At 35.3% G+C, this 72089-nt stretch overlaps 3 protein-coding genes and 1 long non-coding RNA gene across 8 annotated transcripts; 2 read left to right on the top strand and 2 right to left on the bottom strand.

Annotated features, from left to right (window-relative positions):
- Nucleotides 1–25122: 25122 nt before the first annotated feature.
- On the bottom strand, nucleotides 25123–29843 carry LOC145570568 (uncharacterized). 2 transcript variants are annotated; one of them, XR_014096498.1, is made up of 3 exons: nucleotides 29654–29843; nucleotides 26509–28062; nucleotides 25123–26389 (listed from the first exon to the last, which is right to left on the bottom strand). It is a non-coding gene; the product is annotated as an uncharacterized LOC145570568 (long non-coding RNA). The 2 variants fall into 2 exon arrangements; XR_014096499.1 differs by having other exon boundaries at nucleotides 25123–25513; nucleotides 25678–28062.
- A 1668-nt stretch (nucleotides 29844–31511) lies between these two features.
- On the top strand, nucleotides 31512–40459 carry LOC145570569 (polyadenylation and cleavage factor homolog 4-like). Of its 4 annotated transcripts, none has more exons than XR_014096500.1 (8): nucleotides 31512–32349; nucleotides 33971–34072; nucleotides 35035–35295; nucleotides 36389–36508; nucleotides 36627–37052; nucleotides 37593–39374; nucleotides 39839–39954; nucleotides 40065–40459. XR_014096500.1 is itself a non-coding variant. In XM_081629692.1 (7 exons), exons 1-7 carry the CDS (start codon nucleotides 31978–31980, stop codon nucleotides 39851–39853), a joined length of 3078 nt encoding a protein of 1025 aa, XP_081485818.1. In that variant the 5' UTR covers nucleotides 31512–31977; the 3' UTR covers nucleotides 39854–40459. The 4 variants fall into 4 exon arrangements, 2 of the variants coding, with proteins under 2 accessions (XP_081485818.1, XP_081485819.1); XR_014096501.1 differs by having other exon boundaries at nucleotides 40074–40459; XM_081629692.1 differs by having other exon boundaries at nucleotides 39839–40459.
- Nucleotides 40460–42767: 2308 nt separating this feature from the next.
- Nucleotides 42768–43989, bottom strand: LOC145572498 (putative phytosulfokines 6). The gene is made up of 3 exons (XM_081631470.1): nucleotides 43838–43989; nucleotides 43419–43474; nucleotides 42768–42962 (listed from the first exon to the last, which is right to left on the bottom strand). The coding sequence occupies exons 1-3, from the start codon at nucleotides 43938–43940 to the stop codon at nucleotides 42840–42842; spliced, it is 282 nt and encodes a 93-aa protein (XP_081487596.1). The 5' UTR covers nucleotides 43941–43989; the 3' UTR covers nucleotides 42768–42839.
- A 4089-nt stretch (nucleotides 43990–48078) lies between these two features.
- LOC145571252 (uncharacterized) lies at nucleotides 48079–48702 on the top strand. The gene has a single exon (XM_081630318.1). It carries the CDS (start codon nucleotides 48079–48081, stop codon nucleotides 48700–48702), a length of 624 nt encoding a protein of 207 aa, XP_081486444.1.
- Nucleotides 48703–72089: the final 23387 nt, after the last annotated feature.

Raw genomic sequence — 72089 nt, forward strand, 5'->3', positions numbered from 1 at the left:
GTTCTACAGAGGAACGCGATCAACTGCACCGCTCAAATAAGAAACCCAAAAGAAAAATCACGCAATTCATCTTTAATAAAAATGGTACAGATGATGAAACCATGATGGATGCTATTCCAGAGAATTCTGCTGCCAATGAAGAAGGTGTACAAAATCCAATCTTGGGGTGGAAACCTGCTTCGTTTAGGGATATGCTCAAGGGGAATAATCAATTACAATCTTCATTTCCAACAGCGGAGATTAATGATGAAGAGGAGGATGATATTTCTGATGATGAAGAAATCCCTGAGGAAGTGCTAAATGATGATAGATGCCCTGTTATTCAAGTGTCTAAGGAAGAGAAGAAACGACTTAGACAGCCTTGGAAAACATCCCTCATTATCAAGATGTTTAGTGGAAGAATTGGTTACATGGGATTAATGAGGAGATTGAAGAAAAAATGGAATGTTAGAGGAGAACTATCCCTCACTGACATAGGGTGTAACTACTATATTGCTAGGTTCACTAATCAGGCAGATTACAACTATGTGCTTACCCAGGGACCTTGGTTGTTGGATGACAATTATCTAACAATTCAAAAATGGATTCCAAATTTTGTTCCGGATGAATCCCACATTAAAGTCCTTACAGTCTGGGTTAGAATTCCAAATCTTCCTGTTGAGTATTTTGATATAAGTTTCTTGAACAAAATAGGCTCAAAAATTGGAAAAGTGCTTCGAGTGGATAAAACGACAGCTCAGGCAGAAAGAGGGCAATTCACAAGGTTGAGTGTGGAAATAGATATATCTAAGCCCCTATTATCAAAGTTTTGGCTCAAAGGAAGGATTTGGAGAGTCCAATATGAGGGCATAAGAATGGTTTGTTTTAAGTGTGGAAAGCTTAGTCATACTGGTGATGAGTGCTCCCCTGCTGTAATTGAAAAACAGGACACTCAGATGGTGATTCATGACAATCCCCTGCATAACCATCTTCAGAAATCGGAGGAAGTAGAATACTTTGGGGATTGGATGTTAGTTAAGAAACCCACGAGGAAGCGGAATCCTCGACCTGAAAAACCGAATGCAGGGGAGGTCGGAAAAGCTAGCAATGGTGGTGCTAAGGTGGTTGATCAGGCAGGAATCGAGTCAAACCGTGTGGACTTGAACTTAGGAAAGAAACAATCTGGCTCAATTAGTGGCGCAAAAGAAGGAACTGGATCAAGATTTGCTGTACTTGAAAGTCAGAATTTTGGGGAAATTGAGATAAATAAGGAGAAGGATAAAGATATGGTAAATATTGAGGATGATTTGCCAGCTAGTGAAGGAAATATTTTTGACACAATAAATTTGGGAGATATATCTCAAAGATTCCAACCCAATGGTGAATTTTTATCTTCTCTTAAGGTAAATAAAATATCTTCTAGTCAAAATAAATCCAAAGCTACCAAAAAACCCACAAAAATTTACCAAGAAAAGTCAAAAAATCCCACGCTTGATATCCCAGCCCCACTAAAGGAAATTTCCCAAAACAAGCCTTGTGCACCAAGCCAAGTATATGCTACAAGCAGCCAGGGAAAAGAAAACCAAACTTCTGAGTTTGAAGCCAGCCAAAAGATCATCCATGATATTATAAGCAAACACAATTTGGTGCCTTCACAAGCTAACAACAAGCACACCATTGACATTCCCTCACAATCTGATGATGAATCCCATGTCTCACCAACCTTGTCCAATCACTCTTTACATCCCCCCGGAGAAGACCCTTTGTGTAGGACAAGGGATGGAGGATCCATACCTTGCAATTGCGACCCCCCTGACACATGTGTTAGAAGTGAACATGGACACTTTGCTACCGCCAATCTCGAATCCCCCGGAGTTGGTGGTAACTTTGCAAATTCCCAATGAACAGAAGCGTTTGCTTCGAATCATTAGTCAAGCTTACATGACTTCTCTTCCCTCCATACCAGTTTCTATGGAAGATACTTATCCCAATCTTGCCCCGGATACTTTACCAATCACTTGTTTGGTGTGGAACGTCCAAGGTGCTGGTAATGATAACTTTGTTACAGCTCTTAAGGATTTAGTTCGAACTAATCGCCCTGATGTTTTAACACTTGTCGAAACCCATATGGGTGGGGAGCAAGCGATGAAAATCTCTTCAATTCTAGGCTACAAGGGTCACTCAAGAGTAGATGCCATGGGTTTTAGTGGAGGTATTTGGGTTTACTGGAAACCAGAGAATGTTACTGTCAGTCCTATCATTAAACATAACCAAAACATCTCAATGGAAATCACTCGTGTTGGTGCTATCCCCTGGTATTTCACTGCTGTATATGCTAGTCCGGACCCCCTCAAGCGACATGATCTTTGGCGTGAACTTAAAGACTTTGCTAGTACTCATAATAAACCATGGCTCATTGCCGGGGACTTTAATGACACTAGGTTTCCTTCCGAACGTAATAGCTCATGTTATGAGACTACTAGACGTTCAGCTCTTTTCAATGAATGGATTGAAGATATGGATCTCTTGGAAGTGGAATTCTCGGGGGCTGCTCACACTTGGGCACGGGGCTTAACTCCTGAAACACGTAGAAGTGGCCGACTTGACAGAGCCCTCTGTAATGATAAATGGGCTATGCGTTTTGAGAAAGCTTCTATGAAACATCTCCCTGCATTCCAATCTGATCACTGCCCTATATTCATATCTCCGAATGGGTTTGCTCCTGTACAATCTTTGAATCGGCCTTTTCATTTTCAAGCAGCATGGATGACCCATGAGAATTTCCGTGATTTTGTTGAAGATAAGTGGGATCGTTCGACAACTCTTATGCCTGCTTTGAGTAAATTATCGGAGGATTTACAGAGCTGGAATAAAGATACCTTTGGTAATATCTTCAAACAGAAAAAGGTGTTACTTGCACGTATAGCAGGAGTTCAGAAGAAGCTCGCTATTAAGGTTGATAGAGGGCTCATTAAACTTGAGAGCAAACTTCGAAAAGAATTGGAGGAAATTCTTGAAAGGGAGGAGATATTGTGGTACCAAAAATCCCGAGTTGAATGGTTAAAAAATGGGGATCGCAACACAACGTTTTTCCAATTGAGCACGATTGTACGTAGATGGAAAAACAAACTTGTTGCAATTAAAGGGGATGATGGGAGTTGGATACAGGACAAAAATTTAATTCAAGAACATATGGTGAACTATTTTTCCACATTATTTACTGAAGAAGGGGAACCGTCCTATTTTGATGTGCCACAAGATATTTTTCCTGAACTCTCGATGAGTGACTGGAATTTATTAGTTAAACCTTATTCGAAGTTTGAAATTGATAGTGTCATCAAGGAGATAGGTGCTCTCAAAGCCCCCGGCCCCGATGGATTTCAAGCTCTATTTTATCAAAAAAATTGGGAATTAATTGCAAATACAGTATATGAAACCATTCTCCCAATCTTGAATGGAAGAGGGTTTCCAGAAAACTTAAATGATACATTCATTGCATTAATTCCCAAATTGGAGCAACCGGAGCTTGCATCTCAGTTTCGTCCTATTGGGCTTTGCAACGTGGCCTACAAGATCATTACCAAGGTCATCATCAATCGGCTAAAACCTGTCCTTCCTCACTTAATCTCCAATACACAAGCTAGCTTTGTCCCGGGGAGACAAATCACTGACAATATTGTCATTGTTCAAGAGGTGATTCATACTATGCGTCGGAAGCAAGGTGCAAAAGGGTATATGGCTATCAAAATCGACTTTGAGAAGGCATATGATAGACTTCGTTGGTCTCTCATTAAAGATACTTTAACCCAAATGAACTTGCCCTTCACCATGGTTGATATCATAATGGAGTGTGTTACTTCGAAATCTCTCCAAGTGCTTTGGAATGGAGAACCGTCAAGGAAATTCAAGCCTAGCAGAGGGATTCGTCAAGGAGATCCTTTGTCACCGTATCTTTTTGTGATGTGTATGGAGCGTTTCTATCAAATCATTGAAGAGTCCATTATTAATGGAAATTGGAAACCAATAAGGGCTAGTAGAGATGGTCCGGCATTTTCTAATTTGTTCTTTGCGGATGACATTATTCTCTTTGCCGAAGCCAATGAAACACAAGCTCAAATCATCCATACTTGCTTAGATAGATTTTGCAAAGCCTCGGGTCAAAAAGTTAGCTTAGCAAAGTCAAGAGTCTATTTTTCGAAGAATGTTGATTTAGACAAGCAAGCTCGAATCAGTGAAGAATTGGGGATGGCTGCCACGGATGATCTTGGACTTTATTTAGGGATGCCTACCCTAACTAGTCGAGTTACCAAGGAAACTTACAGCCATCTTTGTGAGAAAATTGATCGACGATTATCCGGATGGAAATCGAAGTATCTATCACTTGCTGGAAGGATAACCCTTGCCAAATCAACTCTCTCCACTATGGCCACTTATTCAATGCAAACAGCAAAGTTACCTCGGACTGTTTGTGAAAGCATTGATAAAAAAACACGGCGTTTTATTTGGGGTGGCAGTGAGGATACAAAAAAAGTGCACTTGATTTCTTGGGAAACCTTACAAAAACCAAGAGAGCATGGTGGCATTGGAATTTATTCAGCTAAGCAGGCCAACTCGGCTTTTCTCACGAAATTGGGATAGAGGATCTTAACTGAACCTTATGCACTTTGGTCGAGAGTGTTACGTGCGAAATATTGCAAAGGGAGATGTGATGTGGATATGTTTCAACCCAAGGTAGGCATGTCGAATGTATGGAGTGGCATTACTGAGAATGCCAAAGTGTTAGGGGCTGGATTGAAAGTTGCTATAGGGAATGGTAGAACTACTCTGTTTTGGGATCACATTTGGGCAACTGACCAGCCTCTTAGTGAATTAGCCACGCAAGAAATACCCATGGAGCTGCCAGGAGCAACAGTTGCTGAAATGTGGGAAGAAGATGTGGGGTGGAGGTGGAATATTTTTGCTCCATTTCTACAGGCTGACACTTTGAAAGTTATACAAAATCATGAAGTGCGTGTGGATCCTAGCATTGGTGATCTTGTCTATTGGAAAGAGGATTCTAAAGGAAGATTCAAAATAAAATCAGCCTTAAGAATCATGCGCCACGAAACAGACACCTTGGATGATGATTGTTGGGAGGCAATCTGGAAATCACCAACACAGCAGCGTGTGAGAACCTTCTTGTGGATTGCGTGTCATGATCATGTCCTAGGCAATCTTAATAGATACAAGCGCAACATGACAGATGATCCCAAATGTTTTATTTGTGGTGCTCAAGAAGAGAGTACACTTCACATCCTTCGAGATTGTGCTTCAGCAAGAGCAATCTGGCGCAAAGTTCTTCGAGACAAACCTTTTGATCAGTTTATGCAGGGGAATTTGAAAGATTGGATAAACTCGAATGTTCGAAAAGGTGATGAATGGGCTACTTGCTTTGGAGTGACTGTATGGTGGATATGGAGATGGCGGAATAGTTTTGTTTTTAATCGAAGTAGTGACATTCTTGTAGACATTGGAGCTTTCCTTCAAGTGAGATGTGAAGAAGCTATTCGAGTTTTTCATGGGGAGAAAGCTGATGCAGGAGTGAATTTGGCTCAAAAGGTGCAAATTTTTGTGAATTGGCAGGCCCCCCCGTATGGCTGGTATGCTCTTAATTGTGATGGGGCTGCCAAAGGTTGCCCAGGACCTGCTGGGGGAGGTGCTGCAATCAGAGACTATACAGGAAAATTCATCTCTGGAGTGTCAGCAAATTTTGGCCATTGCACAGCATTCAAAGCTGAAATTATTGCTCTGACTCGAGGCTTAGAGTTAGCTAAGAATCTGCAAATTCAATAGCTAGAAATTCAACTTGACAACCTCGCTTGTGTCCAGATTCTACAGAAAGGAGAAGTAGGAAGTGGAGAGTGTGCACACTTCATCAACAAATGCTTAAAGATGATAAAAGATGAAGAATGGAGGATTCATGTGGTTCATATCTATCGTGAAGGCAATAGAGTGGCGGATTGGTTGGCTAACCGTGGGGTAACCCAAGACATTGGTCTCATTATTTACAATTCTGTTCCGGTTGAGCTTGGTAGAGTATTAGAGGAGGATACAAGGAGCGTGGCTTTCCCACGGCTTGTCCCTCCGTAGTTAGGTTCTTTTTATTGTTGATGATGTAGTTTTTATTTGCTTTGTTTTCGTCTTTCTTTTTGGAATTCTGTTCTTCTCTTGAATCAAAAAAAGCAATAATGGAATTGAACTTTAAGTAGAAATTAGAATTGAATAATGACTTATGTATAACCTTTTTATATACTTCATGTACTCCAAGAATTATGGTTAGTTACAAATTGGAGAGTGGGGAAAAGTGGGGAATGTGGGTTCGTTGAAAAGAGGAACGTGAAGATTAGGATACAATATACTAGTAATTTTTTTTGTGTTATAACGCCTTTTTTTAATCTTTAATTATTTTTTTTTCAATATTTTTTTTTTTTGAACGTGGAGATATAGGATTGCTATTTTCTGTTTTCAATTTGGTTATAAGGATTTTTAGTGTTTATAAATTAATTATTATCCCTGCTACGGCTTCCCCTCAAAACTTAAATATCTTCCCATTTCAAATTATTATATACCTATAAATTGTTATGGGACTATTTCTTTAGTAATTAGAAAGACAAGAGGGTGTCAAAAAATAGAAAGCCAAGGGACTAAATAAAGCAGTATACCAAAATTTAGACGAAATGTGAAAATAAAAACAGGAATTACATAAAAGATAACTTGATTATACAGGAATTTAATTAGTGGTATCTTTCCGTATTTAGTGGCATGTCAAATATTGTGAAAGGGACAAAAATAGGAACTGCGTCAATTATTATGAGACGGAGGGAGATAAATTTAACTTTCCGCATTTTATATATATATATATATATATATATATATATATATATATATTACTTCATATTACATTTTTTGTAATATCATTCTGTAAAATATATATCCCGTGCATTGCACGGGTACACTCTAGTTAATCAAAAGTTTGGGGTTTTCCATAAAAAATTAGATTAGATAGGATTTTAATTGGAAGCAATTAAACATTTAAATCAAAGGGAAAAAAAATGATAACATAGGTTAAGAGGAGAGAGAAAAAAAAAAGAAGAAAACCCCCTAAATATGTGGTATGTATTATGATTTCTGATTGAAATTATAAAAGAAGAAATAAGAACATTGTAATAAAAATCTAGTCAGAGAAAACATCAACTGATTTCTTATTGACTTGATTGTAGTGAATGAATGTATTACACTTACAGCTAAAATAACAAATTCTTAACAAACTCTATTACAAATTTACAACTAAGGGTCTGTTCACATTTACTGAACTAAGTTAAATTGAACTGAACTTAATTAAACTGATTGGAGCTTAACTGAACTGATTGGAGATGTACTGAACTGAACTAAATTGAATATAGTTTAAATGAATATTTTATAAGAGAAGGAAATTAGGAGCTGAACTGAACTGATTGGAGCTGAACTGAACTAAACTGAACTGATTGGAGTTGAACTGAACTGAACTAAAATTAAGTTGAAGTGAACATGCCCTAACTTGCTAGTTGGTATTGTAAGTCTTTAACTACCTGTAACAAACTACTCATACTATTCTATTACAAAAGCATCATAAACATTCTAGAAGAATCTAGCAACCTTAGGACCTGTTTTCTTCAGCTTAATTTCAGTTCAGTTCAGTTCCTAATTTTATTTCATCTCTCATAAATAGTTTTGTTTAGTTCAACTCAGTTTAGCAAATCAAAACAGATCCTTAGTCTTCAACTTTTTCATTAGCAAATGCATTAGTGTCATCCACTGCCGGGTCATAAGCATCATGATCTAGCATAAACAAAGCTTAAATTGGGATTCATCATCGTGTGTGCAATGATCTTTAATTCTTTATTAGTAATTCACGAATTTGAACTCATGACAATCTATAAAAAAAAACCCCAAAGGCTTTAGCAATGTGCTACAACAACTATCTAATAAATACATAAAGTGAAGAGGAGTTGAAGGGTGATAAATTTCACTTTCCCAAATTATCCCCCCTTATTAGAGCATGTTCTCTTCTCCTTAAAAAATTAATTTTTAGGCCCAATAAGTTAATAAATTTAATAAAGTCTAATAAGTTTTGATAAGCTTCGTAGAAATGTGTGGCTGTTCGAAAGAAAGAGGATATAGGCTGGAATTGTCATCTAAAATACCCTAAGCTTGGTTGATGAGTATGAGCAACTGACCGAACTTAGTAGTGCAGTGAAGGTATGAAGGGACCTATGCTCCCCTTTTTTTGGAGTGCCCTTAACTTTGGTAATATCAAAAGTAACTCAAATGCGCGGCTATGCTCCATGATAATCAGGCAGGTTTAGGTGGTGCCACCGTGTGTAATGGGCCAACTAGGATAAGACACGTGGCACAACAATCACGAGGGAAAATGACGTCCTTCATGGGCTCAATTCCCGAGACGTCGTAAAAACGGCGCATCCCAATTACCTAGGTTAAATGACCAAAGGAAGAGCACTAAGCTAACTCCGCATTTTTACTCAACTTCGACATTTATTAACTTGATCATCGGAGGCAGAACTCTGAACAACCGGAGCTTCAGTTTATTATAGGTACAAGCGCCGATAGATCCAGTTTTGGAGTTGTATCTCTTTCGCAGGACACATAAAAGGACCCCGAAATAGCATTCACGGTTAACAATCTATTTTAAATATAAATTTTAGACATTATACTTGTAACAATTACTCTATATAATGTTTGATTCGTGAATAATTAATGACCTATCCGTCCCAAATTTTAGTGTCCAGTTTGTAATTTTCACGGATTTTAATGCAAATGAATTAAGTAAGGCCCCGTTCATTTCATCTTATTTTTGGTGAACTGAAATTATTTTTACTGAAACAAAATTATATTTGTTGAACTTAAATTATTTCTACTGAACTTAAATCAATTAACTAAACTGAAATTATTTTTGCTGAACTGAAATTATTTTTTTTTACTGATTTTCTACTATAATTCTTCTTTAAGATGACTGAATTTTACTAGAGTTGAACTTATTTTTACTGAATTGAAATTATTTTTACAGAACTGAAATTATTTTTTCTTAATATTATTTTTTTAAGGTGAAGTGAACATGGCCTAATTATGCAATGATTGGAATTATATTGTTTGAAGCACACATGTGCAAAAATAAAGTACGTTTTCTGATTTTGCTTTTACAAAGAATTTCAGTTCTAGATCGCTCACTTGCAGCCAAAGCCTAAATGCTACCAAAAACACCAGGAAGACTGCCTCGTCATTTCATGCCCCAGAATAATTCGGCCAATTCAGATAAAATGGTGAAGAAAAGAACAGCCTTAACTAATAAAATGCATATTTGGTTGCTTCAAAAAAAAAACATAATAATGCAAGGTTGGCAATCCATGCCTAGAATTATTAACCAATGAGAAAGCATGAAACATTTTTTTTATTAACCAATAGGAGACAAGTACACGGATTACAAATAACCACGAAATTAAAAACTAATTAATTACAAAACTTCCATAAAATTATATTATAAAAAAATTATATTTAAAAACAATATAAAATAATTTTTTATCTTAAAAAAAATTGTCTGTTAATTTCATTTGAAACAAATTTTTTATACGGATGAATCAAAAGAAATTAAACCTAATTAGTTACAAAATTCCCTAAAAATTATATTTATGTGCCCCATTATTTAGCTGCATTTAAATTTCTAATTTCAGTAGTTACCTCTATTGAAAAACTTTTCTCAAAACAATTTATAGCGGAGAATTCAGAAAAAGATTCAAGCAATCAATGTGATTGTTATGAGCGTATAGAAAAGTTAGAAGAGATAGTTTCATCATTAATTTCAACATTTGATAAATTTGTAGAGCAGTATGGAGGTTGTATTACAATGAATCATTCTTCTATGACACCGTCGGGTGAGTTAGGAGCAATTGGGGTAAACCATACAACTCCTAATATGAAACATGTGCAAGAAGTTGGATCGCCATAAAAAAAAAAAACTCGAACAACCAATACCATGCACAAAAATGCCGGTAGTTTGTTACCGACGACCAAAGTATCATGTAAGCGATCGAACCTCATGGAAGCAGAAAATACGGTGAGATTAAATTTGATCATGGATCACATTTTTCATCACACATACATGTTTATTAGTTTATATAAATGATTTATCATTCTCACAATAATCTTTGTAGGTTGATGACTATGAAAATGCTAAGATAGCACATACATTACAAGTTCTTCAGCAAATATCAAAAAATTCTACGAGACATGGAATTAACACAATAGAGATGGTTCGTTTATCAATTTCTCCATTGTTTTCATAGTATCTACAAAATTATTGCAGCTATTGCAAAACTGTTCAAGTTGAATGTATAGTATAATGGCTTAAAATCTAGTGTAGCTTTTGAATAGCAATTACTAATACATTAATCTTCGTGCAGGATCTAAAAGTAACAGAAAAGTACAAAAACTACTTATCTTATTTGGCTTCAGAAGAAGCCGAATTTTGTACTCTACTATATTCTTGGAGGAATAGCCCATCAAAGACTGCCTACTCGAATATGGAACTTGCAATTCATTTATCCGTGGACGAAGTTTTATGCATGTTTCCAGATGGATTCATTACTGATCATGTATGTGTATCTATTTTGAAAAGCATTGTTGCAAATAATATAACTAATTAGTATTTCTACTAATAAACAAGTTGTACTTCATTTGTCACGAATTTCTATAATGTTAATACATTTATTTATACTTGTATATATATTCGCACCAAAAAAAAAATTATAATTGTATATATATGTTGATTAACAGATAATTTTTTATTTTATTTCTTCTATTTTTTATTTATTTATTTATTTTTTTGGTGCAATTGATTGACAGATAATTGACTTGTATATGCACAATCTTTATTTGGATGCACTTGATGCCAAAAATAATAATAAATTATACTTACCCGCGATGTTTCAGGTTAATTACTCTATCTATTATGAAATTTCCTTCATTTATTTTTTCCCCTTAACTCATTAACCTTACATTCATTTATTTTAATTTAAAATCTTGCAACCTATTATCGTATAGAGTCTTGTTACTGAGGTGAATGTTATGAATCAAGTAAAGATGCGTCGAAATGAAGTGCATACTATAAGAGAAGTTTGTGAGAAATATTTTCCCAATGACACATCTGCTATTCAACAGGTACTACGAGAAAAATTTAATATTATGGTGCTTTTTTTTTAAACTTTTTTTATATATAGATTTTACTTTTTAGTTACATGTGTCTAATTACAGGTTTACATTCCAATATTTGATTACATCAATGCTCATTGGTTCTTAGTTGTTATTGACATGGTAGAAAAATTATATTTTCTATTGGACTCATCACATACTACTGATGTTCAAATTCAGCTGACTAACGAAATTGTAGGTTTTCTTCCCTCACTTTTTCATCAGTCATTTTTCTGATGTCTTCTCAATTATCGTATGAACTTACAAAACATATTTTTGCTTAAATAGTTAAAAAAAAGCTTATCTCATTTATACTGAAGATCCAAGGGTGGGTCGATTTTTTGATACCGTGATGAACTTTGACATGGAAATTCCAATAAACAATAAGCAAGAGCACAGGTACATAATATATATGCATTTAATCTTATAAATAACTATTCATATATCACATATATAATGTTTTATATGCCCTCACAAAAAAAAAATATAATGTTTAATATCTTCTTAAAAAAAATAATAAAATAAAATCATACGTAATGTTTTATTATTATGTAGGATTGAAAGTCCCGTATATATGATTAAGTATATTGAAGCATCCAATCTCTTGGAATGGAGCAAAATCAAGTTGACGGTATATTATATATTTTTACATGAGAATTATGTTGTGGATGTATTTATGTTCATTATAATTATTGTATGAATACACCTTTCTATGTAGAGGGATGAAGTTAGAGTTGAGCGCCTTAAAATCATGGTCAAAATGGTGAACTCAAAATATAATTACGCTGCACCTTTTGGAAAGAGTGGAGAACACATTATATGGCGTGCGGTGTAAGAGTAAATGGAAGCTCAAAGTTATTGATGCGGATTGCGAAATTTATTTCCTATTATTATATTTATTATAGCGTATTTAAAGAGTGTTGGACTTTTATTTTGTATTACAGTTTTTTTAGCATTGAATTTGTATTACATTGTTTATTTAAATATATACTCCGTATCGTTTTATTTCGATAAAAATTATTTATATTGTCAATTATAAAAGGATTTGTTACTACTTTTTTTTAGATCTTTTCTTTAACATATACTGTACATGTATTTATGTTACTACTAATCAGATACATTTCAATTAAAAAAAAAAAGGATAAGAATGACCCCTTTTCAAGTACATAGTATTAAGGAATTAGGATAAGAATGGAAATTATGTGTGTGATAGTGGTTAGTGGAGATTAACCAAACGAATGACCCCTTTTCAAGTTGATTGAAAGTATTTTTTTATTTTTAATAAATTTTAAGCCTTTGTAAAATTCAAATTTATTGAAGGAAGTTAATCTGTGAGGCGTGAGTATTGTATTCTCAAACCAAGGAATATATACATGATTTACATGCTATAAGTTAGGCATAGAATATGCTAAACGATTTGCTACAAAAACGGTTGAATATTGACTAATTTAAACGGCTATTAAAATGCTATTCCTAAGGTAAGTCAGTATTGACTAAAATATATACAATTAATATGATAAGTATAGGATATATGATGAATATATTATACTCGTAACATTTATTTTCTCAATATTTCAAATTGATTTTTGATTCTTTCACACTTACTGGCATGCGTTGTTAAAAAAAATAAAAAACAAACCGTTGAAATATATATATTTTTGGAAAAGGAAAAAAACCGTAGAAATATATCTATACTCCGTATCTTTGATTAAAAAAAAACCGTTGAAATATATATATCTGGATCTTTAATGAATAAAATCAAAACAACAAACCAAAAACATGGATGATGATAATGAAATATCTTTGCCAGTGGAACCAAGTGAAAAGACTCTTGACTATTTTTTTGATGAGAATACGTGGGATTCTATTAAAAAACCTCTCAAGGATTTTGATGAAACAGACATGAAATCATTGGAGTTTCATTCCCTGGAAGCAGGTGAAGAATTTTATTCAATCTATGCAAAAATCAAGGGTTTTGGCATTAGAAAAAGGAGTCCACGATATAGTACTGTTGACGGACATCCAACTTCTTGTCCATTTGTATGTGAAGCCCAAGGTTGTCGAGATGCCAAATGGGATAATTTAGAGGGGAAAAAAGAAAATTCCGAAGAAAATAACACGATTTAATTGTGAAGCAAAAATGCGAGTCAAATTTATTAGAGGTGACAATATTTGGAAAGTATATCACTTCATTGGAGAACATTCACACCCTCTAGTGCATCCAAAGCATGTGCCATATATCAAGTGCGATTGATTAAAAAAATTTGTATTGTATATATATATTTTTTTTTGAATAGAATTGTATTGTATATTATATCATCTATATTATATGTATAGATTCATAAATGAATATAGGTGTTCAATTTAAAATTGTATTATAGGCGTTCAAATTTAGTGTGGATAGTTTTAAAATTTCATCATTGTACTTAAAGATAAAAAAATAAATGAAAATAACAAATAATCATTGTATAATTTGGCATTCAAGTTATGAATTTGATATGGAATTGAGATATGTAATACTTCCTTCAATTAACTTGAATTTGATATTAACGTAATCAAAGATTTGTGAGATATGAAGAAAGTTTGTTTTTAACAAAGGCAATTTTGGATGCACTAAATTTAATTAAAATTAAGTTGTCTTACATTTAAGGAAAAATCAAAATGTACTACCCTTCAATTTTAATATATTATGCAGGTCTCATAGAAAAATAAAAGATGCTGATAGAATTGTAATTACTCAAATGTACAATTCTGGAATCAACCAAAGTTGTATATTGAGACATATGGTTAATCAAGTAGGAGGACATGAAGCACTTACTTTCTTGAAGCAGGACTTGTATAATTTTGTTGAAAGAACTAGACAACAAGATGCAGAAGCTGTGTTAGCATATTTAATAGGTAAAAAGGTGTACGATCCTAATTTTTTTATTTCTTACACTCGTAACGCATCTAATAATTTGGAAAAGTTATTTTGGTGTGATGGAGCATCTAGGGTGGATTATAAAACCTATGGACATGTTCTAGCTTTTGATACAACATATAAATGTAATGTCTACAATAAGCCATTTGTAGTGCTAGTGGGTGTTAATAATAATCGGAGAACAATGATATTTGGTTGTGCACTTATCGTTGATGAGAAGGAAGATACTTATACTTGGGTGTTGGAACAACTAATTCAAGCAGGAGATGGACTAAAACCAAAAACAATATTAACAGATGGCGATAAAGCCATGGCTAAAGCTATTAAAGTAGTCCTCCCTAACACTAAGCACAGGTTATGCTTATGGCATTTAATGCGAAATGTGAAGTCAAACGGTGGAAAAGAATTTGGCAATTGTTTTATAAGATGTCTTGATAGATACAGAGTGCCAGATGATTTTGAAAAGGCTTGGAAAGAACTCATAACCAAATTTAAACTCGAAAAGTCAAAATGGGCAACTCAATTGTACGAAGACAAAGAAAAATGGGCAGAAGCTTATATGCGCGGTTATTTTTTTGCAGGTAATTTTTTTCACTTACTTTGGCCTTAGTTGAAGATTATAAATTATCATTAATTCTAGTAGTCTAGAGATGGAACTTTTTTTTTTGGTTAAATAGAGAATGGGCTCAAGTGTTTGGGATTTGAGTTTCTTAGTTATTTTGTCTTCTGTTTGATAGACTTGCTCTTCTGTTTCATGTTATTTGGATCTTTTATGATTTTATTTTCTTACTACAAGTCGTACAATGATGCGTCAATAGTGTAATACTTAATTTTAGTTTAGTTGCTACTGTGTCACGAATATTGAAGCAGATTGCATGTCCACCACCGTGATTGCTAATTCTCCCCTACCTCAACCACTATGATTAATGCCATTTGTTATGAAATATATAGAAATTAGAGGATTAAGAGAAGAAGGTAATAAGAGAAGTATTACTACTTTTATGTATTACTCTTGGTAATATTTTTGTGCATCATACAAGTGAAATTACATGGCTATTTATAGTAGTAAGAACCACTATTACATTGTGGGCTATAACCTTAGAGGGTGGCAATTAGGGTTGGCTACTACATTAAATGCAATGAAGAATTGGAGTGTGGACATTCACACCTTGACTAAATTAATTAACTCTTAACACTCCCCCTTGAATGTCCATACAGAATAGGGTATATGTTGCCTCGTTAAAACCTTGCTAGGTAAAACCCTTTAGGATAAAAGCCATAGCTAAGGGAAAAGAGTACAACAATATATTACTATATGCTTTAGTGTACTGCCTCATTAAAAACCTTGTCAGGAAAAACCCATTGGGATAAAAACCTGGTCGAAGGGAAAAAGAGTGCAGTGCATATAATGCTCCCCCTGATTTTAACATAGTTTATGAAGACGACGCATCCCAATCTTGTGGACCAACCGCTCAACACTCTTCGAAGGTAGGGACTTTGTAAACAAGTCTGCAAGATTATCAGATGATTGGATCTGTTGGACATTTATCTTCCCTTCCTTCTGCAAATCGTGTGTAAAGAACAGTTTTGGGGATATATGTTTAGTCCTATCACCTTTAATATATCCTTCAGTTACTTGTGCAATACATGCAGTATTGTCTTCGTAAATGATGGTTGGACTTTCAGTTACTTCTTTCATCCCACATTCTTCTTGGATATTGCCGATCATTGACCTTAGCCATACACACTCACGTCCTGCTTCATAAAGGGCAATCAACTCAGCATGATTTGATGATGTCGCAGTTAAGGTTTGCTTTGTTGATTTCCAAGAAATTGCAGTTCCACCATAGGTGAACAGATATCCAGTTTGTGACTTGGCGTTTTGTGGGTCTGATAGATATCCAGCATCTGCATATCCGATGAGGGTGGCATCTTGCCTTGATTGATAAAACAAACCAAGATCTTTTGTTCCTCGTAGATATCGTAGTAAGTGTCTTACTCCTTTCCAGTGTCTCTTCGTTGGTGCGTTGCTAAACCTGGCTAACAAATTCACAGAAAAAGCTATGTCTGGTCTAGTATTGTTAGCTAGATACATTAGAGCCCCAATTGCACTTAGATATGGTACTTCAGGACCAAGGACATCCTCGTTTTCCTCTCGAGGTCTAAATGGATCATATTTCATAGTCAAAGACCGAACAATCATCGGGGTGTTTGTTGGGGTCGCTTTGTCCATGAAAAAACGTTTTAACACTCTTTCGGTGTAGTTAGACTGATGGACGAAAATACCATTATTTAAGTGCTCAATTTGCAATCCAAGGCAAAATTTAGTTTGTCCAAGGTCTTTCATCTCAAATTCTTTCATCAAGTATTTTGCAGTTCTTTCAAGTTCATTTGGGGTTCCAATGATATTCAAGTCATCAACATAAACTGCAACAATTGCAAACCCTGATTGTGATCTCTTAATGAAAACACAAGGACTGATTTGATTATTCTTGAACCCTTCTTTCATAAGGTATTCACTAAGACGATTATACCACATCCTCCCAGACTGTTTCAATCCATAAAGTGACCTTTTCAATTTTATGGAAAGTAAATGTCTAGGCTTGTGGTTTTCTGGTAATTTTAGTCCATCTGGGACTTTCATATAAATATCTGTATCGAGTGACCCATATAAATATGCGGTCACTACATCCATTAATCGCATCTTTAGTCCTTCCGAGACTGTCAAGCTTACCAGAAATCTTAACGTAGTTGCATCAACTACGGGAGAATATGTCTCCTCATAATCAATCCCTGGAATTTGAGAAAAACCTTGGGCTACAAGTCTTGCCTTGTATCTAACAATTTCATTTTTCTCATTTCGTTTTCTCACAAATACCCACTTGTATCCAACTGGCTTTACACCTTCTGGTGTAAGGGTTATTTTTCCAAACACTTCTCGTTTTTCGAGTGACTTTAACTCTGTCTGCATTGCCTCTTTCCATTTTGGCCAATCATGCCTGCAACGACATTCTTCCACTGTTCTTGGTTCACTATCATTTTCGTCAGATGCCATTTCAATTGCAATGGAATATGCAAATATTTCATTTACGATAACATCATTTCTATTCCAATAATTCCTGGTAGAAACAAAATTTATTGAAGTTTCATTGTTATCGATGTTATGGTCATCTTGTTCATCCCCTTTCGGATTATCATCTTTTTCTCTATTCTTATCTGTACTTTGTCTTTCTTGACCTTCTGTAAGGGGAATATTGTCGATCTCATCAGGTCTTTTTAATTTTCTTGGTTTAGAGTCTTTTGAACCAAGTGGTCTTCCACGCTTTCGGCGTGCTAGAGATTCATTTTCAATGATCTTATCACCAGATGGAATTTCAATTCGTGCAGGGGCATTTTCAGCTGGTATATGTGATTTTGTCACTTTCTTTGCATCTATAAATGCATCAGGCAGCTGATTTGCAATGCTTTGTAAATGAACAATTTTCTGAACTTCTTGTTCACACATATTTGTTCGTGGATCAAACATTGACAATTGTGTTGCATTCCAAATGATTTCTATTTCTTTCTTTCGTGGGTCCACTTTCTCTCCCCCTAAGGCTGGGAATACTGTCTCATTGAAATGACAGTCGGCAAATCTGGCCGTAAATAAATCACCGGTCATTGGTTCAAGATATTTAATTATGGAGGGTGATTCAAACCCAACATAAATTCCCAGCCTTCTTTGTGGACCCATCTTTGTTCGTTGGGGTGGAGCAATAGGAACATACACCGCACAACCAAAAATTTTTAGATGTGAGATATTAGGTTCTCGACCAAAAACTAATTGTAGTGGTGAGAACTTATGATAAGCAGTTGGTCTCAACCTAATTAGAGTTGCCGCATGTATTATGGCATGACCCCAAGCAGATGAAGGCAATTTTGATCTCATCAATAATGGCCTTGCAATCAATTGTAGTCTCTTAATTAATGACTCAGCAAGTCCATTTTGTGTATGAACATGAGCTACAGGATGTTCTACAACAATTCCAATCGACATACAATAATCATTAAATGTTTGGGATGTAAATTCCCCTGCATTGTCAAGCCTTATTCTTTTTATTGTATGGTCTGGAAATTGTGCTCTTAGTTTAATAATTTGAGCAAGGAGTTTTGCAAAAGCAACATTTCTACTGGATAAGAGACTTACATGTGACCATCGAGTTGAGGCATCAATTAATACCATAAAATATCGGAATGGTCCACATGCAGGATTAATTGGTCCACAAATGTCTCCTTGAATCCTCTCTAAAAATGTTGGAGATTCAGTAGCAATTTTGTTCATAGATGGCCTTATTATTAATTTGCCAAGTGAACATGCAGAGCATGTTAATTCATCTGATCGAGGGATTTTAACATTCCTAATTGAATGTCCTACTGAATTTGCTATAATCTTGTGCATCATTCCTGTACCAGGATGACCCAAACGATCATGCCATAAATTTAGCAGATTCTTATTATCTAACTTCTGGTTAGATATCGAATTTATTTCAACTGGTCGTATATCTATATGATATAACCCTGAAGAATATGCTGGCAATTTCTCATACACATGTTTCTTGCCATGTTTTTCTGCCGTGAGGCATAAATATTCTTTTTGATCCACTATCATTGTTTCTAAATGAAAACCATTTTGACGCACATCTTTAAAACTTATAAGATTTCTTCGAGATTTACTCGAATATAAAGCGTCAATAATGATTAATTTTGTTCCATTTGGGAGTATTATGCAAGCTTTTCCAGAACCTTCTATTAGCTTGGCTGACCCAGAAATGGTATTAACATTTGCTTGAAATAATTTTAACTTTAAAAAATATTTTCTATCCTTCAGAATAGTGTGTGTTGTTCCACTGTCCAAAAGGCATTGAAATTTGGAACCAACTTCGGGCAGATCCATATCTTCATAAAATAATAAGTATAAGATTAGTTTAAGATAATTAAACTGGACGTACTTTATTAATAATGAATAATTAAGAGTACATAACTTGAACATGAAAAAAAAAAAAAAACATACAAGAAAAGTACATAATGAAAACATAATACATATCATAGTAATTGATGAATTGTCTAAACATGATTATTCTCTCCAAAGATATATTCACCACCAGCTTCACCATTGTCTATGTGGAAATCAGACACATCAAGGCTAATTCCAGGGACATTTTCTTCATTAACATAATTTGCTTCGGCATGTTTTTCTTTCCCTTTAATGGAAGCCTGGTATAGTTCTACCAGATGTTTGGCCGTACGACAAGTACGTCCCCAATGTCCAGTCATGCCACATCTATAGCATGTGTCTTTTCCTTTTGTGGTGGCTTGATTTTTGTTTCCTTGTTGATGCCCCCTTTGAGTGTTGTTTCTAGGGGAAAATTGGCCTCTACCACGGCCATAACCACGTCCACGGCCACGTCCGCGGAAATTTCCACGACCTCTGCCACGATTATTATATTTTCCACGTCCACCTCTATGAGCAACATTTGTCTCGGGTGGATTTGAGCTTTCTACAACATTTGTTTCATTGAATGCTTGAGACCCAGTTGGTCTTAGGTTGTGATTCTTCAACAGAAGATCATTATTCTTTTCAGCAACCAATAATGTAGAAATAAGCTCAGAATATTTTGCAAAGCCTCTTTCACGGTATTGCTGTTGCAATACAATGTTGTTAGCATGGAATGTAGAGAGTGTTTTCTCTATCATTTGCACTTCAGTGACTGGTTGATCACAATATCTCAATATTGATACGATTTTATATAGTGATGAATTATAATCACTGACAGATTTAAAGTCCTGAAATCTCAGGTTTGTCCACTCAAATTGTGCTGAAGGAAGGAGTACCCTTTTATGGTGGTCATATCTTCCTTTCAAGCTATCCCATAGTTCTCTGGGATTTTCCACCATTAAATACTCAGTTTTCAAACTGTTTTGTAAATGATGCCTTAAGAGAACTATAGCTTTTGCTTTCTCTTGATCAGTTGGAACTTTAACTTGAGCAGGGGCATCTTTTTCGTTTCCTGGGATGGTAATTTCTTTGATTGTATGTTCCAATCCCTGAGCCTTCAAATTCATTTGGGCATCAACTGTCCATTCAAGATAATTATGTCCAGACAAGTCTAATACGTCAAATTGTCTTTTCATCAAGTCTCCCATTTTAACTACAATCAAATAGGTAATTATTATTAAGCCAATTAAGCAAGTGATAATTAAAGTAATCAAATTGTAATCATAATAATAATCCATTTAAAACATATTTGCTTCTCCCCCTTGGGTTATTATTATGATTTACATAAAGTTAAGCTAAAATTAAACATGATAATTACGTTAGTTAAACAATGACAACAACAATAATAACAATAACAATGATAATAATAACAATAACAATAAATACTACTACAGTACTACTATCACTACATCACCGACAACAACAACAACAACAATAATAATAATATTAATGACATACATTAATGATAAGACAAAAGAAACATTTACTATAACAAAATGCACTTATAATCTACCTAGAAGACAAAAAAGCTTGAAGTACTATGGAGATTACATGCATGAATTCCCTTTGTCGAAAAACCGAGCGCTACTTATGTAAAATGATGAAAATCATCATTGCCATTAATAAAACTACTAGGGCCATAATTAAAACTAAATATAGTTTTAATTTCCTTAAATCTTCTTCGAAAGTAAAGGGGTGTGGTGGTTGTCGGTTGTCGACGGGGAACATGGTGTATGACCGGTGTAAATGGAGGAAGAAGAAGAGGAGATAATTTGGGTAAAGTTTAAGGAGGGGATAAGGTTTGTATGGTGAAATAAGGGGGTGTAATCCGCCTTTTATAGGGGGGTAAATTATCCGTTTCAGCTTTACACTACTGTAAAAGTATCATACAATGTTCTAGTAGACTGGTAAAATAATCGTAATCAAACTATTAATATTTACAAACGTAAATAAGTATCACACTGGGATGCAAGCCGTAGTGGTCCGAGAACCCTAATCTATTCATGAGGTCAAGGGTTCGAAAACTGAAAGAAACATAAAAGTGTGTAATCTAAAAAATTAAATAAATATAAAGGCTGCATCATTTTTTTCATTTTAGTAATTATGCACAAGTAAGTAAGTATAAACATGATTTGTGTGACCATGAAATTTACTCTATTAACATGCATACAACAAATATTTCCACATGCAAAAGTAATTATATATTACTTTCTATAACCATGCATGAGAGTTACCAAACTAAGTATCATAAATAAGGTATGTATTGATATCCTCATTTTTAATCAACATGGCTAATAATGTGGAGTAATTTTGTGGAGAAATATATTGTGAGTTTCTGGTATAGAGGATCCCATATGGGCAACTATAGAGCATACTCCTCAAAATATATTTTGTGAAGGAAATTGAATCTTTGTAAAAATTGGATAATCGGTATAAGTATACCTGATTGAAGATGGTGCTGATAACGTGTTATGAAATATATAGAAATTAGAGGATTAAGAGAAGAAGGTAATAAGAGAAGTATTACTACTTTTATGTATTACTCTTGGTAATATTTTTGTGCATCATACAAGTGAAATTACATGGCTATTTATAGTAGTAAGAACCACTATTACATTGTGGGCTATAACCTTAGAGGGTGGCAATTAGGGTTGGCTACTACATTAAATGCAATGAAGAATTGGAGTGTGGACATTCACACCTTGACTAAATTAATTAACTCTTAACACCATTGACATTTATTATTGTGATGCCTAGTTAAATCATGCCCAAGTTTCTGTTTTAGATCTTTTTTTTCTTCTTTTTTTTGAGAAAAATTTAGTAAAATTAGATATTGGAAGTGCTTTTTTCCTCATTCAGATTTTGGGGTCTATTTTCTACATAAGATTTTATTGGACTTGATTGTGTTTATGCATAACCCTTCTTTTGCTGCCTATTTTTATATAATTAGCTCATTGGATATCTAGTCAATCCTTTAAAGATTAACATAGATTTTTTCAGGCATGAGGAGCACGCAGAGTTGTGAGTCGATGAATAAAACATTGAAAAAAGTATTAGATCAAAAAATAATGCTTTACAGATTCGTTCAACTCTTTGACGCTTCAATCAAAGATATGCGATTTGATAATGGAAGTGATGATTACACAACGCTACATTCGGAACCTGTCTTGAAGGGTACACTCTGCAATGTCAAAAAACATGCTTCATCAATATATACCAAAAAGTCTTTTCAAATCTTATGCAAAGAGATGGAGGCCGAAGCAATGTTTGTTGTCGTAGAGGTTGCAGAGGAATCTCCCGAGTCCACAGGTAATCAACAACCCATTTTTTATTGGTTAGATGAAGTTGATTCAAATTATAAGCAATACCTTGTGATTCATCATGATAAATTTAATACTATGTACTACATTATTGTTGCCTAAATTTGATACTATGCAATGGTTGTTCTCATAGAGGTTGTAGAAGAATCACCCAAGCCCACAAGTGATCAACAACCCATTTTTTACTGGTTAGATGAAGTCGATGCAGAAGACAGGCAATACCTTGTGATTCGCCATGATAAATTTGATACTATGTATTGTTGTTGCCTAAAATTGGAGTCAATAGGATATCCATGTCGACACATGTTTGCAGTAATGAAGTATGCAAAAATGAAGCAAATACCAGCTGGTTGTATATATAAGAGGTGGACAAAACATGCTAAGGATAATGTCATTGAAGGAGAAAAAACAACAACAACAACAACAACAACAACAACAGAAAATGATGAGTCACAAGAAATGAGTAGGTTTTTATCTTTGAATGGTTTTTCCTCCAAAGTAAATCGATTTGCTTCAAGAAATCAAGAGATGTACGATAAAATGAAGGATCATTATGCAAAGATATTGATTGAATTCCAAAAAGGCGAAGAAGCAACACAGAAAAAGGGTAACCATAATAAGAATACTCCTATTGGCATTGGTGACCCGGAAGTAGTAGTTAATGTAAAGGGGAAAATGAAGAAATCAAAACGTACTTGCGGAATATGTCACAAGCCGGGTCACAACAAACGCACTTGCGTAGAAGCCCCAAATATATCTTCATCACCCCAGTCAAATTTTGATAGTAGTGATGACTATTCTGATGACTCTCTAAGTGCAAGTAATGACATTGAATCATATAATACCTCTTCACAACATACTTGCAACACTATGTCTATGTCAACAAGTGATGATTCACAACACACTAGAACTAATTTATCAGCTATTTCAGAGTACATGCCCAAGATATATGTTGAGGGACAAGTACAACAAGTAATTTTTTTACGTATAATTATATATCTCTCTCCTTTTTACTAAATTTATACATGGAATTTGATATAGTTATTTGACTATAATTTTTATATATTTAAATTTATATATGTCCATTACTTTTCTATTGCAGGATGTACAAGAATATGATTTGGTTGATTTAGAGAACAACCCTCTAAAGTATGATTGGCATCCAACAAAGAATACTTGGTAGAATTTGTTTTTTGTTCTAGTTCTTATTTTCGTTACAAACTTGCTACATTGCTTGTAATTTATCTATTTATTAATTAGTTCTAGAGTTTGTGGCAGAAACTCAAGGATAATTTTGTTCTAGTTCTTATTTTCGTTACAAACTTGCTACATTACTTGTAATTTATCTATTTATTAGTTAGTTCTAGAGTTTGTGGAAGAAACTCAAGGATAATTTTGTTCTAGTTATTATTTTCGTTACAAACTTGCTACATTGCTTGTTATTTATCTACTTATTAATCCCAAAACTTAATTATCTAAAAGTTGTCATATGATCAAAACAACTTTAAAAGTAAATAATCTAATTTAAATAATCTAATTTAAACTTGCTACAAATGTGCGTGGTAGTGGTGAAACCTTACTTTATATGACTAAGGTACCTAACACCCTTTTTTCCTCTTTTTTTTTGGTTTTAACTTTTCCCCCAATTCCCAATTGTAATTGATTTGTTTTAATTTTTCCCCAAATTCCCAATTATAACTTGGTGCTAGAGATTATTCGGTGTCAGTGTGTCACTGATGGGTTATGCGGTTATACAAACAAGGGAGCAAGACATTGTCAATGCAATGTCATTTTTAACTATGACTACAGAGCAATTTCAAACGATGAAGGATGATGGTTGGGAAAATTTCGTCGAGTTTAATTATAATTTAATTTGTATTTTTTTTTTGTTGTTGTTGTAATTGACAATTTGACATGTATTGTGCACACCCTAATTAGCAAAAGCAAATTTTATTTTGAATTATGATATTTGATATCCCTATATTTGTTTGGAGAGTCGTCCGAACCCATAACGAGCAATTCCTGAAACCGCCATTGAGGTGAGGTTCAATATGAAATATATATATATATATATATATATATATACTCTAATCAAAATCTGAATTACCCAAAGTTGAATGTGTGAGTTCATCCATGGAACTCCATAACCTAACAAAATGGTGGTAGTTGATTGCAATACGCAATTCAATTACAAACCTTAATGAAAAATTAGGATATAACAACAATCACAAATACCACTAAAATGAAAGCAAGTGTAATGTATTAAGCTTGCATATCACATAGAATCTCTTGAACAATGTTAGATTTGTCTAGCTTACTATTGAATTCGCTTTTTAAAATCTTGACAAGATACTTCAAGCGTTCCACTCTCATCTCATCAGTCTGCAAAGTGACATGTTTATTAAATAAGCAAAATTAACATTTTTTAACTACAAAAATTACAACAAAGTACATACTGCTTACCGTGTATTGAATTTTCCTCCATTGTGAAATATGATCTGCTTCCATATGCTTGATCATAAACATCCCAGAATCATGTCTACAATAAATAAATGTGCAATTATAAGAGATGATCATAAAATATAACCAAGGAAGAAATATTACCACATACCCATTCATTAGTTTTTGCGTATCACAAACTTCCATATCAAACGAGGTCACTTCCTTAAATATTTTATTCAACGGTGCATCACTTTCCACACATTTTGCGGTTTTTGCTAGCTAGTACTCAAATTAATTAAAATATTAGTTTATTTAAAAAAACATAGTAATTATAATAATGAGCCAAAGTTCAATTGTCAACAATATGTAACACATAATACTTACCAAATCTAAAGCCAAGTTTTTCCGAATATTTGTGGTCGTTAATGAGTCTAGAAGATAACATCTCTTCTCTTCTATTTGAATGACAACTAAGAACCAATGACAAGTTGACCATAACGGCAGACCATCTATCTTTTCTAACATAGGAAAGTAAACCTACAACAAAATATAATAGCATTTATCCGGTAAAAATAAAGTTGTAAAACACAATAATAATGTATGTTTTTTTAGACAACACAATGAAAATAAATATACCTATTTAATATGTCTAGTGTATTTGGGAATGATTTTTTTCAAAAATGATATAATAGGTGCCATACCAGTTTCATATGGCTCATCATTATAAACATCATAACCCATAACTCGACCCTGAATAATATCAAAGTTAAAATATATTTAACAGATTGTCCAAACTATACCAACAATTATTAATAAAAATTTAATACAATAAACATTTAATACGTGAAATACTGTAGGTAAATATAAATTATGTGATTGAATTTTGATTGCTCTCAAACTCATATCAAATGCAACCAAGTCTACAAGCTGCATTACATTTTTCTGACTAAAATTAGTTACCTTGTATTCAAATGACTTATTATTTAATAAAATGAAAAGTAAGAAACTTACAAAATCATGAAGGCTTAAATCAGGATATAAGCATATAACATCATCCACTGTCCAAAATATAGACGTCCAATGAGAACTATAAATAGTTTGGCTCCTATCGTTATAATTATATAGTCTCTCACATATTTCTCCTTCTTCTACACTTAAATATTTCAAATATTCATTGTATAAAGGTGTGATAGGACGTGCACAATTGCTAGACATATTGCACTGCCAAAAGCCAAAAAAATAATTATGAATAGCCAAAAAAATAATTAAGAATGACTCCATATAATATAAATGTATAAACCACTTAATAATACCTTCATCATCAACACTATATTTACAATCCCGTAGAAAAAAACTACTATTTCATACCTTGTTTATTTTTTTTCTTGGTGTTGAGTCTTCAACAATTTTGTCCTATTAAAACAATTTCTTATATATTAAATGAATAACCAATTGATGCACTTATCATATTGTAGTCAAGGAAAAAAAGCATGCATAAGATAACAAATACATACGGTGGTGTGGTTCTTTACCTTCATTGGTCCACTAGTTGATTTCGGTGGAGGCGACGACGTCTTGTGCTTTTTCTTTCTTGAACATTCAACTTCAACAATAGGACTTTCTCTAAGTGTTATTAAACCACTAGAAAGGGTAGGCTCATTAAAAGAGATGTTCTTAAGGTTTGATGGAATTCCTTTTTTCTTTTTTCCAATTTTAATACCATGCTCATCCCTAAGATTCAAATTTTTATTATATTGTGGATTAAAATCTTCAACATTATCCTTTAAAAAAGGAGACTTTGTAGAAGACGCTAGGTTCTTTTGGCATACCTCATTAACAACTTGTTCTTTATCCTTATCACCACTATCTTTTGAGATTAATTCTTGTTGTACAACTAAAGATTTTTTTTCTATATGTTCATTACTTTTTACAAAGTTCCCAAAAAACTTATCAAATTTCGACTTCAAAACTATCATTGACTTTTCCAACATGATCAAACGAGGGTTGTGAGTACATCTTTTGTTTTTAAGACCATCAAATTTTTCATTTATAGTGATGACTAGTTTTTCAATATTTTCTAAGCGTCCATGAAAGTTTTCTACATTATCAGTATTTTGTATTGAAGGTTTGTTCATGCTCTTATCTCTCATTGTCGTAGACTAATCTACAAGACATTAACATACACACACAAAATAAAAATAAAAAAATTACTCGTAAAAGAAACATAGAAGAAATATCAAAGCCTATACTAACATCAAATTCTTTAATCTAAAGGTTCTTGGGTCAAGCATTTATTGGCAGTTGATCATGTTGGAAGTAATTGAAGTGAAATGTATAGATAAGCAAAATCTCAAAGTTACAAGACTCCAGCTTTGATACTCATTAAGACTGCTCAGAATTTCTCCCATCAAAACAGAACAAACAGAAAAAAGGTTACACCTTCCCACAAGAAATTTTAATTTGTACAATCTACATTCTACAAAGTTCAAGACAGATTATCCATTCATTTCAGCAAATATAACTGTAACACCCAAGGGCGGAACCAGGATATAAACAAGGCGGGGACCAAAGAAGAACAAATACTAATAATACCGAAATCATATTATAATTACAACCAATATTCTCAAAAAGTTTCCACACTTAAACTTCTAAGAAATTATAGCAAAATTAAAGGAATATACTTAACAATAAACTTTTGAAAAATTCCGCATATAAACATACCTTTATAAACTTCATTTGAGCTGTGCTCGCCTCTCTTTCATCATGTAAAAGGTATCAATGATGGAATCTTCACTAAGTGTCTCTGCGATCTCCTTTTCAATATACACCACCAAGTAGTCCCTCAAAAAATTGTCTTCCATTTTACTTCGAAGGTTTGTTTTCACAATCTTCATTGCTGAAAAAGCTCTCTCAGTTGTTGCGGTGGATGCAGGGAGAGTTAATACAAGGCGAATTAACCTATCAACAAGAGGATACAATTTATATTTCTCAGTAGTCACCAATCCTCTACACAAATCACCAAGAGTGGACAAGTTCTTCAACTCAAGATAAGATGTAATAGTCCTCTTTGTTACCATTCTTCAAATCTAAATGAAAGAAAATTACAATAATTCAGTAAATAAGCAAAATCAAATTTCTTGCAATTTTTAATAAAAATTAAAACCTAGAATTTCAACTCTTAAAATTAACATAACCTCAATATATATGATTATAATTGTGCAATTAACATTAAATTCAACATCAGAAATAAGGGGAAAAAAAAAGTTCACAATCAATTTACCTGAAATAGCTTGAATAATGTTGAAATTGAACAATTGAAGAGAAGAGGAAGAGTCGCCGCAAGTAGATGAACTGATGAAGGCCTAACTGAAACTTTTGGGTTTTTTTGTTTTACATTAGAAAAGCGATTTCTGTTTTCCACCTTTTGTTTTGTTTTTTTTTAATTATTATTATGTTTAGCTTATACAAGAAGCTACTTGTAGTTGGATATCTCGTATAATGAGATTAGGAAAGGTAGTAGTCAACTTTCTTTATTTTTATTATTTTATTTTATTAATAGGACAACAAAAGGCCCCACTACATTTCATATACAAGTAGTAGTACACGGTGTCTTTTAGGAAACTTTAGTTTAATTAATTTTTTTTTAAATTGTTGAGGGAGACCACACATACATATCCTACTATAATATACTGTACTTTCTAATGTGTAGCATTATAGTTGAGGGGGACCACACATACATATCCTACTATAATATACTGTCCTTTCTAATGTGTAGCATTATAGTTGAGGGGGACCAAGGCCCCCTTTGGCCCCCATGATGTTCCGCCACTGGTAACACCAGCAATAAGCTACGTTCACTGATCCATGACCTGGCAATCACAATTTTGGCATGCTTCCTCTTAATAACATAATGGAAACAAGAGGAGGAAATCCAAAAAAAGGGTGGTGTGATAGTGTAACAATTCAATATCTTAGCTGTACTTTTCATAAATACTTAACTCTCATTACTTACATAATGCAATTACAAGGAAAAATGTGAACGGATACAAATTATTGAGATTAGGGAAACTTCAAAAAAATGATACTCTCTCCATCTAACGATAATTTTCACAAAGATAGTGTAACTTAATCAATAACAAAGCAAACGATGACGCAGGGTAATGTAATATTTCTCTTTTTGGGGATCAAATCAAAGATATATATTGAATACTATGTGGATGATTTCTAAACAAAGACTAACTGCATATGTCCAAAATCAAAACCCATAATCAATGGCGTGAGGAAAATACACTGAACTCTTCAAATCAACCAAAAAAAAATTGACGCACAATGTTAGTGATTTATCTGAACTCTTCAAAACCCAAATAAATTCACATTAAAAATTCTTGAATCAGACCATAGAAAAACAATGAAAGAGGAACCATTACTTGTTAATAAACCTCAAATTCAATTTATAACTCTTGAATCAGACCATAGAAAAACCCTTATAAATTATCACTTAAATTCTATAAGAATTAAACACCCAATTGAACAATTGATGTAGAAAAAGTGAAATTAAGACCTATACAACACCGAGATCATAAATATCTACAGTAACAATACTTTAAAACAATATTCGAATCATGAATTCAACCAAATTTGAGAGTTGAAATAGCCTAAAATACGACATAAACTTACCGAATCAATTCCAACCGATTTGAAGAGATGCCATGCAAAGTGGATGAGAATTGAATTGAAGCAACACAAAATTCAGGAGAATGTACTGAAATCAATCAACAGTAGAGAAAGGATAAAGAAAACTACTTTGTGAAATATGGAAACTGATTGATAGTGGGTTAGAATATGGTTGGATTTTAATGCTTTTTTCTTTTTTTAATGATCTCCAAAAATAAAATCAGAAAGTCAACTATATCAACGGTTCATATTAGTTAAAAAATATACACGGCTGTGATTTAATCTAATACAGTGGCCACAATTTTATTGTGGCCACTCAAAAGTCATCCTATCAGAAGTGGCAACCATTAGATTGTTTATAATTCTTGCATGTGATGAACCTTTTAAAAATATTTTTAGTTGTTTTGGAAATCCTTTCTACCACTACTTGGTTGCACCCCACGTAATATAACTGACTAATACATTTGTTGTGCAATTTTTTGTTGTAAAGAAGAATTATGTAATGGCTACTTTTTTGAATTATTGAAAACTAATCCTTTTTTTTTTCTTTTTTTCCAAAGCAAGCGGTGAATTAAGTTTTTGATTGTATTTAATGCACTGAAGGACTTCACATCTATATCTATCTATATCTATATCTATATCTATATCTATACTTAGTATTTAAAAAGAAAAACCACAAATTTTTCATATAACACATGTCATCACAAGACCAATCTCCAAATCCCCCACCTCATGTGACCTATCTCCACCGCCGGCCGACCACCACCTTCATTCGAATTTTTGACTCTAACTTACTCATCAAACGTGCTTAAATCAAGCCCAAATCAATTGCAATTTAATTCTAAATCACCCTAGCATCACATACATACATAATCAAAGCCAAACAAGCATCAATTGCAAGCAAGAAGCACAAAATTAAAAACCCCCAAATTGATTTTCTAGGGTTTTTCAAAATAAAAAGGTAGTGGTTGTCGACGGGGATAAGAGGGAAAGAGAGGGTCGGCTGGAGGTAGGTCGCCGGAGGTGGGGGGTTTGGGCGGCGGGTCCAGTGGGGGAGGGGGTTGCTACCAAGGGAGTGGGAAGGGGATGAGGAAGAGGAGAAGGTGGTTGGGGTGGTGTTTTGTTTTATATATAAACTAAATTTAATTATTTAGTAATTTGGTGGGTTAGAGCTTAATTAGAAGAAATGGGAGGAAATAAAAGATTTTAATCAAGTAAATTAGAGGGTAGTTAAGTAAATAGGTTTCCATTCGCAAAAAAAAACGAACATAATGGTTTTTTTTTAACCAAAAAACTTTTAAAAGGTTTTTTTTTTTCGCAAAATGATACTTTTAAAGATTTTTTCTGACAAATTTTCTTAATATAAATTATGTAAAACTATGTTTTCAATACTTATATTAATAATGTACAACTTTATAGTTGCATTTTTAATTTTATAATCACTTTAGCCCCTAAAAATTTACAATGTATTTTAATTCGGATTTTCGGATTGGATTCAAATAACCAAATTGTAATTCAGATTAAATCAGATTGGATTGATGAGAAATTCGAATCGGATTGGATTTGAAAATTAAAAACCGAATTTTTATTTTGGATCGGATCGGATCGAATCTGGCCAAAATACAAACCGAAAATCGAATAGACACCCCTATTTAAAACCTAGAATAACTCGTAAGATTAAGAGTCTGTTCACGCTTCCTAAACCGAGTTGAATTGAATTGAACCGAAATGAGCTAAAATGAATATTTTATAAAAGAAGAAAATTAAAAGCTGAACTAAATTAATTGGAGCTGAATTGAACTAAAATTAAGGTGAAGTGAACAAGGCCTAAGACAAAAACCGAAGTAATTTCCTTAAAAAAATGTATAAAAAATAAAATAAAAACCGAGCTTCCTCGTTCTTCAGTAACGATCTTCGTCTCTGCCCCTTTCTCTCTCCTCTTTGCCTCCCCATTTTCTCTCTCTCTTCCTCACTCTCACTTCAATCTCTCCACCTTTTTTCTCCAATTCATGTTTCTTCGTATATGATGGATCTCCAATTTCATGGTTGAAGCTCATTTTTTGGGTTAGATTTTCGATTTTAGGGTTAGGGTTAGGGTTCATTTTCCCCTGAGTGTGATAACCATTTCTGTTTTTTTTATCGTTTTTTCTTTTCGTTTTGTTAGATTGGAATTCGATCTAATTGTAATTTTTGATTTTTGTAAGGTTAAATTTTGATAATGATTCGGTATTGTACTTTGTAATAAAGAGGATTTGATTGTACGTAGTTTAGGGTTAGGGTTTTTATTTCAATTCTTGGTTTTATTGTCTTTGTATCATATATTGTAAATGGAGATGGAGAGTTCTCGTAGACCTCCGTTTGATAGATCGAATTTGATTTCGAAAAAGCCAAGATTAGCTGAAGACCCAACTCTCACCGGCCGGCAATTTCAACAACCGTTGCAAAGATCGGCGATTGGTTCGGGTTCAGGTGCGACTCGATTTAGAGCGAATTCGGGCGATAGAGAATCCGATGATTCGGGTCGTGGGTCTTCACAGCAATTACAGCAGCATCAGGAGCTGGTTAATCAGTATAAGACAGCTTTAGCTGAGTTAACCTTTAATTCGAAGCCGATTATTACGAACTTGACGATTATTGCAGGGGAGAATTTGCAGGCTGCCAAAGCCATTGCGGCCACCATTTGTTCTAACATTCTTGAGGTGAATTTGAAATTCGGCTTAATATGAATGGTTTAGTTGCTTTAGTTACTTTGTATTTGTAATAGTGTTAAATTGCAGCATTGATAGGTAGGTTAATTCTGTTGTACAGCGCGGGCAATCATGATGAGCCGTACATTTTCTTTATCCATTCCTTACCGATCTAATTTGATTGAATCATTGTAAAAGAAAAGATCAGATTAATGAATTGGAAGTGTTTCTGGATTATATAGGCGTCTTTCAACCTTAGTACAATGTAGTTACAAGTTGCTGATTTTAGATATCCGAAAGTTATTTATGCGTCTGTCATACTTATTACTGCACAAAGATGGTTTCAAGGCTTCAAAGAGTGTTCTTTATGCGCGAATCTGGATGTTAGAACAATGTTATGATTGTGAGTGTGGAACTAGCCAACAAATATATATATTCTGTTATTGTCATAGATTGAATCTATGAGGAGACACCCTCTTCTATGTTGCCCAATTAGTGATATTTATCCTGCAACTAACAGGCATAATCAAGTTTCTGTCTTTCAAGCTATGTAACAGGCTGAATGCAAAACTGAACTTTTTTATGTCTTGTTCGTACTTATAGCAAATTTGACTTTGTTGCCTACACCATGAAATGTGTTCAACATGAGTTCAAGACAGTTAATTATTTGTCTATGTTGGGCAAGAGACTGAAATTCAGTAACTCCTTCTAAGTTTTCTTGGGTGTAAACAGTATAGATGCCCTTGTTTGACAAAGATAACAAGGATTCTACTCTTACTGACGATGTCGATGATGATGCTGTTGAGGATGATACATCTGTCTGATTTAAAAACTGCAATACTTTGTATAAGTTTACAAAATTACAAGACTTGTCATTTCTATCCTGGAATCCATAATTGTAATTTTAAGATTTACTGCAGTGGGTATTTGTACTTGATTTGTGTTCAGAGTCATTTCTTTCATCTTTACAGAGCTAACAGTGCTTAATGAATGTCTGCATCATTTTTTAGAGAAATTTATTTATTGTCATGCTGCTCTCCTTGAAAACTGTGGTATCTGCATATTGAATTTCTGAATACCTTGAAGTGAATAATAGGTCATCTTGGTTGTGTAGAATGTATTAATGATTACTCTTGATGATGCATTATGAGAGTAGCATAAATGATTTGGACATCAAGGTATATGAAGTTATAGCTCGATATCAAGGATGTCTAGACAAGTTGGATATATTTGGAAGGACCAGTGCTGTAGATTTATTTTGTAAGATGCTCTTATATATACATGTGTAAGATATATGGGAATATTGTAGAGTTAGGAGGTAGTTGAACTGTAATGAGTTTTATGATGCTCTATCATTGGTAAAGAAGTTTCTTAGGAGTGGTAACACATGCGTTCTTGGATTCTTAAGACATGAACTGTCTCATTGAGTAATTGGGGGTACAGGTACTTTGGGACTTTGTGAGCATTTATTTTAATTGAAACTTGTGGACTGTTGTAAATTGGTACTCAAGTGCTTGCTCCCTTTCAAGATGACTTTTTTGTCTGCCCTTTAATTGTCATCTTTTTAAAATTTTCTGTAGGATTTTCATTTTCATGAGATTTGATTTTTTTAATGTAATGTTTGAACCTGCAGGTTCCTACAGAACAGAAGTTGCCCTCACTTTATCTACTGGACAGTATTGTGAAGAACATTGGTAGAGATTACATCAAGTATTTTGCAGTAAAGTTACCTGAGGTTAGAATATGAATAGTTTTTCTAATGGTCATTGCTTGCTTTATAAACCTTGTGCAGTAGAGGCCTCCCCCCTTGCTGCCTGACCCAAATTGTTGCAGAAATTCTGGGTGCGATTAGTTTCATGTGTTGGTTGTGTCTTTTCTTTTTGCATCTGGTAAAAGGGCATGACAACGGAAATTATGAATCTTTAGTGATTTGAGATGTAGTGAAGTGATGTGCTTTATCTTTATCTGCTAGGTTGGTCTGGACTCTGGAATATTTTACATCTTTCTGCAAGTTTAGAAAACCAAAAACCCTGTTGTGCAAGCCACCTGACTACCCCAAGCCTCATACTTGCCTTATGTATGCTAGGCAATGTGAAAAGGCACTTGATTGTGTTGGCTGTTAGTGATGCTTTGGCTTGAGCAACAAGTTAATAAGGATATTCAGGTTCACTGGGATAGTTATGGACTGAGAAATGGATGTAAGCAGGATAGTTATCTCTCAAGCAACAAGTAAATAGGAGTGATAAGGAAAAGGATGTGAGAGAATATTCATTCAGAAAATGCTTGTAATTTCCTTTCTACTTTTAAGGTTGTACTGGTGTTGTAATTGCACCATTAGTACAATTCTTCCTCTGCTCCCCCCCCCCCCCTCTCTCTTTTTTAATTTGTTTTTCCTTTTCTTAATTTCTTGTACTAAAACTCATAAATCACAACATTCAACATTCAATAACATCCACTTGTCTTGCCCTCCTTCAATCTTATAAAACACTTGTTTTTGGAGTGATAAGAATCTTGTGAGCTCTTAAAAAAGTGTTTTTAAGAATTCTCCCCTTGGGCTATCAGCAGGCCAGCTGCCTTTCTCATATTGTAGTAGTATCACCAGATAAATTGCCTTCCTCCTAAAAAAATTACTGAATGTCCCTTATATTATGTTTATTTTGTTCTTGCTATTTATATTTCTCCCCCTGGATTACCTAGGTGTTTTGCAAGGCATACAGGCATGTGGATCCTTCAATACATGCTGGTATGAGGCATCTTTTTGGGACTTGGAAAGGTGTTTTCCCTCCCCAGCCACTGCAGATTATTGAAAAAGAACTTGGATTCTCTACTGCTGTCAATGGTGCATCATCTGTAACTACTACATCCAAGTCCGATTCACAGTCTCAGCGTCAGCCACATAGTATTCATGTGAATCCAAAGTATTTGGAAGCGAGACAGCGTCTTCAACAGTCTACTAAGGTAAGATCTGTGGCTGGTTCTTGACGACCTTTACATTCTCGTATTGTGGTATGTATATTATTCTGAAATTATTTCTTGGTATGAGTTGAATGTGGTATATAGGCTTAAATAGCTGTGTGCAAATTGACTTTGATGGTTCTTTCGTCTGAGATGCTGTTTAGATCTCATTCTGTGTATTGGAGGGTTATTTTGTTCTAATAGCTGAAACTATTGCCAATAGGTACTTGCATGATCATCATTAAGCCTGAAAAACATGACTCTGGAAGTTAAACGATATAATGGATGAGCTACAAAATGCTACTTTTGGTCTCAACTGCAGATTCTGTTAATAATGTACAAATTATGCCATTATTTCATACTTTGAATAGGATAATTATCTACCTTAAGTTTAGGCTATATATCTCATGCAGGCTTATACTTGTGCATGAAATTGCATATCTTATTGATGTCTATCAATTCCAGCGTTTTAAATATCTGGAAGAATTGATTTGGAGACTTCAAAATGGTGGAGACTGGAAAGTGTAGTGATTTTATAATAACATGAATTTCCTAGCCATTTATAATTGGATTATGTTTATCTTTAATTTATCATGGACTAAACCCAATTCCAATTCCAATTTCAAAAGCAATTGCTAGTTGTATCTTTACTAGGAGTTCTTCCATATTTGGATGTTCAACTCCATGATTCAGAAACTCATTTGCTTTTGGTTTCTTTCTTCCACTTGTCATGTGGGATATTGACATCATTATTAAATTTAAGTTGCCTTCATGACAAAAGTAGGTAGCTCTGGGCATTAATCACAATTAAAAAGGTGTAGGCTTGAATCATGGTCTTTGTAACACAGTATACAGAGGGAAATCTGCATGGTATGATCTTCTTTGATGAGTATTAGTTACATATCTTACTCTGCTGTGTCATTTGTATGGTTGTCGTTCAAGCTCTTAATCTGATAAAGAGATGCTACCAGTTAAATTGCTGGCAACTTTAGAAACCTTTTTTGTTTTATTGAAAAATTATATTTATAATTTGGTTATGATTATAAATGTATAAAAATCTGGTGCTGACTTCTTATCTACTTTTCAACTTGTATAGATGAAAGGAACAGATATTGGTCTCTCAGAGGTTGGATCTTCTGAGGATGCAGAGAGACCAGAGAAAACTGCTGCTGCAGGAACTGAAAGGCCGTGGATGGATCCTGTAATAAAAATGCATGTATGGTTACTGCTTATTGTCTCATTTCTATTAGACATCCAACTGTAATTACTAATCTCAATTTTAAATGTTTACCTAATAATTTTTCCTCTCTTTTGAATTGTTTCATTCTATTTAGAATGTGCGTCCTCAAAGAGAATCGTTGAGAGAATCCGGTCTTCCAAAGCAGGGAGGTGCAGTATATGGAGATTATGATATTGCATCTGGTCTTTCAAGACCTTTGAGCACATCTGGTGGTAAACCTAGTGAGAGGACTGTCGGACAGAGATGGACTGGTGCTGGCAGAGAGGGGGAAGAATCTATTTCTGGTGAAAGGAATGGGTATGATATTAAGCATGGGATTCCAAAGTATACAGCAGGCAGACCAGCAAGTAGTGGTATACCTTCAGTGCTGAAACAGCCAAGAATAGCTCCTGAGATGTCTGGGAGCTGGAAAAACTCTGAAGAAGAGGAGTTCATGTGGGATGATTTGGGCACCAAGGTGGATCCTGGTGCTGCCAGCATCCCAAAGAAAGAAATTTGGTCTGATGATCCGGAGAAAGTGGTAAGATGCACAAAAAATTATAATCACAGTATCTGCGATATCGTTTTTTCTTGCAGAAAGAGATTTATGTTTACTATGGAAATTGACTAGAGGCCAGATTAAACATGTGGATGTTAAGATTCTGCAATGTTTCTTTGATGAGTAAACATTTTTCTTGTTAATGTAGTATTTCAGGTTATTTTATGCTTTTTGATGTGTTAAGGCTGCATGTGGGTGATGAATACTGTTGCTGGATGCAATGATCCTATGTTCCCCCCAAGCAGTGGGTCTGCTAAAAGAACTCAAGTTTTTCCAAAAAAAGAAACCTTCTGAGTTTTATCTTTTATTTTGCCTGTAAAGTCCTATATCATAGTTTGACCCTGTGATTTCGTAGATCGTTTTTGCAAATTTTTGTTGTATCTTTCCATTCCAAAAAGCATGCGCATTTTATGTTATTGATAATTTAGCTGTATTTCTCAGTTCTTGTGTTACATGTTATAACTTATTGTATAAGATTGTATGCATTGATTTGGTCGGCTAAATGTAGATCACTATCTACAGGAATTTAATAGGCACCTTCCTAAATGGAAGAGCCCGGTTGAAGTCAGATCCAACTTTGAGAGAGAACTTTCTTCTGATAGTCTTTCCTCTGAACAGAAAGATCAAGTGCCTCTTGGACATCCAAGGTCCTCCCACTGGAAGATGCTGGAACCTCACCAGGCTGATAGTTCAAGTCCTTTGTTACAGCAAATGAGCTCTCACTCCGTGAATGGTCCCAACTCTGCTGGAGTCTCTAGTTTGGGTTTCTCTTCAGTTTCTGCAGGATCTATGGGGCGTCAACCATCTCCAGGCCAATCTGTGATAAGCCAGCGTCCACCTTCTCCTTCATTATCTAAAAGGGATCCTCGTCAAAGTCTCGTTGAGAAAGACCATATGAGATCTTCCTTAGTTCGATCTGATCCTAGAGTTGCTTCTATTTCAGGGAAATTAAATGCAGGGGTCCGTGATAAAACTTTTCAGGGCTCTATGCTTAATCGTCAAAAGTTGCAAGCTGCTCTGCAGAAACCACCTTCTCCTACAACTTCTTTTCAACAAAGGCATGTCCCATCTTCTGAGCAGCAGCCCAATTCAAAGTCTGAGCTTTCTGATATTGTCCAGAAAGCTCAGCAGCTGCTTAGTTCCTCCTCAGCAAAGAAAGGTACCTCATCAGATAGTTTGAATCCTATTGCTGGTAGTATGCAAGGGCAGTCAAACGTGAGTAGTTTATTGGCTGCTGTGATGAAAAGTGGTTTACTTTCTGGTAGTCCTGTTTCTGGACAGATGGGGGTTCAACCTCCTTCAACTACTGCTCTCACCTCACAATCAGCTTTCATCAGTACAAAGGATGATACATCTTCAAGTCCTCATGATTCAACCACTATTGTCTCCCGAAGTAAAGTAGAAATGCCTCCGCTGGTGGCTCCTGTTCCTTCATCTCCTATGAGCAGTTCATTGGCACAAACATCGAATGCAGCAGCTGTCAAGTCAAACCCACTTTCAATCTTGAGCACATTGATATCAAAGGGGTTGATATCTGCACCAAAAAATGATGCAGCTGTTGCTGCAGTTTCCATGAAATCTGATTCCCAGATTCAAGCACAAAGCCCGATTATTGCTTCTATAACTGCTGTTACAGCTCCATCCGTTTCCAAAGTTTCTGCTACTCTACCTAAACCATCTAATGAAAAGGCTCCTTTGCTGCTCGATGAAAAGGCATCTGATGCAATTCAAAGCAATAAAGAAGAAAAAGATCTTATTGGATTTGAATTTAAACCTCGTGTGCTCCGGGATTTGCATCCTGCTGTAATTGACAGACTTTGTGATGACCTTCCACACAAGTGCACTGCATGTGGTCTTCGATTTAAACTGCAAGAAAGGCTTGCTAGACATTCAGAGTGGCACGCTTTTAAAAATTCGATACCAAATTCCGTGAATAAGCCATCCAGGAGATGGTATTCAAAGCCTGTGGACTGGATTGCCGGGAAGGCTGGATTTCCATTTGGTTATAATTCCACTTGTCTCATGGAGGGGTCCAGCAGGATGAGAGAAGAGACAGAGAAAATGGTTCCTGCAGATGAAAGTCAATGTGTGTGTCTTTTATGTGGTGAACTGTTTGAAGATTACTACAGTCAAGAGAGGGATGAATGGATGTTCAAGGGAGCAGTTTATTTGTCTACCCCATCTGGAAGCTCTGAGGAAGGAGGATCTTGCAGTGAGAGCGATTTGCAAAATTTGATTGTTCACGCCAACTGTATGTCAGGTGATTTAGGTCGTGACTTGGGATCTATCAGGGGTATTAAAGTGGTAATTCTCAATCTTAGCATTCTTCCCTGAAAAGGCTTGCTTATCCTTAATTTTGTATTTGGTTGATCTTGGATCATTTGTATTTTGTTGTCTTGAGTTGATCTTGCTTCTCAGCTACTCCCTCTGCCTCCTTTTTGTTTGTCTCATATTTCTCTTTGGGGCGTCCCTTTGAGATTGCTCCATTGCCTTTTTTTGGAAAGTTGGGGAAGGAGGATTGGAGGGAGTATATTGTTTGTATACTCCATTGGCATAATTGTGCTGAGCATTTTTAGTTTAGCGGCAAGCATCTATTTGTTTGTTTTCAAGAGTCTTGAGTTATTCATAAACATATCATCCCATTAGGGAGCCTTGCCTGCAAGGGGAAAAAAACTAAATTTTTTTTTAAGGCTGTACCTTTATTTTACATTTGTACTACTTCGTATTAAACTCTCTTTTGATCTAATTGGATTATACATAATCTGCAGGAAAAGGGTACGTAGTTAGCTGAGGCATTCATCCATACAGTAACCACAGTATGTCCCTCTCAGCTGAGGAAGAGGGTGGCCGTAATTTTTTCAGGAAGCTGGTGCCAAAGGTACAGGTAAAGCTTTGCACAATGCATCTTCTTTCTCCATTATTGCAGCTGAATCAATGTGATGAGCTATTGGGCTGTGAGAGCTTCTACCGGATTTTTGATTTTGGTTTTGATAGTTATTATAGTTCCATGAAAGTAAATATGGAACACATGGGGACGCATCTCGTGCATTTGGATCAAACTTGTCACCTTGGATATTTTGGCATGGTTGAAGTGATATTGCTACCTTTCTCACACTCAGTGCCCACTGTCGATTATGTTCAGTACTAGCAAAATTGTTAGAAGGCAGCCCATTTCAACCTGTCACCGGAGTTCATATCTGAAAGACTGATACATTGTCTCGGTCTTACATGAGCTAAATTTGCCTGCAAACGTTTCCAGCTTAACCCCTTTACATCCTTGGTTTTATTTTTTCGTTGTGGCTTAATTTGAAAATTTGTTTTTTTAGTAACAGGAAGAGTTTTTTTTTTTCTCTTCTCGAGGGGCGAGTGATGGAGAGAGGGGGGGGGGGGGGGGGGTTGGTTTGGCGTATACATGGAAGCATATAGTGTGTGCTTTATCAGCTGAGGAGATTCTCTATTTTTTTTTTTTTTTTTTTTTTGTAAAGCATGTACTCCGTACTCATTTTTGCAGAACTATGTAACGTTCACAAGAATCGCCTACTCCCCTCCAAAAAGGGGGGAAAAAAGAGAGAAAAAAGCTAAGAAGAAAAAAGCTGAGGTTTAGTTAAAGTCTTTTAATTGATGCATGTTTTTTTTTTATTTTTTTGAAGATAATAATTGATGCATGTTAGTATTGATGTTTGTCAGATTTATTTTATTATTTTTTTTTGAAGGAATTTTATTATATTTTTTTTTGCAACTTTGGAATATTTTATATAATTACAAATAATACTCTATAAAGTTGTAAAAAATATGAAATAGAGGTAGTACTTTAGTTTTGAACACTATTTCTTGTGTTTTATGAGCGGGCATTAAAAAGCACTTTATGAACACCCCCCTCCTTCCCCAAATCAGTCTCTTTTATTAATCTTGTTCGTATAAAAGTTTTATTTATGCACAATATTATAAATTGATTTGTATCCAATTTAGTTTTGCTAGTTTGTTTACTAGTATTATTTTCATTTTTATCTTCATTTTTATCGACTAAATTTCTCAGTTTCATTTTATGCTTGCCTTAAAACAATTGAACTCTATAATTGCATTTGTCACCATCGTAAAATGGTGTGTAGAAGATAAATGAAACTTTTATTTGGAAATGGAGCTTATAAGGTGCTACCTCTACAAAGGGGTCATTTGTCATATGGGCACCGAGAATCCAAGATAACCCATACAGCGTAATTAATTTGTCTATAGCTGCCATTGGAACTTCTAGCTTGCCAAGAATTGACAAACCTATGTACGGGATTAAATTATTTTTATTTTTAATTTTTTAGAATTTGTTATAATCGGGGTCTCAGTATCGTACACCCAACTAATCTAAGGTTAGTTTTTGCGCTTCATTTGATGATAAAATAAAAAACAATCATAATACTTATGGGTTTACAGTACATTCGGGTGTATATAACTACCTCTCTAATTTTTTGGTCAAGGGAAAAAGGCATGAAGTAAAAATCGCCACTAAATAGTGTCTATTACATCTTCAAAGCCTCAAAGGCAGGGCACAATTAAGGAAAAAACTCCAAATTGAATGCAAGACAATTAGCTGAAGTTGAGAATGCTAGACAAAGTCTGTCAATAGAGCTATTAGATGAACCAAGGGAAAAAAACCATGATTTTAATTTCAAAAATTAATAAATTTTCACAACTAAAAAGAGTTATGCCTATCTCCCACAATGATCCACTACAAGGCAGGATCACAATAATACGAGACTTTCTTTCTTCTACGACATCATGTGGTCTATTACAATGTCCTCCCAACATAGAACTTGTTCTTTTAGAGCTATTGCATTATATGATCTTTGTGCCAATGGTGAATCGATCACTTTTTAGTGTTTGACATAATTTTCGACTGGTCTTCTAGAGATATAGACCGGGATAGGGCTTTGCAACTATATCCATCTTTTATTAGATTGCGTGGCCTTACCTTCCCATTACAACTTTGTGACTTAGTATCCTCAAAGAACAACATTGCTTTGAAATTCATATTAGAAGATGACCTTCAATTCTTCAAACATAAATTTCAGGGTTCATTATGCGTTCGCTATCTCTTTTCTTAAGGAGAGACAGAGGTTATTGTTGAGGATACTAATTCACATACATGCATGTCTTGTTCTTGTTATGCCAATAGACATTGTTAACTACATTATCCTACACTCCATTATCCAAAACTCGGCCTTTTCTTTAATTGTGTTAGACTCTTTAGGTGTTTGTCTTGCTTTTGACCTTTTTATCCCAGTCCTTCCAATCGTATCCATGTTTAGTGGACTGCGGAAGACAAATGTTAAATATGTTTTCAAGAAGCATGTTTGAAGGCAAGTGATTTCAGTTTCAATAGACGACCAAGATCAAATGAAATGATCAAAGACTTGTCATGCGTGTTCATTGTAATGTAAGAGCTAGTAAGATTTGTTTTAGTTTCAAACAACCAAGATCAAATGAAAATTATATTTGTATGAACAATTGTCAAAAAAAAAAAAGAAATTCAAGATTCCAAATTGCAATATTATTGATAATATATGAATATTATGATTTATGAAATGTCATATGATATGATTGATGCCTTTCCACTATTTGGTATTTGATACTTCCTGCCATACATATTGCATGAACTATGTATAATATACTGGCAATACTGCCTTCTAACACTTTCTAGTTTGCATGAAGTCACATTCATTTAGTTACTATTTCATGTCTACTATAATATTATCATTAGTAAATAGTAGCACATTTTTAAGGGCTGTCAATTTTTTGGGTGTAAATGTAATCCAAATGAGCCTCAGCAAGCAGTTTCCTTTCAGCATTGCAATCTTCTCCTTTATTCCTGCATACTTCGATCTCATCTAACCCCATCAGCTGCACCACAATTTAAAATTAGCGACTGTCAAAGTGTCTTTATTGCTAATCGTGTAGAATAATTTAAAATTAGGGTATGTTCTGATTTACTAAACTAAGCTGAGCCGAGTTGAACTGAACTAATTGAAGTTGAACTAAACTGAACTGAACTGAATAGAGCTAAATGAATTGTCTATTAGAGAGGGAAATTAGGAACTGACTGAACTGAACTGAAATTAAGCTGAAGTGAACAGGCCCTTAGCGACTGTCAAAGTATCAATATTGCTAATCGCGTAGAATATATTTTGCGATTACTTTTCACGACTGTCAATTTTTTTGACAGCCGTGAAAATTATTATTATTGACAATTGCGAAAGTAATTGATACTTGTAATAAACAAGGGTTTTGAAATACATTGTCATCATATCAACTAAAGAACTTAATTAAAAAGAAAGAGGGAGTGAGGATAGGGCTCACATTGGATACATCCTCAATTTTGGCAGCATTATTCTTGATCTCCAATTCTTGTTTACCTGTAATGATCATTACATGTAAATGTCAGAACTAAAACTTAGATTTAGAAATATGTATAAAAATACAAAATTAACGCGTCACAAGTAATAACATGTTAATGATGTCACTACGTTACACTTCCACACGTACTTGCATACTAGTGTAATTTAAACTGGTAGAGTGACTATTAATCTACTACCTCCGTTACATATTATTTGTAACGATTTGACATTTTTCCTCTTTAGTTTATGTCAAATCGTTGCAAATAATATATAACGAAGGTAGTATTAAATTTAGGACGGAAAGAAAACATCTTAATTGACAAAATAGATCAATAAAGGAGAAAACTTAAATTGGGGAATTAAAAAAGGAAATTAAAATACCTTGTTCAAGTTTAGGTAGTAGGACACGAGCAGATGTTATGTAGGATAGAGCAAGAAAAACAACCAAAACAAAGACAACAAAACGCAGGGAAAAGTTCTTCATTTTTAGAGAGTAGAAATTTGAAAGAGAAAAGTTGTTTGTGTTCTGATTGAATTTGAATTTGAGTTTGAGAAATTTGTGTTGTTGAGGGAGTTGTATAAATAGTGCTCTTATGAATTGACAGATGGTTGGTTCGGTTGTCACACTTGGGTCATCCAAACGATGAAAGTTGCAACGTCTAATTTGATTATTTCTGTTACATATTGGTAGTGGTACTACATTTAATAGTTTCGGCAATACTTGTACTACCTCCGGTTCACAATAGATACAATGTGTTGACTTTGTGCAATATTTATCTATTAATTTGACTACTCTGTATACTTTTTTTTACGTATATATATAAAAATTAACTAATGTGTGGTCCGGGCATTGTATCGGGTTGCTACTTTAATTAAACCTTGTGATTATATATATTCGATACTTTTAGTGCATTTTTTCTTTTTAAATTAGTCCTTGTGATTTGCATATTATATACAGTTATTTTCATATTTATAACATGATTGATTACTAGCTTAGATAGTTAAATAACCATATTTCTTATAAGAGGTTGGGTATTTAAATCTCCTAATATTTAGATACTCATTTTTTTTAAAAAAAAAAAAAAAAAAATTGGAACGTGGAAAGCACTTTATTTCTTCGTCATTACAATAAATAAAAACTTTTGACCCATAATAATTACTCCATTGCACTAGAAAAAAAATGCCCACAAAAATTTCATTAATTTGTAAGAAATATATTCATGGGTCAGTAACCGCATTATTTCAAAGTTTATATTATTTTACAAATATAAATTACAAAAAACTTTATACTCCATAGTTTAATACATAAATTAAATATCCTAAAAATCAATAAAACAATTTGTAAATTGTAACAGAGTGTACTGAATAGGATTACTCCTCTAGAAGTTATGGTGGCTATTGCGGACCATGCAAACCTTGTTTTAATTTGAACAGAAAAGTGAGACACATGACATAATTCATATTATTTGTATTTTTTGAGGTATCAATTCGGATGATTAAATTGAGTTTTATGAGGTCGAGTCAAGTTAGGTCTATTTTTAAATCATGTTAAATTATTATGTTTATATAAATCGAACATCAATTAAGTTTTTTTTTCGAATAATTTCAAATTGAGTTACTGTAATTAGATTAGTTTTTAACATCTCTAGTTTTAATAATTTAATGGTATTGTTATAGAAAATAGGATTTCTGGAAGGTGGTGGGACAGAAAGTTGATAAAAGTACTTAAAAGAAGGGGCAGCAGAGTTGGAGTCAAATACGGGTCCAAGCAGTCAACCATACAGCAATTTTATAGATCAACTCTGCTGACATTGATACGTCTAACCACATTCTACACGTGCTTCTTCTTCTGTCCTCTCTTCTACGAGATTACGGGCCTGTTTTTATACGATTATTTTTAGTTCAATTCAGCTCTAATAAGTTCAGTTCACTTCAGTTTATTCAGCTCTAATAAGTTCAGTTCAGTTCAGTTCAATTCAACTCTAATAAGTTCAGTTCAGTTCAGTTCAGTTCAGCTCCTAATTTTCTTCCCTTATAAAATATTCATTTCAATTCAGTTCAGTTCATTTCAGCTCTAATAAGTTCAGTTTAGTTCAATTCAGCTCAGTTCAATCAATGAGAACAGGCCCTACGAGTACTTGTATTTCCATCTTATTTTCTTGGTTTATACTCCGTATGTTGATTAAGCACCCATATCAATGAATAACTTACCAAGTTACCATATTATATTGTCATATACTTCAATGTACCAATATAAAAATATATTCCCTCCGGTTTTTTTTTTAAAATGCATCACTTTGACAATTGCACTATTCACATACCATGCTTGACTTAATTTTTTCACCTCAAAAAAATAAATAAATGTTATTATATAATATATCATTAGATTTGTCATAATGTCTAGTTTCATAATATAATTTTTGTTACAATTTTTACTAATTCACAATTAAAGATATTAATGGTCAAAGTAGCGTCTCGGCAAATATGCCGGTCAAAGTGATGCATATATATAAAAAAAACAGAGGGAGTAAATAAATAAAAAGGAAATTGTCAGCAATAATACGTCATTTTACCAGTCTTTTCAAAATATTTTAATTATTTCGAAATAAAACAACCTTTATTTAACACACATTTCTATAAACTGAATAAAAAAACGTTAATTTGTTTCATAGGTTATATTGAACAAATGTCGCGTTGTGATTGACTAGTTTCTTTTTTTTTTTAAATTTTAAATTTAAAATAATTTTTTTTTAAAACTTACTCTCTCCGTTTTTTTAAATGCATATTTTCAAAAAAAAAAAAAACTTTATTATAATTTGTACTTAATCACCGATGCCACCCAAGCACCCATACCCCCTTCCTCACCGTAATCTTTCCCGAAAGGCTGTAACCCCTCCCCTCATTCGAAGAACCCCCTATAACTTCTCTTTGACCGCCAACAACACCCAGCCAAGCCACCTTTCCTCCCACCCCCGATCCCTAGCCGCTAGGATTTCGGGGGTGGGAGGAGAGGTGGCTAGGTGTTGCCGGCGGTCAAAAAGAAGTTATAAGGGATTTTTTGAATGAGGGGAGGCGTTACGGTGGTTAGGGGGAGGGGGGTTTGGGCGACATTAGCGCCAAAGGAGGGGGAGGAGGGTATCTGCGCCGGCCAGCGCTTGGGGCAAGGGATCATGATGGGGGTGGGTGGCAAAGGGATGGCGGCGTAGGGGAAGAGTGGTTCTCGTTTCTTATTTTTTGAAAGTTTTTTTGGACCAATCACGTATTGACACATGTCTTGATAACCTGTAGTAATAGATTGTTGACCACTTGTTGATCAATTGGGACTGCTAGAGGTAAAGTGATAGCAAAGGTGAGATTATCAGATAATAATTCAAAGTTGGGATTATTAAAAGTAAATCACCTAAAGAGGAGATTATTAAAGTGAATTTTTTTATTAAAGGTATTAGGCCCTATTCCTTTCACATTAAAAATATAATATTAAGTAAAAATAATTTCAGTTCAGTAAAAATAAGTTCAGTTCAGTAAAAATAAGTTCAGTTCAGTAAAAATAAGTTCAGTTTAGTGAAATTAAGTTCAGTTCAGTAAAATTCAGTAACTATAAAGAAGAATTATAATAGAAAATCAGTCAAAATAATTTCAGTTCAGTAAAATTAATTTCAGTTAGCAAAATAATTTCAGTTTAGTAAAATTAATTTCAATTCAATAAAAATATTTTAAGTTTAACAAAAATAATTTTAGTTCAGTAAAAATAATTTCATTTTAGCAAAAATAAGGTAAAGTGAACGGGGTCTTAGTAGTTGAAATTATAAAATAACAAACGTAAAAGTCAAAGTGTTAATTAAAATAGAATGGAGGAAGGTTATATCAAGATTATTCCAACAAAAATTTACCTCGGTAGTTTTTAATGCATACATGACATCTAAATTCTATCCAACTTGATAGATTTAGGATTTAGAAAGGTATTCTTATGGCGGAAAGGGAAACTGCACGCCTCACCATCATCATTTTAGTGGGAGGTTTATGCCTTTGTGGCCTCTTTAAAAAGTGAAAGTTTAATATAGTAAACAAACTTCCCACTCAAAAAATGCATTATAATTTTCTTAGTTAGTTTAGTCTAGCTATTAAAATCACCTCCTAAACATAGCATGCTTAAATTACACAATGAAGTATTTTATGAGACTTAAGATTCCCACTTTTGGCTAAAAGAAGTAATTCAAAATCTAGTAGACGTGATTTAGTAGTTATCTTACCATTAAGTTAAATTATTACCTTAAACTTATCATAATTAACTTTTTAAATTTGGTTGTATTGGAGATCTTAGGATATTATATTGTGATATTATTGTGAATATCTTGGTGATATATTAGGAAACATATCTTTTGAGAATATATGATAGAATATTGTGGGGTTGTTATCCTAGCTTATATATACATGTATTGTGCCATGAAGTTGAATGAGAAATTACAGTGAATAATTTTGATGAATTGTGAACGATTGTTTAACATGGTATCAAGAGCCTAGTTAAGATCCAAATTATTTTTTTTAATCGATTTTCATAATTGATTAACGAGTGCTGTGATTCTGTGAGACGATTTTTTTTTCCCCTTCTTGAGTGTTGAGCAATGACTGGAGGCGAAGGCTCCGGTGGTAACGGAGGAAAAACCAAAATTGACATGACATATCATCTAGGTTCAAGAGATGGACCCGGAAATATCATTACTCCGATTCAACTTCGGGGTGAGAACTATGATGAGTGGGCGAGGGCTATACGTACCTCGTTGAAGGCCAAGCGGAAGTATGGCTTTATTGATGGTTCGATAAAGAAGCCGACTGATGAAGACAAGCTTGAAGATTGGGCAGCGGTTCATTCAATGTTGGTTGCCTGGATTTCGAATACTTTAGATGCCTCGGTGAGGGCTACAATAGGTGAGTATGATGATGCTCAATTATTGTGGAATAATCTGAAAAATCGTTTTTGTGTGGTGAGTGGTACCCGAATATGCCAGTTGAAGTTGTCCTTGGGAGAATGTAAGCAAGGCAAGAATGATTCGGTTGCCGTATATTTTGGCAGAATTACAAAAATCTGGGATGAATTACACACTTACCTTATGGTTCCCTCATGTTCTTGTGGAGCGTGTAAGTGTAATATTGTAGCGCAAGTGGAAAGATTACGGCAAGAAGACTTCGTCCATCACTTCTTGATTGGGTTGAACGATGCCTATGGTTCTCTTAGGGGCCAATTGTAAGCTCAGGACCCTATCCCATCTGTTGATAAGGCTTATTAACAGCTTATTCAGGCAGAACGATTGTGGGGAGGGGAGATAGCTACGACCATGGCTCGTGAGACTGCTATGGCGTTCAAGGTGCAACATGACTCATCCTCCAAATCGTCTCGAGATACCTCAGACAAGCTTTGCACGCATTGTAACCGAGTTGGGCATGATGAATCAGATTGTTACCAACTAATCGGGTATCCTCCATGGTGGGGGGAACGAGGTCGTGGAGGTAGAGGTCGGGGCCGTGGAGAGCCTGGCGCAAGAAAGGGGACAGCAGGGGGCCGTACAGGGGGACGAGGGAGTACAGCAGGCTCTGCCCCTGTCCGTGCAAATAAGACAGGTGGGCAGACTGCTTCCCAGCCTTCAGCAGGGGCTTTGACAGTAGATGGAGCAGCTCTTTCAGGGTTACTTCGGCTCAAATTCAGCAGATCATTGAGCATTTGGCAAGTATGAAACCGAAACTTCAGGGTAAGGATAAAATAGATTGGATCGTTGACACCGGCGCATCCAATCATGTGACTTGTGATTTGTCCTTATTGACGAGTGTTTCTAATATTCAACATTGTCCGGTGGGTCTACCAGACGGGAAGAGTGCCAATGCTTCTAAAATTGGAACTGTGACATTGCAAGGGTGATTGAAAATTGAGAACGTTCTTTTCGTACCTCAATTGAATTGCAATTTAATTTCTGCGACACAATTATGTGATGAATCTAATTGCACTTTGCAATTTACTAACAAAATTTGTGTTATACAGGACCTAACGACGAGGAAGGTGATTGGAGCGGGTGAACGAGTGGATGGACTATATTATTTCCGAGGTGTTCCGGGAGTGAAGGCTTTGAAGATAGACAGTGATCGTTCGACGGAGTTGTGGCATCAACGATTGGGGCACCCATCGGGAAAAATTCTACAATCACTTCCATTTGTGAGTAGTTCTAGTAAAAGTCTTAAAAATAAATCATGTGATGTATGCCCTCGGGCAAAGCAACATAGGAGTAGTTTCCCAATAGCATTAATAGAGCTAGTCGTATGTTTGAACTTGTTCATGTTGATTTATGGGGACCTTACAAGGTTACTTCGACTTGTGGTTCTCATTATTTCTTGACTATAGTAGATGATTTTTCAAGAGGAGTATGGACGTACTTATTGCATAATAAAACTGAGGTTGAATTGATGTTTCTAAATTTTGTTGCTTTGGTTAAATGTCAATTTGAGCATGAGATTAAACTTGTCCGTAGTGATAATGGTACGGAATTTAATTCCTTGCGTGACTATTTTTTTGCTAATGGGATTATATTTGAGACTTTTTGTGTGGGGACTCCACAACAAAATGGTCGTGTTGAGCGTAAGCATCAACATATTCTTAATGTGGCTCGTGCTTTACGATTTCAAGCAAATTTACCTCTTCGGTTTTGGGGGGAGTGTGTACAAGCGGCTTGTCACTTGATAAATCGTACACCATCTAGATTGCTTGATTATAAGACTCCGTGTGATTTTGTTTGATAAGAAACCTTCATATGAATATATAAAGGTGTTTGGGTGTTTGTGCTACGCTCATAATCAACGTAGCAAAGGAGACAAGTTTGCTAGTAGAAGCCGCAAGTGTGTATTCTTGGGGTACCCTTTTGGAAAAAAAGAGTGGATGTTGTATGATTTGGAGACTAAAGAGAAATTTATTTCACGTGATGTACAATTTTTTGAGCATGAATTTCCTTTTATTGTACCCCCTACTGACGGAGTTGAAGCTCCTACACACGTTCACATTGAAGAACATTTTGCTAGTGGTGATGACATGAGTAGTATTCTTGATGGTGGGAATGTATGCCATGAGAATGTTGCTGCGGAAGGGGATATTAACTCCCAGGCAGATTGCTCCGCGGGGGGGCTGCGGCACGACCACGCAGACGCAACCAGGCTGCGGCTGGGTCTGCCAGCAGCACTTCCCAGGTAGATTGCTCCGCAGAGGGGGGGGGGGGGCTGCGGCACGACCACGCAGACCGCGACCAGGCTGCGGCTGGGTCTGCCAGCAGCACTAGTGACAGCGTGCAGTCCCAGGCAGCTCTGGACTTGTCTTTGGCAGCCTCCGAAGCACAGCAGCAGCAACTAGGGGCTTCTCTCTACGATCTTGAGCAGGCAGCAATGGGTAAAGGGAAGCGTACAAAATTCCCTTTAGTTAAGTTCCGTGATTTTGTGACCCATACCATCCGAAATAATAGTCCATTCGCATCTCAAAGTTCATCCGCGTCATCTTCCTCAGGTACTGTCTATCCCATAACACATTTTGTTGATTCTCACCGTTTTTCTGTGAAACATAGAAAATACATTGCAGCAATTACAGGTGGTAATGAGCCGAAAAGTTTCAAAGAGGCTATGAGGCATGAAGGATGGAGAAAAGCAATGGCCGATGAAATTCAAGCACTTGAAGATCAAGGCACGTGGGTGTTAGATGACCTACCACCTAGAAAGAAAGCTCTTGGGAGTAAATGGGTTTATAAAGAGAAGTACGATGAGCACGGGAATCTTCAAAGATTGAAGGCGAGATTAGTCATATTTGGCAATCATCAGGTCGAAGGCCTAGACTACAATGAGACATTTGCTCCGGTGGCAAAGATGGTGACGGTTCGAACTTTTCTTGCAGTTGCAGCAGTGAAGAATTGGGAAGTCCATCAAATGGACGTGCACAATGCTTTCTTACATGTCGATTTAGAGGAAGAAGTATACATGAAAATTCCCCTTGGCTTTAACAAAGATAATTCTGGGAAAGTGTGCAGGATGAAGAAGTCATTGTATGGCTTGAAGCAAGCTCCACGGTGCTGGTTTGCTAAATTGACAACGGCTTTGAAAAAATATGGTTTTAAACAGTCATACTATGATTATTCCCTTTTTACTCTGACGAGAGGGAAAATGCAACTCAATGTGCTAGTCTATGTCGATGATTTAATTGTTGCAGGGAACGATAAAACTGCCTTGTTGTCATTCAAGACGTATTTAGGGAACTGCTTCAAGATGAAAGACTTGGGTGTTTTGAAATATTTTTTGGGGCTAGAGATAGTTCGAAACAAGCAAGGATTTTTTATGAGTCAGAGAAAGTATGCCTTAGACATTATTTCCGAAACAGGGTTGCTAGATGCAAAACCTGCAGATTTTCCCATGGAGCAAAACCACACGCTAGCTCTGGCAGATGGGGATTTGTTTGATGATGTAGAAAGGTATAGACGTCTTATAGGACGTTTGATCAATTTAGCTGTCACCAGGCCGGACTTGGCCTATTCTGTGCATATTTTATCTCAATTTATGCAAAGCCCAAGAGTAGAGCATTGGGATGCTGCTCTAAGAGTTGTGCGATATCTGAAGAAGAGTCCAGGTCAGGGTATCTTGTTGAGGTCTGATAGTGCTCTACAGTTGGAAGGATGGTGTGATTCGGATTGGGCGAGTTGTCCATTATCTCGACGATCGTTGACAGGTTGGTTTGTGTTTCTTGGTATGTCTCCCGTGTCATGGAAAACCAAGAAACAACCAACAGTAGCTATGAGCTCCGCTGAGGCAGAGTACAGGTCTATGTCCGCATGCACTCGTGAGTTGAAGTGGCTAAAGCGGATTCTGAGAGATTTAGGTGTGCGACATGAGGGTGGTATGCACCTCTATTGTGACAGTCAGTCGGCATTATACATTGCGAAGAATCCGGTGTTTCATGAGCGAACGAAACACATTGAAGCAGATTGTCATTTTGTAAGGGATGCTATTACGGACGGTCTAATAACACCGTCGTATGTGCCTACGACTCTTCAGTTGGCCGACATTTTTACGAAGGCTTTGGGAAAGGTCAAGTTTGAATTTTTACTTCGCAAGTTGGGCATTTATGATCCGTATGCTCCAACTTGAGGGGGGGGGGGTATTGGAGATCTTAGGATATTATATTGTGATATTATTGTGAATATATTTGTGATATATTAGGAAACATATCTTTTGAGAAGATATGATAGAATATTGTGGGGTTGTTATCCTAGCTTATATATACATGTATTGTGCCATGAAGTTGAATGAGAAATTACAGTGAATAATTTTGATGAATTGTGAACGATTGTTTAACAGGTTGCTTGTATGCTATTTGTTAATTAGCTTGCCACTAAGTATAGCTTTTACTCTTTTAGCTATGACACAGCTTAAAAGTTAATTTTGTTACTTGTATATTGTGAAATAAAGAAAATTTGGTTCCACCAAGGATGTCACTTGCTAGTTGTACACTACGTAAATGTTGTGTAAACTGTATACCATTAACTATAGATAGATAATGACCTTAAACTGAACGTCTACTGTGATGATTGTTACATTTACGTAGTATATGTTATCAAAAGATTGTTTAATGTTTCTCTTCCTGTTTTGTCAAATGGTGACGTTGTTTTGGTCTTGAAGTGTACCACTTTTTAAGAACAACTACCACTCTCTCGATCTCATAATATAATTCTTGTTTGTGTTTTTTCACGATATTTAAGAAATAGGAAGATAAAGTAGATGAAGTATATATTAATAAAAGTGAAAAGTACAATGATAGAAAAAAGTTCGAGAGATAAAGTGGAAAAAAGTATATGATATGTACAAAATTCAAGGGTAATTTAGGAACTACAATGAATAAACTTAAAAAATAAGGGTATAATAGTCATTACATACTATCTAAAAATAGAAACAGGAACAACATTTTCGATCTCCAAAAAAATAGGACTATATTATGGGACAGAGAGAGTAGGTAGTATGACTTTCTTCTTTTTAATGGTAAGAACAAAGAAAACATTAAGAAACCCTCCTCATGAGGGAAATTCCTAATGCGAATAGTTAGTATGACTTAGAAAACACTATTGATACTCTATCTTTTTGACGGGGCATGGTAGCAGAATTTATTAAGTAGCAGGAGGGCTAAAATCAGCCATTACAAGATCCATAAGAGCACCTGGAATGTCTTCCATCCAAACCATAAGCTCCTCATAGTTACAACTTAAAGAGGCTAGCTAAACTACGAGCAATCCGATTCCCCTCCCTATTGATACTCTATCTTTATAAAGTCTTTTATCTTCATATTCCATTCAATTGAATTGGCAAAGAGTGTGTTTTAGTCAAATATAAATTCAAATGAGTTAACTTAATCACACTTAACTTGTTAAGCACATTATGGTCATTGGATAGATTTGATTGCTCAAATTGAGTTAGAATGGTAGACTTCTTTGGAGTAGAGGGAAAGGATGATAAATTGATTAGGGCAATCCCACTCCCAATATTGCTTATTGGATTTCGAGTTTCATCATCATTTTTATTTTAGCTTTAATATTAGGAAAAATTGTCAGGAACTACACGCTTAATATGTGTATTTGTGAATAACTATTCGCTAAAAAAATTTATCAAAAAAACTACCCTTAAATTTAAAAACTTAAAGTAGCACTACCCATTTCAACTTACCAGTAATAAACTCTCGCGTATGGGCCCCAGTTGTTCAATTCCCTCAGAGAAAAAAAAGCTCAGCATCATATATCCACCCAACCTCCCCTGCATCCCAAAAACGAAACCTAAAAAATCAATTATCTTAGAAAATCCCTAATTGAAGAAGTGAAAACAAGTTGGGTATGCAATTCATAGGTAATTCTTCTCTTTAATTCCATTAATTACGAATTTTGATACTAGGGTGTAACGATTAGTCAAATTAGGGTTCTTAGAAATTGGGGATAATTTGAAATTGGGCAAATTTATTGATTTTAATTCAAATTGATTATCCTAGGGTTATGAATTAACTATTATTGGTTCTAAATTATGTTAAAATTTCTCAATTGCAGAATGTCGAACTCTTCTTTTCATTCAGCTCACCCATACCCAAGCAAATGCTATTGTGGAATTCTTCCAAAAATGGTAACATCTTGGACAAGCACTAATCCGGGAAGGAAGTTTGTCGCATGTAAGTTCGATGCTGCAACTGGAAGGCGTGGGTGCAAATTTTTTGAGTGGACTGATGAAGTGGTAGTTAAGTGGCAGAGAGCCATAACTAATCAATTAGTGCTGGAGAAGAAACTGTTAAAGGGTGAAATAGCCACCTTAAAACAGGAAGTAAGCTTACTCCAAGATCAAAATGCAAGACTAGTGCAGCAGAAACAAAAACTAATCAAGAAATACAAGGTGGCAGCCATGGATTTGAAGAATGGTGGTAATAATTTAGGTTGGGAAAATCTTGTTTATGTTACAATTGGATTGGTTGTTATGTATGTGAAAAAGCATTATGCAATGTAGTTTATTTTAGGGCTATGTAATGATAGTAGAATGCACATTAACTCCATGTTTAGCTACAAGTTTTGTAACCACAAATGTATAGTGGCTAGTATACATGGTGTGCTTTTGTTATGTATGGTTTGAATAAAGAAATGAAAAGGCAAGCTTTATTTTGATCCAAAAGATTGTTGTTCATTGAGTAATTGCACCGAATTAGTTGTTCAATACAATTACAACTCAAAAACAGGGGCTCTTGCTAATAGTCATCTTGTAAACCATTGTTTATCAACACGTGACCAAAAATTATAAGTTGCTAAGTAACTATAGTGGAACATCAACTTAATGTATGTTAAATAACAAAATACAATAGCTTACTGAACTAAACTTTCCAAATAGCTTGTTTTTTGACTTTAGACTTGACAGGAAACTTTGGTTTGGGAGAAGCTTTTGTCTGTGAGGAGCTTTTGCCTTTCCTGCTTCCTTCCCTTGAGAGCTTGTTGAAGGTTGAGCTGTAGTTTGTTGTGATTATTCTTGGCTACTTTGAGGATTAGTAAGTGGGGCAGACTTATTGGCTTGAAGACTGGACATGACTTGTTTATCTTGTTCCTACAATAAGAGGATTATACAGTCACTAAATGCAAAGAATACAAACAAAATGAAAACAATAAATTCAAGGAGAAGAGTAAGGGCAGGTATTGCATTTTACCTTTCTAAGTGCCCTCTCCCTGTTCTTGTTCCTCCTAGCAACTGACCAAGCATCAGTTGAGTATAGCTTGTCACCTAAGTTTATGTCTTGGGATGAGGCTGAAGGATTTTTGCACTTGTTTGCATAGTGTCCTGTTTGTCCAAAGGTTGAACACTTATACACTATCTTTGGCCTTTTGACAACTCCTGAATCTGCACCTTCGCCCTGCTCCTTCTTTCTCTTCTTTAGTGATGGTCTTCGAGGCATCTTTCTCATTAGAGGAGGTAGGGGTTGAACCATGTCTGACCTTTCTCACTGCTTCAACCCAAGCATAGGTTTTATGCTTTGTATTTAAGCTTCTAGGTAAGTGGCCTTGGTGCAGCACTCATGGACATATGCCTCAGGTCTTTCTCTCTTCTTAATGATACAAGCCCAAGCATGGGCACATGGAATACCATTGAGCTCCCATTTAAAGCATGTGCAGGTGCTTTCATTAAGGTTCACAACATATCTGTCAGAATAATGATCCACCTTCCAAACATCCATCTTGGCTGGCACAATTGAACATTTAGTAGCTAATTCTGCCACCCATTTGAATACATTGGTGATATAAGGCATGAATTAGCTCTCATGTTTCTAATCTCCCTCCTATTTTTCAGCATTCCTTTTCATCATATATCTTCTAATCCACTCTAAACAAGTGATGACAAATTTATCTCTTGCACTCCTCAAAACAACAATAAAAGTTTCACAGATATTGTTCAAAAGCATATTAGATTTGGATGTTGTCCTAAATGCATGCCTAGAACAATGTCTAGCTGGGATTGCATTCAAATAGTTAAAAGCATCTTCATCTAACTCCCTAATGAATGCCAACTCAACATCAAAATCAACCTAGTTCACATGAAGGATATTTAGGAACTGATGGTTAAATTAACAAACTAAACTACAAAAAGACATGCTAAAAATTAGATATTACATGAAGGATTTAGCAACTTACTTTTGTGGTGGATTTAGCAGCCATCCAAAAATGTTCTTTAAATGTTGAACCACTAAATTAGAGCTTAAAATTAGCCCAAATGTGCCTTACACAGAAGCTAATTTCTGCTTTGGGCACAACCGATTCAAATGCCTCCAGCAACCCCTTCATGAAAAAACCGGAAAATCAATTTACCACAACCAATACATGAACACATAAACTAGAAATTGAAAGATCACTTTACCTTTTGTTTGTCTGAAATCACTGTCAGGCCATGTCCTTCTTCAAACTCAATGTCCCTAATCAACAATTCCAGAAACCAGGTCCAATTGTCCTTGTTTTCAGCCTCAACCATAGCCCAAGCAACTGGGTAGATGTTATTCCCATCTTTACCCACTGCCACCAAAATCATCCCAAGAAAAGCACCCTTAAGGTGACAGCCATCCACACCAATTAGGGGCCTGCAACCCTTTTTGAAACCTACTTTCAAGCCTTTAAACATACATATATCCTCTTAAAAAATGGTGGAGGTCTCTCTATCCTTTCTATGATAACTAGAGCTGAAGAACCTGGATTATACTTCAGAATTGCAAAACCATAGTAAAAGATCCTAGCATATTCCTCAACTGAATCACCATACAAGATTAACTTTTCCCTTGCTCTTGCAAACCATGCCTTGTAATACCCTATATGTAACCCTAAATCCTTATACACCCTGTCCACAAACCTAGCTTACTTCCAAGAAGGATCTGATCTCCACTCATTTAAGTACCTTTCAGCTAAATACTCTAAAGTTACTTAAGTGCTTGCATGAAGAAAGCCACAAGTGTGAGTTAGGTTCATGCTCTTAATCTGCATGGTGTCTTCCCCCTGGTATATGCCTTATACAAATTTCAAATCTATACTTATTCTCATCCTCACATTTGCACTCCCTTAACTTCCCATGTTTCTTATCCCAAGGGAAACTACTACACCTATATTTGCAATACACATACACATTCTTCTTACTATTGTGCAACAAATAGTAATAATATGAATTCTCAATGCTATGAGACCTAATTGCCTTTCTCACAATATAAACATTAGGGAATTTAAGTCCTTTACTTAACCTTACTTTAGTCTTGAAGTCAACATATGGATTTAAAGAGGGATAAAGGTCTACCTCTTCATCTGAACCTTGCAAGCTGATCAAATCATCTGAATCATAGTCAACTTCCTCAAATAACCCTAAGTCCTTAGTTTCTTCTTTCACTTGCTCTGAATCTGCATCGTTTTGTTTTGTCTTCCCCTTCAAATTTGAGCTTGTACCCTCCTCTTGGTAAGTTAAATATAGCTCACCACCTTTCTGGTCTTGGTTATTGTAAACACCTGATTGTGTATCCCCAAAAGCCAAATCCAGTGATGAATATCTTTCATTTCATTTGATTATCGAACGAAGTAAAAGTGTGAAAAGTCTTGTGATGCGGTTGTTTTAATAAAAATATCTTCCTTTCTGTTTTCAAAAATGTACTCTATTTATGGAAATGACCAGTATAATTTGATTTAGTCCATGATAAGGGTCCAATAATAGTGTAGTTGGATTGGGTTTGAAAAGAGCTTTCCAGCGATATATTATTAGCCCAATTCCGATGAATAATGAAGAAATTATAGCCAAAATACTAAATTGGGCCTGAAATGGTTTTATGGCCCAATGATCTAGTGGAGGACTCATTAATTAATATTCCTAAATTTATTAGGATTGATTTTAATCTTCTAGAATAAAATAGAAGGTTATTTTGAATTCTAATGGGATTAGGAATAATAATTATATCTTTTATAAAAATAAAGAATTCTTATTGGATTAAAACAAGTGTTTTAAAAGAATTAAATCTGGTTTTAAAAGATAAGTACGGACATTAATTAATCAAATTTAATTAGATTAAGAATTCCGTAAGGATTTTAGAAAACGCGTTCCCCATCGTGAAACGACAGGACCCTGTCACGCGGTGACGGAGCTATCGCGCGGCGTCGGACCCTATTGCACCGTGCTAGACCCTGTCGCGTCACGATGCAGTTTTACTCCGAATCGAATTTGATCTTTTTTCGATCGTTTTCAGACTATTTTCTCTATAAATAAGGTCGATATTCTCCATTTTTAAATCATCAACAATCATCTAATTCTATTCTCTTCTCTCTCTGAAGCTAGAAGCTTATTCTTTCTCCCTCTTTCTAAGCCTTCCTTTTTCAAACACAATACCGCATTCACGAGTTTTAGACACACCTAGCTAAACTCGAAGTTGCCTTCGCCTGAGACGTGAAAGGTTGATAATTTCTTAGGGTTTGGTCCCAAATTCCTATTTCAATTATTTATATTAATTGTTTGATATTTTCCTTGAAGTTACTAACGTGTGTATTGTTTTGATAGAAAGAGATACGAGGCATCGAATTTTGATTTATTTCTTAGAGTTTGATTTTTACCCTTCACTTTTTAAATAAAATGAGCATTTATTTCTTTGCATATGATCATTGCATTGCAAAAAAAAAAAAAAAAATTATGTCGGACTAAGCACAAGGTATACTAATGATTTGAGGCACCCTTGTAGCCACATCATATCACCTTTCACCCTTTAAAAATATAATTCCTTTCTTGAGAAACCACTCTGAGCCTCGTCTAACGATATACCTTCATTTTTTCAACCTACATCTACCCAACCTTGGGATGGGATGGTGTGCAACTTATACAATTTACAAATAAAAGCTTGAGTGATTTTATAGAAATTTCAAAAGATCTAAATAAATAATAAATAGTGTGCAAAAGGGCAAGTGTTCCAATGTTTTTGATATGGACATGTCTTTGATGTGAACACGTCTCAGATTGCGTCTCTTATCGAGTGCTCGGTACCGTGCCTGAGAAACATGAATGCCAAGTGAGTGATAGACTGCATGATCGGGATTGCCCACACTTATCAAAAAAAAAAAAAAATAATAAAAAATGATGAAGCAAAAAAAGAGAGCAAAAATATAAACAAAAGAGAGTTCAAAACTGAGGAAACCTCAAGCATACAAATATAAAGATTCAAATGCAAGGTTGCACACCTTGGGGGCTTCTTTAGGGTCTTGAGCCTTTATCTCCTTCTTCTTCAACCTTTAGCCTAACCACGTTACAACCCTTAAAAGACCTCTTTGAGGTATACACACACTTGTGCGAGGTTCGGCTAGAGCTACGTTCGGCCGGATTCCTAACGGATACGTAGGCAACCTCACATTGAGGTGCGGCCGTAATAAAAATGCATTCATTCACATTCACTTTCATACATGATCATATCAAGGGATCTCCAATGTTCATCCCTATCCATTTAGAGCTAGACTTGGGGGCTTGATCCTTACATCATTAGCCTACCCAGCCTAAGAGTCACCATTATTTGACTCTTTTCAACATATTTCCTCACCATTAAGCCTTTACAGCCTAACTTTAGCGTCACTTTCACACACATCACAGATACATGACCAAATAATCCTTCTCTTAGGAACCCTTTGTTATGAAATCTTAACACAACGTTGAAGCATGCCTTGTCATATAAAAATCACTCATAAACATCATTGCATCACAAAGTATGAAGTACTTAGCCTCCGCACCTAAGTTACCCAAATAATTTCATCATCGAGTCAACAATTGAGATAGCCTAGGATGAATTAATCCTTGCAATATGAGATAAAACGTTGACGCATACATTCAACATGCACCGCAAACACTCAAACACTCACTTCGATTCTTTTTCGTGTCTTTCTTTTTCGGGAGAAAGTCGGTACCTTCCACAAAAATGATGGAAAATTTTTGCTTTATGCATTTTGAGACAGGCACATTACAAAATAATGCACACACGAGTCATGTACATTAAGTCATGTCGTGTCACATCACATCGAGTTGAGTCTACACACACGTGTCAAATCACATTGAGTCAACCTCAAGTCAGTCAATCACTAAACCTTGAGTCAACCTTTAGTCAAAGCAATCATAATGTCAAGCACAACAAACCTTAGGTCAAACCTAAGAAAAACATAAGCAAAGTCTTATAGTCCAAAACATAGATGCAGGTGCACTAAGTCCCAGACGGACAGGTGATCTTTGCAAAGGTTTAAGGCAAAAGACGCAAGTTTTTTCAAGACATGACAAGCTATCATTTCCAAGGCGTGAAGATGAGAGAATTTGACAAGACGACTCAAGGCGTAGTGGACTTTGACAATATCCCCTAAAGATATGGAAGATGTCAGCTTAATTTGAGAAGACGGCTCAAGGCGTAGTGATCTTCGACAACATTTCCTAGGTTGAGAAAGTTGTCACCCGATTTGAGAATATAGCTCGAGGAGAAGCAATCTTGGACGGCGTTCCCTAAGATGTGGAGGTTGTCGAACAAAACAACTTTGATTCAACAAAAATTGATTGTGTCCTAAGGCATGGACGACTCACACATCAAGTTTCTCAAGGCGAAGAGACCCATAATTATCGGACAAGTTTTCCCAAGACGAAGAGAGATTATTGATTGATGCACACTTCCCAAGGCGTAGAAGTTGGCGATTTCATCCCAAGGCGTGGGTACTTAATGGAATTTCACTTAAGAGCTACTCAAGGCGTAGGAGCTCACGACAGGACTCTTAAGGCGTGAAAACTGTTAAACTGTAACACCCCCAAATCTCCCACTGCGGAAATACCAGTATAATACGTATAATTATACCGTAGAGATAGACTTGGGCGTATTACCGCCGCGTGATTACGCAAGGCTACTCAAAATACTTAACTCAATAACAAAACTTGCAGCGGAAACTCAACTTTCTTTTATTAATACTTATAAAAATAGTAACATTGTTATGAGTACTCAAAATAAAGATGAGACCAACATTCCTAAACTAGGTGAAACCATTCCCGGGACTCCATATGCTCAATTATTGACTCCACCTGAAATTAGTCAACACTGCTTACTATTACGGTAAACAGGGCGAACCAAAACAAATAGGAAATACGGATTAGCAAAATATGCTAAGTAGGATAAGTGCAAGATAATGTAAACTCAATTTATTTGCAAACATGCTTTTAAAAATCAATTCCAATAATTAATCCAATAATTTCAAACTCATTATTCCAAACCGATTCTAATGATTCAATATTCAAAATAATAGTTAATAAAACCAATCCCTTTATTAAGAACCAATTTCTTTTAATCCAATTCCTCACCCAAGTGTGCACACCTCCTAAGCTAGTCTCCTTATATTACAAGGCTATTCTTGAGGAAAGACCCGGTCATACAAAGTCCAGGGCCTTATTAATAAACCAAATCTGCATAGTGGGATTACCAACATGCTTATAAAGCATTAATAATCATAATTCAATGGTTCAATAAATCCTTTTAATATCCAATAAATTCCAATATAATTCAAACACCTTTTTAATAATTCCACATACTTTCAAAATCAAAACCTTTTAAGTAGATACTTGAGAATAAAATCACATATTAATAACTTTTCAAAATCAATAACTTTTCCTTGAAAAACCTTTTATTAAATTCAACAAACCTTTTAAAATCAATTCCTTTATTTAAACACCATAAGTAATTCAAACCATTCAAAACATGATTTAAAAATCAATCATTCAAAATACTTTTATTAAAAATCAATACCTTCAAACATAATTTATTTCAAAATCATAATTCAAATCAATTTAATTCAATCACCAATCAAATCATGTAAACCATGTTATTCACACCAATCACTTTCAAAGATATCTAGCCACCTAAACGTACCTTGATCCTTGCTAGAAAAACCACACAAAAAGAACCTCAAGAACCTAGATTCCGAATATCAATCAACACTTCCCACTTTCAAAGTTCAATCACGAATACACCTTGCAAATAACATAACCATAAGGTTATCACAACATAAACTCAAATCTAATGTGCATGGACTATAAAACTCTTTTAAAATAATACTTTAATATAAAATTATAGCTTTGAAATAGGTATTTGTATTTAAGAAAACTAACCATAAAGAAAATAAAAGAATGGGATTAAAGAGAATTGAGTTTTCGTTGGAAAGAATAGGCAGAACTTGCAGAAGTCATAACTCCTTCAATATAACTTTGAATTGGGTGATTTTTGAGCCTAACCTCAAGGATTTTTCGAGAGGAATAATCTTCTGTGAAACATCAATACCTCAAAAAATGACCAGAAGTGCCCGAAAACTGGCTTCAAAGGTATACGGGATAATATTTGTATGAAAAGAGAAGAAGAAAAGTATGAAAAGATTTAGGGAAAAGAAGAATAAGAGAGAAGAAGAGAATTGGGTTTTTGGTGTGAAGAATATGAGAGGTATGAAGGGGTATTTATAGGCTAGCTCATGCAAGAATTATAGCAAGAGAATGTGGGAAGAATTATGGCAAGTAGGGTTTAAGAGATTACTTGGAGAAGTGAGTAAAAGAATTAAAGAAAGTTTGGATATTAAGGTGATTTTGTATAATTGAATATGGAATGTATGTATGTCATGAAAAATAATAAGGACATTGGAATTACTTGGGGAATAATTAAGAAGAATGAATGGCAAGAAAATATGATGATTAGATATTAAAAAAATGGAGAATTAGAATTAAGGAAAATAAGAGATTTTGGGAGATAATTAAAAATATAATTTACCAAAATAAGTCACCCAAAAATCCGTCATTTTGGCTTTAGATATTAAGGGAATTAATTTGATAGTTTTAAAAATAATTGTGTAAATAATATTTATTTTATAAAATAATTAATTAATAAAATTCCAATTATTCACTAAATAAAATAACTAAGAAAATCAGATTTTCTACACATAGAAAATCCGAAAATCATAGTTAATAATTTAGGAATTTTCGGCCCTTTTAAATAAATAATAAAATATAATTTTGTTTAATTAAAATATCCGAAATATATATAAATAATCCTGTTTTAAAAATAAAATAAATGGATAATAAATATTATCTAAAATCAAAAAATAATAATTAAGTTTTAAAATGCTTTAGGTGCCGAAATTCAAATATCATTTTGGCTCCAAAATTCAGATAGTAAAATAAATTACTAAAATACCCTTTTTAAGAGAATACTAATTAGAAAATAAGTTTCAAAAATACGGGGTATTACATAAACTATTCAGAAGACTGCTGAAGACGAAGGAGTCTATAACATGTTGCCCGAGGCGAGGAAATTTGTCATCATTCATTTGTGAGTTGCTCAAGGCGCAAAAACTCATGATAAGAATTCCCAAGGCGTGGAAAACCATCATCCAATGGATCGCTCGAGACGTAGTGGTTCACAATAAGAATTCCTAAGGCACGGAAGACCGTCATTCAATGAATCGCTCAAGACGTGGTGGTTCGCGGTAGAATTCCCAAGGCGTGGAAGATTGTCGTCCAGTGTATCGCCCGAGGCGTGGTGGTTCGCGATAGAATTTCCGAGACGTGGAAGGACGTTATAGCAAAACTGAAGATGACTACAAGCAGAGTCACCTTTGGCTATGTTCCCTAGCTTGCGGAAGATGATCACAAAACAGCAAAAGGTCGCTACAAGCGGGGCAATCTTCGGCGATGTTCCGTAGCTTGTGGAGGTCGTCACAACACAAATACAACAACAAATTCGGTTACCCCAGAGACGTGTGCTCGACGGTGCAAGATACGCATTTCTTAACTCTTTTATCTGTTTAACTAACGCTAGTTTGCAGGTGCCGGCATTACAAGAATGATTTAGAATTGCAGAACGTTCTGGATCATTCTCCGTCCCTATCGCTACTTTGACTTTTGATTTCGAAACATACGTTTCTCCAAACTCATTCAAAGTGGGGGCTTCTGTAGACACCTGATTGTGTCTCCCCAAAAGCCAAACCCAGTGATGAATATCTTTCACATCATTTGATTATCGATCGAAGTAAAAGTGTGAAAAGTCTTGTGATGGGGTTGTTTTAATAAAAATATCTTCCTTTCTGTTTTAAAAAATGTACTCTATTTATGGAAATGACTAGTCCAATTTATTTTGGTCCATGATAAGGGTCCAATAATAGTGTATTTGGATTGGGCTCGAAAAGAGCTTTCCAGCGATATATTATAAGTCCAATTATGATGAATAATGAGGATGTTATGGCCAAAATATTAAATTAGGCCTGAAATGGTTTTATGGCCCAATGATCTAGTGGATGGCTCATTAATTAATATTCCTAAATTTATTAGGATTGATTTTAATCTTCTAGAATAATCTAGAAGGTTATTTTGAGTTCTAATGGGATTAGGAATAATAATTATATCTTTTATAAAAATAAAGAATTCTATTAAGATTAAAACAAGTGTTTTTAAAGAATTAAATCTGGTTTTAAAAGATAAGTACGGACGTTAATTAATCAAATTTAATTAGATTAAGGATTCCGTACGGATTTTAGAAAATGCGTTCCCCATCGTGAAACGACATGACCCTGTCGCGCGGCGACGGAGCTGTCACGCGGCGACAGACCCTGTCGCACCGCGCTAGACCTTGTCGCGCCGCGACAGAAGCAGTTTTACTCCGAATCGAATTTGATCTTTTTTCAATCGTTTTCAGACTATTTTCTCTATAAATAGGGTCGATATTCTCCGTTTTTAAATCATTAACAATCATCTAATTCTATTATCTTCTCTCTCTTAAGCTAGAAGCTTATTCTTTCTCCTTCTTTCTAAGCCTTTCCTTTTCAAACACAATATCGCATTCACGAGTTTTAGACACACCTAGCCAAGCTCAAAGTTGCCTTCGCCATAGACGTGAAAGGTTGATAATTTCTGAGGGTTTGGTCCCAAATCCTTATTTCAATTATTTATATTAATTGTTTGATATTTTTCTTGAAGTTACTAACGTGTGTATTGTTTTGAATTTTGATAGAAAGAGATACGAGGCATCGAAGTAAGTAATTTAATTGCTTAATTATTCTTTTGATATAGAAATCATGCTTAGATTATATTAATTCCTAGTATCATGTTAGGATGTTTTTATTGCTTTCTGATATCATGTTTAGGTTGCTTCCTATTTCTTTTACCATGTTAGCATCATGTTAGGAATAAAGCTTTGATATTGTTTAGTGACATGCTAGGATTTGTTATTAATCTTGTTAGTATCATGCCTAGGATCTTGCATATATATTTCTATGCTTTTTTGAGATTATTATTATGATGATTGTTAATATTATCATGTTGCTTGATATATTTATTGTTAGTGCTTGATCACGTCATCTCTTGCAGGATTAAAGGGAATTTGTACCTGTAATCACGCTTAATAAGATAATTAATAATTTTATTTAGGCTAATGTGATTTTAATTCAAGTGATCGCCAATAATAGATTTTTTTGTGCATTAATATTCAACCAACATAGATTAAACAAGTTTTGGATTAATATATTGATTGTATGTTAGTCAGAAAGCGCACATGAATATGAGAAGAATAAAGTAGAGGCCTATTTTTAGGGCAGGCTCAATCTCTTTTAGGTTGGATTTGTACCTTCATCCCTGAATATCCAGTCATGGTTCCAGACCACTATGGAGTTAGCGATCTTATGGATCATGAAGGGGAGTAACCTTCACCCTGCATGTGAATAGTTTACAAGTTCCTAAAACTTGTTGGCGACTCTTTTGCTCTAACTTTCTTCCCTTTGGACGCCACCATACTTAAGTGTATGATCACAGTGGGGCTCAAGTTTGGGATGCTTGAAATATTTCCTACAGTTATCTTCTTCATCATGCACCTAAACTAGTAACCCACTTAAGCTTTTCTTGCTTCCCTCCCTTCCCTTTCTTCCTTCCCTTCCCTTTCTTTCTTCCCTTCTCTTCTTGAACTCCATTCTCTTTCCAAACTCCTTTTCCTGGTTTCACACTACTTGTTGAAGGGATGAAAGGCTCAAGGTTAGGGTTTTCAAATGGAGGTAGATCTTTGGAGGGAGCTGCATCTGCAGATGTTGAAGGAAGGATCTGTTGGAGGGGGGTTCTATCTAGACTAACATGTGATAGAGGAGGGGTGTTTGGTTCGGATTTTTTGTTTTTATTTGCAACTTCCCTCATGTGTCTTCTAAACTCAGCTAGGGTGACCACAACAACATCTAAGTCATCTGCTTCCTTAGCCTTTTGTGGGGACAACCTACTGCTTCTCCTAACCGGTAACTTCTCTAGTTTTACAGGCTTCAGTTTAACAGGTTGTGGATTTGGTTCAGATTTGGCTATGTACCGGTGAAAGTGGGTTGTTGTTGCAAGCCTAGGTAGGATATAAATTTGGTATTTGGATATCATAGTTTGTGGGCTAGTTGGTTCCACTAAGGCCCAAATAATTGCCCCGTCATTATAATCCCTACTACTGACCAAGCTCACCAAGTCCTCCTCTATTTCAACCTTTTTCCTACCATTTTTCAAGCTTTTTCCTACCATCCTAAACCACATACTAAAGTTCATAGGAACCTTCTTCATCACTAGGTCATAAGCTTGAATCACTGCCCTCCTCAAACTATTACAACTCATTTAATTTGATGTATAAAGACATGAATTTTCATAAACATCCCTCCCCCAATGTATTCAATTTTCCCCTTATTACATACAAACTTCTCACCAACCCATATTTTCATGTCCACATATTCAGGAGGAGCCCTACAACTAATGAAAGTTAAATCAATTACACCACTCAAAATAATCACACCAATTACACCATTCCATTGTCAAACTTAATTAATTAATTACAAATTAAAGTGAATTGCTTTTTTAATTACTAATAATTAGTCACATGGGGTTCAATTTGACTATCAATTAAACAAATTTAAAAATTAGGGTACTAAAAAAGAGGAATAAAATATTAGGGTTGACACATGCAATCATATATATACAAACAAATAGGTACAGAGTTAGAATTTTGGGACAATTTACTGCATCGTACCTTTGTTTTCCTCTTTTGCCATGTTTAATTATTGTATCTGCTTTAGTTTCCCCCCTTTCACCTTCGTCCAGCTGTGTATTGTCCGTTTTTGCATTTTTTTTTACCAATTGAACTGACAATGACATAAAATGGGTGGAGCTAAATGAATGTCTTTGCTGTGTAGGAAAGAGAATGGAAGAAAAAGAAACAAAGAAAGAGATTGAAGGAGAGAGATGACGAAGAAAGAGGATGGTTATGGTTGTCCAGTTGGAGTAGAAAGCAGGGGAAGGAGAGAGAAATGACAGAGGAGAGGTAGTTGGAGTAGTAAATGAAGATAGGGGTAGAATTGTAATTGCATTGTGTGTTTTTGGAGGGAATTAAACAACTAGGGCCCACGCGTTGGAGTTTGTTGCCGGAAGGTTGAAATGGTAGTGCTACTCTAAGTTTTTAAATTTAGCGGGTAGAGTTTTATTGATAAAATTTTTAGCGAGTAGTTGTGCACAATTACCCTTGTTAAGCATGTAGTTCTTGACAATTTTTCCTTTATATTATCCATAACAATGACATAAGTAAAAATTTCCTCTCGAAGCTTTCATACCTACTTTATTTTCTTAAAATTTTAAGGCGAATCTAGCCATATTTTATAACATGGTGGCAAGTCAAACATCCTTAAATTTACATGAAGTATTATCTAATGACCCATAAGAGGGAGGTGGTGGTGTCCACCTAAAATGCTAAGTTGTAATTGAAAGGAATGGTGTCCTTCGAACAAGTGTACTATTCCGTTAGCGGGTTCAGAATTATTAGAAAGCTAATATATTCAGTAAGGTCAAGTGATCGGAATGCCTGGGTGGAGGCCGCTTCCGATCAGTAATATTAATGGATAATTAATGTTACAGCTTAATCTTGACTGAACCCTTCGGGTCACACCCAAGCATTCAACAAACCGAAACGACGAATTAATTCGGAAGGAATTAATGAGTCGACCGAGTAATATTTATTTAGACGTCGGAAATTCGAGCTTAGAGCGTCGAAACCGAGCGTCGGAAGTCGAGTCGAAAAATAGTGAAAGACGAGACGAGAAATAGTAACAAATCAACAAAAGACCAAAATACCCCTAGCATCGGAATGCCCAAGCAAACCGAGTGCTAAGGGCGTATAGCCTAGCATGGTGGCTAGCATGCGCACCAAGCCGAGCCTAGGCTGGCTGGTGCGTGCTAGCGCACTCATGATAGCATCGCAAGGCTAGGCGCTGCCTAGTGCGTGCTAGCATGCTAGGCGCAGCCTTGTGCGCGCAATGGCTAGCAAGCCATGCCGCAACAAGCTGCTGGAGCTAGCACGCTAGGCGCGCCAGCTCGCCACAGCTAGCAGCAGCATGGCTAGGCCATTGCTTGCTGCCTAGCAGCGCTGGCCAAGGCACAAGGCCAGCAGCAGCAGCCCGCACAAGCATGCTGGGCGTGCTGGCCAGCAGCGGCTGACAGCCCGCATGCGAGTGCTGGGCTTGCTGGGCTTGCTGGGCGTGGCTGCCACGGACAGCAGCACATGGCAGCCCACCTTGGCTGCCTTGGTGCCCAAGGGTGGGTGCCATGTGGCTTGTGGTCCTTGAGTGTGTGGGGAGTGAGGTGGCCGGTTATGGGAGAGGGAGTGGGGAGCAAGTTTGGTCCCCCCCTTCTCCAAGTGGTCCTCACCTAACCACTCACATGAGCTTGCCACTTGTTAATTTATTACTAGCTTGATTATTGATTTTATTTTAGCTTTAAAATAAAATGGAAAAATCATACTATCCCACATTGATGGGAGAGTAAATGATACTCCCATCATTTCCTATAAATACCCAAGTATGGGCATTGGGAAAGATGCTTGAGTAAGAGTTGGAAAAGGCATCACAATTAGTGAAAACCTTTAAACTCAATATAATTACTCGGGTTTTGTTGGTCGGGTCTTGCTAACCCCAAGACATTGGACCTAGTCGGTTTTGTTGGCGCGGGTGGACTTCGTTGGAGGTCTCCGTGCGAGCGGGACTTGAAGCTTTCAAGTAAGAGCTCATTTGGAGCGAAGCACGCGTCAAGGGTAATTAGCTTATCTTAATCTTGTGATTAATTTAATTATGTTTATGGTTTTATTTATTGCGAGTGCGGTCTTGGTTTTGGGTTTGTTTCCGCGGTGAGTCGGACTCACCAAACCCCAACAGCGGTATCGGAGCCTCGCTCGTTTATTTTAAAATCATATTTTTTTTTTCAAGGTGTCATTATGGCTTATTTTTCTGGTTTTAAGTTGCTAATTAAATTAGTAACTCGTTTTTCAAATTTTACCTCGTATTAGAGCTATCTTCAGCTCCCGAACCCAGATTTCGACCCAAAAATAGTGAATTTTGGGTGGAAAAGGTGTTCTGGAAATGGTTTTGCCCTTTTAGGGCTCGGTTTTTAGCCAGAAAACGACCAGAAATGCATTTTTCGAGGGATTTTTCGTTTTGACGAAAAATTTTAAGTCTTTCTAACCTTGAAAATTGATTGCATATTTATGGTGGTTATGTAAATGGTTCTTTCCTTATTTTATATGCAATTTTAGACCACTTTAAGCATGCTTACTTGGTAGTAATTGGTGCTTGAAAGTTTGGTTTTATTTTTCACTAATTGCAAATTAATTGCATTAAGTGTGAAATAGTTGTTCTTTGTTGCTTCCAAGTATTAAAGATTCAATCTTTACTTATGATAAGTGATTGAAACTTTGAGTTACTAAATTCCATGAATTTTGGTTAAACTTTGTTGATTTAATCATTTTTTAGTTGATTGAAATCATAAAGTTTAAAACTTGTGATAGAAATTGGTTTATCTTCATATTGGAAGATATAATTTTTCATGGAGTCACAAGTATTAAAGTTGGAGTCTTTATTGAACTTATGTTCATTTTTCCAACTCCCTTTTATTTTGTCAAAATCTCAAGATTAATTTAAAGTGATTAAATTAATAGTGAGAATTGCCCTAATTTATTTTGTTACACCAAGTTAAACCAATTTTATTAAAGAATGATTCTTGGAAATAAATTTGGTTAATTGCTTTGGATGAATTATTTAAGTTGGACTTGTTATTTTTCATTTTTCCTCAAAATTGATTCTAAAATTAATTTAGAATTGATTTATAATGTCACACACAAAATTCGATAATTTTCGAAGCATTAGCACGCAACACGAGGCCTAAGAGCCCCGAGCTAGCTCTCGGCCAGCTGGGCTGCTCACGCAACCCATATGTGGCTGCCGAGGCTGCTGGGTGCTTCGTTCTTAGGTGCGTGGTGCTGTGCGTCTGTGTGTGCGAGGAAGGGCGTGGGCTGCTGCTCGCTGCCAGCAACATAGCGCACCAGCCAGCAGCAAGCAGCAGCATAGTGCTGTGCGCGCTGTGCGTGCTGCTACGCTTGGCTTGGCTGGGCGTGGCGTGTGCGAGCACAAGCAGCCCATGGGCATGCTTGGTGTTGCGGGGGTGCGAATGGGTATGTTACGAGCTTGTTGTTCGGTACGTACGATCCCATAATTGGCACAATAACCCCGGGTTATTAAGGCGATGCTATTTTAAAGTTAATTTTAGCGTTGCTTAATATGTAAATAAGGGTAATTTTGGGTTCCAAGTCTTAGTGCTAGGCACTTAGACATTATGGAATACGTAATTTTGCTTACATTGTCGTTTTAATTATTTTAATTATTTTGTTTATTTAATTAAAATTTTGGAGGCTAGGCCTCGGGTTTTTGAGCGACATTTGCAAAATTAATTTTGACAAATATTTGGGTTCACCGACTTAATTAATTGGATTAGTTAAGATTGGATGCGGAATTTAGTGGGAGCGTCTCTTAGTTATTACCATAACCGGTTAAAACAACTTTGACTAGTTTAATTAGGCGTGTTAATTGGATTAACCACCTAGATTAATTACTAGTTCTCGCGCGGTTTTATGCATTGTTACTTGTTTGATCGTTGTAAAATGCATGGGCCATTCACAGATAGTGAATGGATGAATGGAATGTAAAATTCTCTCACAAGTTTTATGAAATGGCAACTAGTGGGGCCCGATTAGGATAGAAAATACGGACTGTGATCCGTGATGTATTTTTGTAAATCTAAATACGGTCTGCGAACCGTTGAGTATTTTTGTACCTTAATATTTAGATTAGTCCTAATCGTAGATACTAGCAATTATATTATTTGGTCAAGTCTTGAAGACGGGGTTCTTAGAAGACGAAGCCATGAAGTTGCAAATGAAGACCTTTTGAAGACTTGAAGATCTCAAGGGGTCATGCTAGTTGCCAAATGCATCTCTATTTATGTTTTCGATATATATTTATGTTTATATATTTGAATTATATGTTAGATGCATGGTTAGGATTTCGAATGTTGAGATGATTAATTAAGTTCACTTAAATCAACCAACATAGAAACCCTAGGTCCCTTAAAATTGAGTAAAACTTGCCATTCCAAAACACACTTACCAACCGAACGAGGGTAGTGGTGGGCTACGCCAAAGCGAGGCACCACTACTTCTCCAAGGAACGTAAGGCAT

The sequence above is a fragment of the Chenopodium album genome, chromosome 12 (genome assembly GCF_948465745.1).
Source record: "Chenopodium album chromosome 12, dcCheAlbu1.1, whole genome shotgun sequence".
Taxonomy (NCBI): Eukaryota; Viridiplantae; Streptophyta; class Magnoliopsida; order Caryophyllales; family Amaranthaceae; genus Chenopodium; species Chenopodium album.

Coding starts and splice junctions, on each gene's coding strand:
- LOC145571252 (XM_081630318.1), top strand. CDS start 48,079: ATGACTGGAGGCGAAGGCTCCGGTGGTAACGGAGGAAAAACCAAAATT.
- LOC145570569 (XM_081629692.1), top strand. CDS start 31,978: ATGGAGATGGAGAGTTCTCGTAGACCTCCGTTTGATAGATCGAATTTG. Junction 32,350..33,970: donor TTTGTTCTAACATTCTTGAG/GTGAATTTGAAA, acceptor TTGAACCTGCAG/GTTCCTACAGAACAGAAGTT. Junction 35,296..36,388: donor GTCTTCAACAGTCTACTAAG/GTAAGATCTGTG, acceptor CAACTTGTATAG/ATGAAAGGAACAGATATTGG.
- LOC145572498 (XM_081631470.1), bottom strand. CDS start 43,940: ATGAAGAACTTTTCCCTGCGTTTTGTTGTCTTTGTTTTGGTTGTTTTT. Junction 43,475..43,837: donor ACTACCTAAACTTGAACAAG/GTATTTTAATTT, acceptor TGATCATTACAG/GTAAACAAGAATTGGAGATC. Junction 42,963..43,418: donor AAATTGAGGATGTATCCAAT/GTGAGCCCTATC, acceptor ATTGTGGTGCAG/CTGATGGGGTTAGATGAGAT.